The sequence below is a fragment of the Brassica napus genome, chromosome C4 (genome assembly GCF_020379485.1).
Source record: "Brassica napus cultivar Da-Ae chromosome C4, Da-Ae, whole genome shotgun sequence".
Classification (NCBI taxonomy): domain Eukaryota; kingdom Viridiplantae; phylum Streptophyta; class Magnoliopsida; order Brassicales; family Brassicaceae; genus Brassica; species Brassica napus.
The window spans coordinates 32,675,074-32,735,888 of NC_063447.1; the positions used below are offsets into that span (position 1 = coordinate 32,675,074).

Sequence of the window (60,815 nt, forward strand, 5' to 3'; positions counted from 1 at the left end):
TTGTTCATTACCCTATAATTAACACTTTTCCGATTGTATGAATGAAATCCCACAACATAAGAGAAACACTTATACACTTTAATGAACGGTAAAGGGAATACTTTCAATTCGTTTTGAAATTTTTTATTTCATGGTTTATACTCATCTATACAAAGAATCCTCAATGGTATGCATTACAATTGTATAAGAAATGAAATACGGCAAAAAAAATTGATGTTTTGAAACCCCAAACACTAGTTCCTCGGTATTTCCTCGGAATATTCCGAGGAAATTCCGAGGAACAATATAAATTAATAGAAATACATGCACAGGATATTTTTTTTCCTCGAATTAATGAAAATATTCCGAGGAAATTCCGACGGATATTTACACTACAAGAAAACAGCGATATTCTGACGGACATTCCGATGGAAAATGAAATCCTCGGAATATCCCGAGGAATTTCCGAGAAAATTCCGAGGAAACACAAAATTTGGTTTCCTCGGAATTTCCTCGGAATATACCGACGGAATTCCGAGGAAATATCAATCCGTCGGAATATTCCGAGGAAATATGTGTTCCTCGGAAAAAACCGATGAATTCCGAGGAAATATTATAGCCGTTGGAGAGCCGTTGGGGGATTTTACAAAATTCCGAGGAAATTCCGACGAACTAGCCGTTGGCGTCGGAATTCCGTCGGAATTTCCTCGGTCTGTCGGCAGGATTTAAACTATAAATACAAGCACTCCGCTTCCTCTTCATTCACTCCATATCTTCATCCTCCCTCTTATTCTATTTACACATGAATTTGATTCATAAAAAATATGTCTTCTTCAAATTATTTTCGTTCTTGGATCGATCGACCTCATTTGGATCCGAACACGAGATTGCTTACGGAAAAATACCAACGAGGTATAACCGAATTCATGGGGTTAGTTCACCGACAACCGGAAGCAAAAACAGGTATATTAAGATGTCCTTGCTCTAATTGTAAAAATAGAAAGGTTATTAAAGAGTGGGATGTTTGGACTCATCTATATTTGAGTGGGTTTACACGAAGTTACAAAATTTGGTATCATCATGGGGAAACTGATTATGAACATGGTAGTACTAGCGAACCTCAGCCAGCGGTTAGATTAGAAGAACCAATTAGAACGGATGTAGATTATGGTGTAGGTACTGAGCAGATGGTAAATGATCATTTTAGAGGGGAAGATTTACCCAATGCACAAGCTAGGAGATTTTATGATATGTTGGATGCTGGAAAGCAACCATTGTACGAAGGTTGCAGAGATGGTCATTCAGCTTTATCATCTGCTACAAGATTGATGGGCATTAAAACAGATTATAATTTGGCTGAAGACTGTGTGGATGCGATTGCTGATTTTGTAAAAGGTATTCTACCCGAGGATAATGTAGCTCCTGGTTCATACTACGAGGTTCAGAAACTCGTAGCTGGTCTTGGTTTATCGTATCAGGTAATAGATGTATGCAGCGACAACTGCATGATTTATTGGAGGGCGGATGAACAGCGGGTTACATGCAAATTTTGTGGAAAGCCTCGTTATAAAGATACGAGTGGAAGAGTTCCAGTGCCATATAAAAGGATGTGGTATTTACCTTTGACGGAAAGGTTGCAGAGGTTGTATCTGTCTGAACGCACAGCGCAACCAATGAGATGGCATGCGGAGCACTCAACAGATGGTGAGATCAGACATCCTTCAGATGCAAAAGCGTGGAAGCATTTCCAATCAAAGTATCCCGACTTTGCGTATGAGAGAAGAAATGTCTACCTTGGATTATGTACTGATGGTTTCAGTCCGTTTGGCAAGAGTGGAAGACAGTATTCTCTATGGCCCGTCATTCTTACACCATACAACCTACCCCCAAACTTGTGCTTGCGACGAGAGTTTTTGTTTCTCTCGATTCTCGTTCCCGGACCAGAGCATCCTAAGAGATCACTTGATGTGTTTCTTCAGCCACTAATATATGAGTTGCAACAACTATGGGCTCAAGGTGCTGAAACATACGATGTTTCGTGTAAAAAAAACTTTCAAATGCGGGCAGTACTAATGTGGACAATAAGTGATTTTCCAGCATATGGTATGTTGTCTGGATGGACAACGCATGGAAGGCTATCATGTCCATATTGTCAAGATAACACTGATGCTTTCCAACTAAAACACGGAAGGAAAACGTGTTGGTTTGACTGTCACAGGAGATTCCTACCACCTGATCATCCATATCGTAGGAGTAGGAATTTGTTTACGAAGAACAAGAGGGTGTTTGACAGTCCACCTCCGGAAATTTGTGGGAAAGATTTGAAGATACAACTAAGAGATTTTGGTGCAGAAAGGACGCCAGACGTCGGTGGACATGAGCGTTTTCCGGTAGATGCTGTTGGAGAACTACATAACTGGCACAAAAAAAGTATTTTCTGGGATCTGCCATACTGGGAGGATCATCTGCTAAGGCATAATTTAGATGTCATGCATATTGAGAAGAACTTTTTTGACAATCTCATGAACACGATCCTTAATGTTCAAGGTAAAACAAAGGATAATTTGAAGTCAAGACTGGATTTAGTCGATATATGTGCTCGTTCAGAACTTCATGTTGATGAGAATGGTAGGGCTCCTTTTCCCATATACCGACTTGATGCAGAGGGAAAAGATGCGTTCTTTGATTGGATTTCAAACGATGTGAAATTTCCAGACGGTTACGCATCAAATTTGCGTAACTGTATCGACAGAAAGGAAGGAAAGTTTACTGGCTTGAAAAGCCACGATTGCCATGTAATGATGCAGCGCCTCCTTCCGTTCGCCTTCAAGGAACTATTAGCACGAAATGTTCATGAAGCAATTGCAGGGATAAGTGGTTTCTTCCGCGATTTATGCACGAGATCAGTGACTCTTGAAGGTATTGAAAATTTGAAGACTAAACATAGCCGTGATTCAGTGCAACCTTGAGAAGATATTTCCTCCCTCATTTTTTGATGTTATGGAGCATCTTGTTATTCACTTGGCAAGAGAATTGGAACTTGGTGGTCCTGTGCAGTATAGATGGATGTATCTGTATGAGCGGTATATGTTCCATTTGAATAAGATGGTGAAAAATTTAAGTAGGGTGGAAGGTTCTATAGTCGCATAGATGATCAATGAAGAAACTTCAAACTTTGTCGAGTACTACTTTCCAGCAGAAGTTCAGACCAAAAACAGAAGACCTGCTCGGCATGATGAAAAGACGTTCTTCAATATGAGTGGTAAATAAATTAGCTTACAATTTTTTATTTTAACAAGTTGAAATTTAAATCTTAATTAATTACATTATTGTCATCATATACAGGATTTTCATGGCAGAAAAGCGGTTCGAGTATAGATACGCCACAGAGGACGAACTAGAAGAAATGAAGCAGAGAGAATTTACCGGATGGATGTTTACTTATGTGAGTGCTTTAAACAAATTAAAATATATTTTATCACATATTTATACTAATTCACATTTATTGATATAACATACATATATGTGCTATTAATAGGTGTCTGCTGGTTTGGCCAGAGGTGAAACATTTGACGATTGGATACGTGAGATGGTCGTTGGACCAAACTTTGTTGTGAAGTCATATCCGAGATTTTGTACTCGAGGATATGCATTCACAACTCAGAAGAGGAGACGTTCGAGTAAGACTTATGATGCTGGCGTTTGTTCTGCATCAGGAGATGATGTATACTACGGACGCATACATGAGATTTTGGAAATCAAGTATTTGGGCATGGTTGGATTGCGCTGTACTGTTTTCTATTGTGATTGGCACGACAACACTCCAGATCGAGGTGTGAGAACAGATGCATTTGGTGTTACATCAGTAAATTCGAGGCGAAAGAATATTATGATCCTTTCATTCTTGCTTCTCTGGCCGATCAGGTAAATAAATGTTAATTATTCAGAATGATTCATCATCATGTGTATTAATTTATAATTTTTCTAAATGTTACAGGTTTGTTATATCAAGTACCCCCGGGTAAGGAACAGAGATGATCCATGGGTTACTGTTACAAGACTCAACCCGAGAGGCCGAGTTCAGGGAAGTTCTGAGCTGGAAGACCCACTACAACCAAGCACATCCGGCAACTTAAGTGCAGCAGAAGATTTAGCTGGAGTTGGCCTTGTAGTCGATTTAACCGACTTCGGAGAGGAAGCCGTCGTTCACGTAGAGGATGAACTAGTGATTGGAGAGTTTCACCAAGATCCAGATTCAGATTCATCTGGTGATGATGACTCAGAAACAGACTACCATTGTTTTTTTTTTTTTTTAAAGAAATACCGAGGAAATTCCGAGGAACACTTGATATAACCTCTTTCCTCTGATATTAGTTATTTGGTTTATCTAGCAAGGCAAAGCAGAATACGAATTAAAAACTGCTCAAAACACAACCAAATAAAACGAAGAAACCATGTAAAAGAAATACGAACTCATAATTAAGAAAAAAAATAAAAAAAAACTAAGTTCAAAACTAAGTTCAAAATTAACCGAAAAAAAACATAGCTCCTACTCCTCGTCTCCTGCTCCAGATGTTCATGCATCTTTGGGTCTCTTGGACCTCTTTCTTACCATGTGTGTACCACTCGAACCCGAACCAGAGCTGGATGGAGAGTTGTCCCGATGAACTACATCATCCTTTTGGCAACGACACGGCCTGATACGTGAAATGGCAGCCCAGATCTTGTGTAGCATGTCGTTGTTTGTCTTTATGCTCTGATCTCTCCAATGTTGTTGCTGGCGCGAAGTGGTGTTCGGTGGAAGCTCTTGCAGCTTGTACTGGCTGGAGTCTGATGGGAGTAGCTGATGGGGTTGTGAATCATCTGGAATGGCTTGTGCAGCCTCATCTTCTCCTTCTACATCATCCACGGCCTTGCCTTTGGTCTGATATTTTGGCGTGAAGAAGGATGGCTTGTCTACTAGTGCGGTAGCAGGGGGTAGGAACTCAACTGCAGCCTCTGAAAGTAGAGCAGTCAGGCCGATCTGAGGTAGGTGGCAGTAGAGTGTTTTCTTCGCTCGGTCCTGGAATACGTAGACGTAAGGACCATCCCGATCGATCCTCGAGTGGGGACCAGCTATGAACTCCTTACTTACTAGAGAAATGACATCCAGGTAGTTCCAAGCAATGTTCTTTGATCTGTCCAGTGCTACCTGATGGTTCTCGCAGTCTACACCCACATGTTTAAGGATCCGAGTAATCACTGCACCAACTCCACATGCACTGCTCTTGGATTTGGTTACTTTCCCCTTGTATCCTGCTAAGTTTGCGGCCAGCACCGCTCCCATGTTGAAGGCAGTAGCAGGTGGGAATGTAGAGTTTCCAAATGCCGGTAGCAAATGCCTCACACCTTAGTACAGGAGGCACAACTCCCATTGCGTGACTGATGCGGCTGTGGTTGTCCCGTATAGCAATGAGCCAATGAGGCGTGTGGCATATCTCAGTACTGGGCTCCGGATAAGTGACTCCTTTGCCTGAGAAAATCTATAAACCCATGTGCCAATCGTTTCCCAGAAGTTCAACAGCTCTGAAGTCCAATAAAGACCAGATGTCCTCTCCCCTGCACTCAATCCAAATAGTCCGCAGAGGTCTGTGAAAGATACCTCAAAGTATACTTTCTGCACTACGAATGCCAGAAAACCTTCCTGATGGCTATCATCGGGATGGCTGACGTATGCGGATGCTATGAACTGGCGTACCAACTCCGGATAAGTGGGTTCGTTGAGGTTGTATAGTTGGCCTAGACCCATGTTCTGGAACAGCCCTTCAATGTCTGATTTGATTCCCAATATTGTCATCGTCTCAGGACATGCTAGTTGTGTAGCCGGAACGGCTACCTTCTTCATGTTGTTGTAGTGGGTGGTATCAGACTTATCCCACTTCTTTGGCCTTTGCTTCTCTCGCTGAGACGAACCCTCTTCTTGTGTGTTCTTCTTTGCTGATATTTTCGTGCACTTCATTCTCTACAAAATAGAATCTTTGAAACAAGTGAGTATGCAGTATATGTTTTGATAAAAAAACAAGCGAGTTGTGATAAAAAAAACCAAATTGAAAAAAATTCTCAATCCCTAAATCATCTCAAATCATGTTCCAAACTCGTTGATCACAGACAATTGTGTTCTATTCCATGTTTAAACATCTGTTTCATGCATATTTGATCAAGGAATCAACACGGAAATAAGAAATTCACAAAACCCAAAAAATTGCTCAAGAACACGATTTGAGAATGTGGAGATTCGCGGAGTATACCTGTCTTAGGGTGAAAACGAGTGTAGGAATCAGGTAGAGCTCGAAAAATCAAGGGGAATAGAGCCCAAAATTGTTCAAATCGGATGATTATAGAGAGAGAAAAAGGGAGGGGGGGAGTCGAATTATAGGGGAAATCGGAGGGGATGAGAGTTCTGAGGTTTTGATCCAAAAAGTTTGGGTTTTGCCTTATAATTATGTTTCCCGCACACGCATCGATCGATGCGTTTTTGTACAAATACGGATCGATCGATGCGTTTAAAAAAAGGCTCCCGAGATTTTGTTCTATCGATCGATGGGATAATCTAATCGATCGATCACATTGTTACGCAGAGGGCTCCTTTTCCCATATACCGACTTGATGCAGAGGGAAAAGATGCGTTCTTTGATTGGATTTCAAACGATGTGGAATTTCCAGACGGTTACGCATCAAATTTGTCAGTTTGCGGTAAGTATTCTAATTTTTTACTTATATTTTTAATCTTTAATATAAATTTTCTATTAATTGTATTTTTTTCAGCAAGAGTTCAACTGGAATTCCGATGAGACGCTCTTTATCTATCACCACTTCGTCCATAAAGTTATGGACAACTATGGGAAGCAGATCCACGAGTGGAAGAAGAAGTGGGAAATCAATAAGGTTCGATTTAATTTATTAAACAATTTTTTAATTTATTAAACTATTTTTAATTTATTAAACTATTTTCTTTTTTTTATTTATTAAAAGGTCTCAAAGTCGATGAACGACACGGTCTGGAAGGAGTTGTGTGCGCATTGGGATAAGGAAGAGACGAAAGAAACTTCTTCCACCAACTCCACCAACCGCAGGAGCGACCGTAAAGGGAAGGGCATCTACAAGCATAACTTGGGTGCTCAATCTATTGCCACTCTGGGAGATCGCATGGTAAGTTCAACCGCTTTTTCTTCAATTATTTGAGTTTCAGAATTTTAATTTATTGTGCATTTCTTCTAATTTCTAATGTTTCTTTAATTTATGTTTTTTTCAAGGCGGAAGAAAATGATGGCGAGCCGGTTGATGATCTCGCCCTAATGAGGAGGGAGTATACCAACAAGAAGACCGGCCAGATTGATGACGGTCTTGTGAGGGACGTGGTCGACCTGGTCCAAACTCAGGTGGTAGACGAAGTGTCTCAGCTTCAAACCGAGGATGACGCTTCGACGGCTTCGACCAACTTGTCCCGGTTTCGAATCAACGAAATCGTTGAATCCGTAAGTTCTTTTTTTTTAAAGTTCAATTCATTTATTTCTTGGTTAAATTTGTAAATTTGGCTATTTTCTATTCAGTCGGTTCCAAAGAAGAAGGGACGTTTGGTCGGTTTGGGTCGTCGCACCCGGTCGGTTCCTCCTTCTTCTGCACCACCGCCCTTTGTTGATCCAGAAGTACTTACGGCTCAGTTGAAGGACAAGGATGATCGCATATCTTTGTTGGAGACCCAGATGGCGGCTCAACAGGCGGGCTATGAGGCACAGAGGAGGCTGAACCAGCAAATGATGGAGATGATGCAGAGGATGTACCCGAACGAGGTGTTCCCGGACGTGCCAGACCCGTAGTTTTTTTTTTTCCAAAAACTCGGAATGTTTTATTTTTATTTGTGAAACTTTGAATATTAATTAATATGATTTCAATTTTAATTTTAATTTTATATTTTCGAATTTAAATTTCAAAATTTTTTTTTTTTTTTAAATAATATTTTTTACATTCTGAGGAAATTAATTATATTTTTTACTCGATCGATCGATGCGTTTTTGGACATATATCCATCGATCAATCTGTTTATAAAAAAACGTTCGGAATATACCGAGGGACATCTTCCTCGGAATATACCGAGGTACACCTTTCCTCGGAATATACCGAGGGACATGTTCCTCGGAATATACCGAGGGACATGTTCCTCGGAATATTCCGAGGAAGATGTCCCTCGGTATATTCCGAACGTTTTTTTATAAACGGATCGATCGATGGATATATGTCCAAAAACGCATTGATCGATGAACTTCCAAGGAAATATCCCGACGAAGTTCTCCCTCGGTATATTCCGAGGAGATTTCCGACAAACTAGTGATCCTCGGAATTTCCTCGGAAATTTGTTTCCTTAGAATTTCGTCGGAAAATTCCGAGGGATTTCCGAGGAAAGAAAAAATTCCGAGGAATTATTTTCGAGGACTTGTTTCGTCGGTATGTCGTCGGAATAATGTTATTCCGACGAAATTCCGACGATTTTTTCCCTCAGTATCCTTGCTGTTTTCTTGTAGTGAGAAGCCTATTTATATAAAATCCAAATAACTTTTTCTTTTTTTTTTTTTTTTTTTTTGATAATCCAGGTATCCGGACCGAAGTCCGACTATCCCACCGCGTCCAACCGAAACTGGAGGGTCCTGGCGGCCAAACGGAAACCGTGTTAAATCCGCTGTGGCCGGGCCTCAAACTTGTGATGGCGGGCACCTCAGCCGAGGTTCCTATACCACCAGACCACGAGGCCCGGTTAAATCCAAATAACTTTAAAACTATTAAAAACAAACACTTAAATAAATAATAAACCAGATAATAATGATGTTTGAAATATATCCAAATATCTCTCTGCATCAGCTGGCAAACTATTCTGTATCTGGTTTGGACTGAACGCAATAACAGGATCCATGGGAATGAATTCAAGCCTCCTTCTGTACTTCTTCATCAATTAGACCAGGTGATCAGAAACATAGTCGCAAGCTATCGCTCCCAATGCGGCTGAGTCTTATGATCTCCTCTTCATCCGGTTCTCTTCGATCGTAAGCTGACCACCATGATCGCTGTATCTCTGTCTTCTTCGTTAACATCAACCTTTCTTCATGATCACTTTGGGTCTTGCCTCTTTTTGGCCCAGTTCAAACTTTCTACATTGGGCTTCTCTTATCTCAGATTGATTTTTTTAATATAAACTGTGGCCACTTGGCCCCACTAGCATAATGCTTGTAATATTTGCACTCTCCTGCATTTTAATAGTAAAATCTTTAGCAACAAAAAAAAAAAATCAAACTAATTTAAACGTTGCGTAAGGTTTAAGAAACCAAAATTAAACACATCCTAGTATTTATTTGTCTTTATATGAATAAACGAACTGTTTACCATATAAAACGAGAAATTCTTGGGTTTTCTAGATTCCAATAGTGTTTGAGTATTTGATATTTGATATCTTTTTTTAAAAAAAAACAAAATTAAATTTCCAAATAAGATTATATTTTTTAAATAAAACAATAAAAATAGTTACAAAAAAAATAAATAAATATTGTTAAACCGTTAGCAAAATACTAAATCCTATACCCTAAATCCTAAACTCCAAACCCTAAATTATAAACCTTAAATCTTGGATAAACCGTAAACCTTTGGAAAATTTTAAACCCTAAATCATACATTAAAAACTAAATCGTAATAACACTAAACCATAAACCCTAATCTCTAAACCCTAAACCCTTGCATAAACCATGAACCTTTGGATAAATCATAAACTCTAAATCAAAAATATTTAAAATTAAACCCTAGAGTTTATGATTTATCCAAGGGTTCAGAGTTTACCCAAGGGTTTAGGGTTTAGGGTTTAGTGATTAGGATTTAGGGTTTAGTGTTATTAAAATTTAGTTTTTAATGTATGATTTAGGATTTAAGATTTTCCAACGATTTAGAGTTTATCCAAAGTTTAAGGTTTAACGTTTAGGATTTAGGGTTTAGTATTTAGGGTATAGGGTTTAGTATTTTTCTGAAGACTTAACAATATTAATTTATTTGTTTTTGTAACTATTTTTATGTATTTTTATTATTTTATTCTATAAATATAATCTAATTTGGATATTTAATTTTATTACCGTTTTTAAAAAATAGCAAATATTCAAACACTATTGGAAGGTCAACCTCGGAATGAACCCAATAATTTTTCATATAAGACACTGTTGTCTTTGTTTTAACGTGGAGAGACACTTCTAGCATTTAAGACATTTTATCTGAACAGCTGGCAGTTTTTGGACAAATTTGTCCTCACGAATCACTGCTTTAATATACTTGGTTCGGTAAAAGTAACTACTTATTTCTGGTTAGCTGAAATGTAGTGACTTTGGTTTGGTTATTAAAACTAAAGCAGGTTGGTATATGAGAAGTTGTGTAATAATTTTAGTCCCAAATTTTAAAATTCGTAAAGGGTTGGGGGTGGTTTAGCAGTTTTTTTTAATAACGAAACCGACCTGCAGTTATGTTGCTTTCGTTGTAGGTTGTCGTCCTCAGCTTTCCCCCAGACCAGATTTTAGAGAGGGTGAGTTATGAATGAAATTGTGTGTTTTTTCTTGGTGTCACGTAAGGTTTAAAAATAAATAGTACTAATCACTTCCCCTGTATATTAGTCCGGGAGCATTACAACATGTTTCCGTAGTCACGTATCATCACGAGGATGATTCTTAGAATCCTTAAAAAAATAAGTTGGTATATATAGATATATATTATATTTCTATTAAACTAACTATACAATTGATTAGTAGTGTACAATTTTTTTTTTCCTTAAATAAAAGCTACGGAATTACCTAATATTATTAACATATAAGTATATGACAATTAATGATTATAAATAATACATATTTGATAAAACAATTTGTATCCTCTCTCTTTTTGTTTAATTTTATATTATTAAAAAAAAATAAATAATCACATTAAATATATAATAAAAAACCTTAGATTTTTCGTATATGTTATATTTTTAATTTTTTAAAATGACTATAAATTACTAAAAAAGGTAAAAGCCCCACATTGAAAATTTTGTGATCAATGGTTTAACTTTTTTTTCATGAACATTTGACTATAACTTTTTTTTGTTCAAGCAATATACAAATGATCATAATTCGTATGAATATGAAGTCTCATAAATATATATATATATATATTAATATCTTTAAAATTAAATTATATACTATATAAAAATATAAAAATATGTTAATTTAAAAATTTGCAGTGAAGAATTATTGAGATCTTAATATTTTAATTTTAAAATTTGTATTGAAAAATATCACATTAAAAATTTTGTGTTTAACGATTTAATTGTTTTTACCACAAATATACAAATGTTAATAAAATTATATGAGTAAGAAGTGTCAATAATAAATATTTATATTACGATATACTATATATATATATATATATATGTCAATATAACTAAAATTTAATTATATATCATATAAAGTAAACAAAATGATTGTTTTGATTTATTTACCAAAAAAAATGATTGTAAATTAACAAAAGTTATTGGTTTTAATTTATGTGATTACTCTAATGTACGTACTTCCCTATACTTTTATGTATACAAATTACTTTTTAAATAGGTGATTTCTAATATGTTATTTGATCCTGACAATACCAGAAATACACTTTTTAAATCGAAGTGATATTTAATATTGGAAGCACTATATGTATATTAATTCATTCAGATTAAATAATTTAGTCTTGATTTTTATTCCTAAAAACTTATAATATCTTGACAAAATTTCAATCACCTCCTTTTGAGTTTGTTCGAAGAATGAGAAATTTGATTATTCGTCTAATATTTATTTCTCGCTAATACCCTATCTAGCTATTATAACTGTAAGAATGAAAAAAATGAACTATATATTATGTTTTCTGGTTTATCATTTAATAAATCAAACATTTTTTAGTTTATGCATAATTTAATATACTAGAATGGTAAATTATTATATTTTTTTATCGGTATACTCTTAAATAACTAAATCTCAAAAGCGCAGGTTAATAAAATAAGTAATTTTTTTTTTGTTCTAGAATTAGATAATTTTTAGACCGAACTGGTGAATATATACTAGAGAAATATTTATATTTTGAGTATGCACTTATATTCTATAACAACTTAATATATTAGATTTGAACACTAACCTGTGAATAGAGTTTGCCGGTGATTTTCTTCAAAATTTTGATTCTTAGATATGTATCTAGAGTGGAACTAATTTCTATAGATGTCCATCTTTTTAAATTGACATTTATGTAATTCACCGAATTCATAGAATAGAAGAAGTTAAAAAAAAACTAAACTCATATCAATGTAACAAAAACGAGAACGAAAGCATAATTTTATAGAGGTAAAAAAATAAATCACTTATGGAGAGTCAATAGTAAACAAATCGAGAGCAGAAAACCTAATCTTTTTTCGTTATTTTACAATCGATATTACCTATCTGGTTTTGGTGATTTGTGTCAGGCACAAAACTTAATTTTTTTTGTGCATATGAAGTCTTAAAAATAATTAAAATAAGACGTAATATGTTAACTTTTCAACAACGATTATACATTTAAGAGACCAACATTTGTATTTGTCATTTTATCATTGATAAAGATTGTAGTGTTGCAAAATGTTAAAACTATCGACGAACAAACATTAGCATAAGATTATCATCTAGTTTTCCATTAAAAGTCAAAAGGTTTAAAATCAAACGCATAGTGTCTGGTACTTAATTTGTTGTTTGGACTGTGCATAGAATATTGTAAGAAGAGAAAGCAGTGGAAGAAAAGTATCCATTATAAGTTTATAACTCATATCATGTTTAGTTGGAATATAAAACTGCACAATCAACCGAGGCTACATGCTACTCAATTAGATGTATATTCTACTTTTCCAAGCAATTTTTTCTTGCTTGTGGATATCTTTAAGACTTGCGGTTTAATGAAAGGATGTAAGCAGTATTTAAACAGAAACGTAATTCCTAAGCATAATTTTTTTTGTTTAAATATTAACTTATGACCTATAGAATAACTGTAAAATGCAAGTACTCTATTTTACGTTTGTATAGCCAATCAATCTCTTCTTTTTGTCAATCTAAGTTTGATTAAAGATGTTTTAGTGGCCGTTGTGTATTATTTATGTCCATTTCTAACTCTGTTTTGTATTTAACAAAGGTATTTCTTCTCTTTATCTTTTGTAATTCTTTTTTATTCGTCTGAAAAAACATTTGTTGCTCTAATTTTCTTATATCCTCGTGTAATTAATCTCTTCAAGCTTTCTCAAGATATGGCATAATTAAGTACTAGGTAAGTTAGATGCAGTTTACCAAACACTAATCAGAACTCACAACTTAACTATGGGGTTGATTGGTAGAGGTTGTAGCTTTGAATTTTTTGCTTTAAGATTTAAGCTGTAGATTTTGTGGTTTTAGCTTTAAATTTTATTGCTGTAGGTTTATTTCGAAGTCTTAAGGGCATGATTATCGGGTAAAACCCGTTTGGGTTTCTAAATTTATCTGATTAAAAAAAAAATTAAAAACGGAACCAATCGCGGGCCGCCACGTGTCGTGGGGCCCGCAAAATAGTGTAACAAACGGACCAAAGCTGTTTTTTATTTCGCGACATTTGAAGCCCGTTTTACAAAAAGTGTGGGGTCCATTCTTTAAAAAACGCTGAAAAACGCTGCGTTAAAGATGGCCTAAAAGCACTAAACCTAAAGCTGTAGAAAAATTGATTTCTAGAGCCATTATATTTTATTTTAAAAATTTTGGACTCTAACTTTAGTTTTTTATCAATAAAGCTTGATTGCTTTGATTTTATTGCTCTAGAGTGAATTATGGCCGTGTAGAACACTCTCAATCAACACCAATCACCCCCTACATGTGCCCAATTAGAAGGACAGCAAAAATTATTGTTTTGTACCATATATCATGCTTTACTGCCTGCCCCAAAAGTTTAACTTCTTCTCACACATTACCCCCAAACCCCCCCCCCCCCCCCCTCAAAAAAAAAAGTGTTCTTCTAATTTTATCACATCGTCGTTTAATTAATCTCTAAAAGTTTCTCAAGATTGAGCATAATTAAGTAATATGCAAGTTGGATGCAGTTTACGAAACACTAATCAAAACTCACAACTTAACTAAATGTGCCCAGTTAGATGGACAGCAATAGTTATTGTCTTATTACATTATCATGTTTCACTGACTACCCACATTACTACCCCCCCCCAAAACTTTGAAGATACACTTTCACCACCTTTTGGCAATATTATCAAATCAAACTAGCTACGATTTTACAACACGATTATTAATTTAGAAAAAAAAAAGTCAAAATCTATGTTTGACATCTGATAATTCACGAACTCCTTTCTAGCATTTCTTGAAATCTCCTATAAGATTCCACTTTCTCGAGCAAGAACTTCTTGTGGCAATTAGCGATGAACATATCTGCCTGCAAAATGATCAATATCATTATCATCATCCACTTCTCCGACATCTCTGATCTCTTCCAAATCCTCTACCTTCTTGTGCTCAAGCCACTCGAGGTAGCCAGAGAGCTGAGATTCATCATCTTCTACACCATTGAAGTCAGAGACAGAAAAAGGGAGAGGCTGAGGGACAGGAACAACATCAGAGGAACACCAGTTGTAATGCAACCTGAACGATCCGAAAAAGATCTTTCGTTGATTCTTTGAAGCCTTTCTTGGATAAAACATCGTAAGCTTTCGTTTCTTGTTGTTGTGTTTAGAGATCTCTAGAAAGATTGATTTAGCTCTAGAGACAGCTCTAAGGAAACGGTAGAGAGGGTGTGCGAGGAGATTTTGGATTAGGGTTTTGAGTTTCATGGACGGTGTTGAAGTAGAAGTAGAAGATGATGAACATGATGATGATTTGAGCTGCATGACTTAAAGACTCAAGAGAGACTCTTTCTTTCTTTCTCACACTTATTTTGTGTTTATTTTTTCTCTATGCATTAAAGTGAACAGCACTCGCGGGACTTTATACAAGATTTTCCTGACTTTTCTGCCACTCATTTCTTGTTATTTTCTGAATAAAGTTTTTGTAATTTGGTTTTCTCCAAAAAATATTGTCCTGTGAATATCTCTTATTTTTATTTTTTTGTAACCCGATTGTAAATTTTAGTAGAATTATCCTCTAAGTTAAAGTGGATTTTATTTTATTAATTATTCTATTCCGGTTTGTTTACCTAGACTACCTCAAATATGAATAATAAAATAGTCGTTCGTTGTAAAAAAAAGATTTGTTATTTCCTAAGAGCATCTCCAAAAGACACTCTATAACTTCAAATATGAAGTTTTTTGCTCTCCAAAAAAGAACTTCAAAACTTCAAATTTGAAGTTTTGAAGAGTGAAACTCTATATTTGAAGTTTCATAACTCAAAACTTCAAATTTGAAGTTTCATATTTTTATTTGCATTTTGGTCCCTACAATCAAACATCATCTTTATGATTCATAAATATTTTCTTGTTTATTATTTTAATCCTTAAAAAAATTATATCTCATATATATTTTAATTTTTGTTTACAGATTTTAAATTTTACACATAAAATTAAATATAACTTTAAAATAAGATTTAAAATATTTTAAATTAGATTTAGACGAAAATAATATACAAAAGAAACTTAACAATAGAAAATTTTAAAAATTACGTGAAGACATAACTATTACACAAATTTAAATATTACAATAGCACTAATAGTTAGGTAAGTTTGATCCGAAACCTTCAAAATTTTCAAATATTGTCCTAATTTTTTTGTTATACTGAAGATGGTCGTTGTTGTTGTTTTTGATGTCTTTTTCGTACAATTCCTTATTGTTCATATCGAATATATTCACGAGTATTAATATCATCAAAAATAAATTAGTCTTTTAGCAATGTTTTTTGTTTCTTTTTTACTTTCTTGTTCCGATCTTATGTATTTACAAGTATCAATATCACCCGATTTCAACAACTTTTACCTCGTAGTCTACAAAGTAAAAATGAGGAGAGTCATTTTTACTTCGAAATGCACTAATAGATATATGCATTACAAAAATCATTTTATGGAATAATTTGGTATTTTGTTTGAAGTTTAATATTAATTAAGTTATCTTTATTTAAATTTTTATAGAATATTTTATTTATCAAAATTATTGTAATATGTTTATATATGTGCTAGTTATTTACAAAAATTTTATGAATTTAAATTAGTTATAACAAATATAAGATCCATATTATAAAATACAAATATTTTGGAAGTTGAGTTTAAAGTTTTACTTTTGGAGAAAAACACCTTTAAACTTCAAATATAGAGTTTTGGAAACTTCAAAATAGAGTTCTTTTCCGGAGATGTTCTGACTCTTAGTGAGAAAATATTGTTATATACATTAAAAATATTTAAATAAGAAAGGATCTTTCTTTTTTGGAACATTAATAAGAAAGGATCTTGATAAGTTAAATATATATATATAGGTGCGATTTGTGTTAAGTTATCGATTAGGATAGACACGCAAAATAAATTGTGAACCACATACTCGTAATCTTTACAGATACAATCATACAACGTAGATTGGTCTGCCTTCTTTGTATTTTATTGCATAAAAATTAAAAACCAATATAATTTTGTGGTATAATTGAAATGTCCCCTATATTAAATTGATTGTGTGTAAGCTTACTTTGTTTTAGAGAAGACAATTATGTATATGTATCGTGCAACACACCGAGTAGAGTGAACCACAACGTAGATTGGTCTGCCTTCTTTGTATTTTATTGCATAAAACAAATATATTTCGTGGTTTTACTTCTATTGAATTATTTTCAATAAGTTTACTTTCTTAGAAACATAATTGATGTATATGTGTGGAGTAACACAAGATGTAGAGTGAGCCAACAAAAAAGGGTTTGGCTGAGGACTGAATTTTTCAACTCCAAATTAGGTATCGGGAAGAGATCAAACTAATTCAAAACGTTGCGTAAGGTTAAAGAAACCAAATTAAATACTTCCTAGTATTTATTTGTCGTTATATTAATATTATGTAATCTCAGATACCCACCACTTTATGTCTCACTTCTGTTAATTTGATATAATTAACTACAAACGCATACAGCCTTCCGAAGAATCTACAATATTTTAAAAATAACTTCATAAACTATGATAAGACTTGGGCAAAGCCCAAGATAAGTTTATTTGTATATATTATCGATAATTTTTTTATATATTTGATCATTTTATTTATACATATACAATATTTTTTGTTGTTGTTATATAATTTCTTTCCGATGGATGTGATCAATTTTTATTAAAAATTGTGGAACAAAACTATAATTAAAATATCATGGATTGATCGGATTGAACATTAAACAAATTATGACTCAAAAACCTTATTTTTTTTCTCACGAAGACATTCTTGAAAAAAATGAACAATATTGTTTTCACAGTTGAATTATTTTAACATTTATCTTTCATATGGTTTTGAAAGGTTTCAGAACAACCATCGAATTGATACATGTCATTTTAATGTTTTTAGTCGTATACTTAAGGAAAACTTACATTTTTGTAATTTAAATTCGTTTTAAAAAATTCAAAATATAACATATAATAAAAAAATATAACATATAAGGTTTCCTCATTTTTGTATTTTAAAGTCGTTTAAAAAAATTTAAAATATAACATATAAGATTTCCTCATTTTTGTAATTTAAAGTCATTTTAAAAAATTCAAAATATAACATATAAGAAAAAATCTATTTTTTAATTATAGGGTTAATGTGATTGTTTAATTGTTTTTTAATAATATAAAACTAAACAAATGAAGAAGAATGCAAAAATTGTTATCAAATCTTTATTATTCATAATCTTTTTTTGACGTTATTATTCATAATCATTAATTGTCATATATATGTTAATCATATTAGGTAATTTTGTAGCTTTTATTTAAGTAAAGAATACACACTTCTTATATTTTAGGTTAGTATAATGTTCCCTAATAATTAGATTTGAACCAACATTGTTTTCAATTGATTCTTAAGCTGTCACGTTAGCTAAATTGACATCTTAATTAAGTGACACCTAAGCAGAGTCACTTTTTAATTAGTACAAACTTAAGGTTACAACTTTTTAAATGATTCTCAATTTTGATTAATATATAGGAGATGTTAGATAATTAAATCAATAAATAATAGATATAGTAGCTTGTGGAGTGTGTTTTAGTGATTTAATTAAGACTAAAACCCCACCCTACAACTTCTACTTTTTTTTTGTTCAAACCAAACTTATATTAGATCTTAAAAGAGTTCAGCCTCTAGAAGAGGATACAACAAGGCCACATAAAGCCAAAACAAACCAACACATGGTTAAAAGAAAGATAGATTGACGATACATTTCAGAAAAAGAAACCATAAGAAATCGTACAATGATCTCATAAACTTCTTTTTGAACTGCACCTCCTTGTGTAACCCAAAGGGCCACAAACTCTGCACCATTAGCAGAGAAGAGCAACATTAGCTGGGAGGAAAGTCCTTGCAATACCAGCAGTGATGCTTGTTCATCCAAATCACTCAACATATGAGGACATATTGGGAAAAGAAACTGCTCCAAGTAGGAAGCAGCTGGGAAATAAATACCCGACATACTCATATTCACCGGAGGATACATAACAGTGAGTTTTACTTTAACCTGCCACCAAGGAGAACACAAAAAAACAGCACCAACAACCACCGGATTGAATACGGTAACAGGACTGCATAGTGCAGTAAATGGTCGCATCAAGACGACATAAGTGCTACTAAATAGCATAAAAGAACCGAGGGAGACTAAGTCTATCGGAACATTGCAGTTGAAAGCTAAGATCCACAAATCCAGTGCAATCCACTCAACTAGCTCTCTATACCATTTGATAAACAAATAGCCATAGAGCTTGGAGGAGCTAGAGCAAACCTGGAGGATCAAGAGAGAGAGAGAGAGTAAACTGGGAGAGTCAGGATAGGGTCCGAGAGGCACCACTCTGCACGCCGGCGATGAAACGGACTGCATACTGCAGTAGATAAAGCTCGAGTAGACAAGAGTAACACCAACATCTCTGGGCTGATTTGCCCAAAAATGGACGAGAAGCTCCAGATCTAGGGTTTCGGTAGGCGCTTGAGAACAACGGATGGGCGAGACAATGATGAAACAACGAAGTGCGACGACGAGAGATGCGTCTGGAGAGTCTGGAGGGTCGGGTGGTTCCAGCGGTTCAATTGATATCTTGCATATTTCTATTGTTTTATCCATTTATCCATGTGCATTTTGATCATATAGATTAGGATTTAGCCATGTTTAGGTTGCATTTTGCATACATGAGTCCTTATCAGGTATTGGAGTACCACATGGAGTTCTTGGAGACACTTGGAGGCATTTGGAGCTCAAAAATGAGTGTTTAGAGTGGTCATTGGGCGAGCAAGGCATGGGAGCGACCAGTCTGGAGCGACACCACCAAGTCGCTCTGATCACCCTATTGGAGCGACCTAACCAGAGCGACAGGGAGAAGTCGCTCGCGGTTTCATCACTCGGAGACGCGAGAACGAGCCCGGAGCGACCTCTCGGAGCGACACAGCGAGGTCGCTCCAGCTGAGAGCGACGTTATGGGAGCGACAGGGAGAAGTCGCTCGCGGTTTCATCACCCAGAGACGCGAGAACGAACCCGGAGCGACCTCTCGCAGCGACACAGCGAGGTCGCTCCCGAAGCCTAGAGCGACTTGTCGGAGCGACGGGCTGAGGTCGCTGCGCGTTTTATTTCTACTCGAACTTGTGATTTCTCAAGGGCCTTTTGGTCATTTCATTATGCACGTTTTTATTTTCTAAACCTATGTTTTAATACTCTAGGAGCCACCAAGAGGGGGATCATCTTTGTTCTTAGAAAAACCACCAAAAATCTTTGGAAAGTCATCTCTTTGAATCAATTGATCAGTTTATTATTGAGAATTCTGTGTTTTTATCTATTTCCTGTGTTTCTCTACAAGATTAATCTGAAATCCAACATGGGTTTAAGAGGAATCATGGAGATTAGTGAGTAATCACCTTTTGAATTCATGGGTTAGGGAGATTGAGGGTGATTAGGTTAGAACTAGGATGTTTTAGTGTAGATCATTCATATTTCCTTGCTAGTAGAGTGAGCATAAAGCATCTTCTGAGTTGGCCACTGAGTAGTTGAACCTTAGGCATTTCCCCCCGAAAGGTGTTCGAGGAAATGCCCGAGACAACTCTTCTTAGCTTTTAGCATACTTTGCCAAAGACATTTGTTGTTAGAGGTGCTAAGATAGCCATTGGACTTGCTAGTTATGATTGCTTTCATATTATTCAACCAAAGACATTTGATGTTTGAATTGTGTTAAGTAAATGAACATTTATCTAGACATAGAGTTTGTTTAGGATTGTGTCCAAGCTTAAGGTTAATAGATTGATTGATCGTTTGCCATCTTTAGTTCGAAGCTTGATCACCCAAGGTCTAATCCCTATATCCATGAGTTCTCTTTTCCAATAGTTAAGAAAGTATCATTTAGTTATTTCTTTTAATTAGTCATAGTTTAAAAACCATCTAAATCATTGGTTGCACTTAGATTAAGTGATACTTGCATTCTCGGTGCTTTGATATCTCTCAGAACTGGTTCGACAATCATTTATACTACAGCATTTGTCTTAGGAGCCTTGAAAACTCCTAACATCAAATTGGCGCCGTTGCCAATTTCTGAGTAGATTTAAACATTGAGATTTAGTCAATTGCTTGAGACTAAGTCATTTTTATTTTCTTTTGTTACTGACTCTTCTTCACCTCCCTTTAATCTACAGGTGTATGAACTTGCGGAGCAGGGGTCCATCAAACCTAGTTCCAAGAGCAGCAGACATCAGAGCTTTAGAGAGAGAGTGTGCTAGAAAGAGAAGAGAAGAAGAACATCAGGCTCAATTGCAGAGACTGAACACTGACATGGGAGACGTTCATCAAGAAGATGCAGGCGTCAATGGCGCTAACAACAATGGTCCACCTAACCAACAGCGAGCAGCTCGGCCCATTGGCACTTACGACCGTCCAAACATTCATGGTTATCGATTGGGAATCCGAGCACCCGCTGTGGCAGCCAACAACTTTGAGATCAAGTCAGGACTCCTCAACGTGATCGAGAACAACAAGTATCATGGCTTGGCTCTAGAGGATCCATTTGATCACTTGGACAGGTTCGACAGCTACTGTGGGTTGTCAAAAACCAATGGTGTCTCCGAAGATGCCTTAAAGCTCAAGCTATTCCCTTTCTCTTTAGGGGATAAAGCACGTCAGTGGGAGAAGTCTCTACCAAGCGACTCCATCACCACTTGGGATGACTGCAAGAAAGCATTCTTGGAGAAGTTCTTCTCTACTTCAAGAACTGCTAAGCTGAGAAACGAGATCTCCAGCTTTCAACAGAAGGGCTTGGAAGGTTTCAGTGAAGCCTGGGAAAGATTCAAGGGGTACCAAGCTCAATGCCCACACCATGGTTTCTCTAAAGAGAGCTTGCTGAGCACATTCTACCGTGGTGCTCTTCCTAAGTACAGGGCCAGACTGGATACAGCTAGTAATGGATTCTTCTTGGGGAGAACTGAGGAGGATGCAGAGGAGCTGGTTGACAACATGGTTAAGAGTGATGCAGTCTACAGTGGAGACCACGACAGAGGCAGTAGATCTGATGATAAGCAAACGAGGAAGGAGTTGAAAGCTCTACAAGATAAGATAGACATCCTCCTTGCTGATAAAGCTACCCAAGAGCAGCTGCACTTTGTTGGCAACCCAACCCAAGAGACACCAGCTGTTGTCCATGAAGTTGAAGGTTTGGAAGGTCAGGAAGAGTTGTGTTTCATCAACAACAATGGTAGCTGGTACAAGAAAGAGCCCAACTTTCAGTACAACAACTACCAACAGAAATCCTATTCCAACAACCAACAGAGTGGTTACCAGCCTCGAAACAATCAGCAAGGCAGCTATCAACCACAGCAAAACCCTCCTCCTGGTTTCAACAACAAAGGCAACAATTCTTCCCAACAACAATCTAATCCCTCTACCTCCACCCCTCAAGTCAGCAGCACTGATGCTCTACTGAAACAAATCCTGGAATCTCAAACAAGAAGTGAGAAGCATGTTGGCTATGAGTTGAAGAATCTTCACTCAAAGATTGATGGGAGCTACAATGAGCTCAACAACAAGTTCAGAGCTTTGGAGAACCAGTTTGCTGCCATGAACACTCAACAAAATCGCCAACAAGGTTCTCTACCTGGAAAGTCTGAGCAAAACCCCAAGGAAACCATGAAAGCTATCACTCTCAGGAGTGGTAAGGAGTTACCTCAGAGAGCTCTCACCAAGGATGCTGAGAAACAAAGTGAGGGGGTTGCCATCACCATAGATGATGAAGTGGTGATTGTTGATGAGAAGATCAATGACGAGATCTTGGAAAAGATAGTGGAAGCCAAAGGAAAAGGAAAGGTTGGAGAAGAGAAGAAAACAGTTAAAGATGGTGAAGTTGTCACTCCTGCAAGTGAAAGTTCTTTTGTTCCTCCTGCCTATGAACCTAAGCTTCCATTCCCAGGTCGATTCAAGAGGCAGTTGCTAGAGAAGTACAAAGCTCTGTTTGACAAGCAAATGAGTGAAGTCCAGGTCACAATGCCCATTATTGATGCTTTCATGCTGATTCCTCAGTACAGTAAGTTCCTAAAAGATGCTGTAGCTGCAAAGAAGAAAGAGATGGAGGGCATGGTGATTCTCACTCATGAGTGCAGTGCTATCATTCAGAGGCTGGTCATACCAAAGAAGCTAGAAGATCCAGGATGCTTCACATTACCTTGTGCTCTTGGGCCTATGGTATTCGATAGGTGTCTCTGCGATTTGGGAGCTAGTGTCAGCTTGATGCCCCTATCTGTTGCTAAGAAGCTCGGTTTCACTCAGTACAAGAAGTGTAGACTTTCTCTGGTATTGGCTGATCGTTCAGTTAAGTACCCTGTGGGTATCTTAGAGGACCTCCCAGTGATGGTTGGAAATTATGAGATCCCTACAGACTTTGTAGTGCTTGAAATGGGTGAAGAAGCTCAAGACCCTTTAATCCTTGGAAGGCCTTTCTTAGCCACAGCTGGAGCCATTGTTAATGTGAAAGAAGGCAAGATTGATCTCCATCTGGGTAAAGGGCACGTTCTCCATTTCGACATCAAGGAGGTAATGAGGAGGCCAACAGTTCAAGGGCAGGTGTTCTACATTGAAGAGATGGACGCCCTTGCTGATGAAATCCTTGAAGAGTTGTCACTAGAGGACCCTCTACAGCATGCTTTGACTGTAGAGAAAGAGGCTGAGGTGGTTGAGAACCTGGAGAGTACTGCCTATGGGATGATGCTGGATTCACACCAGGGGTTTTTCAGTGAGGATCAGTACGAGGAGCTTCCCCAGATGGTTCACCAAGAAGTCTCAGTCACTCAACAAGAGGACAACCAGCAAGATGACTGGAGTGAACTTAAGGCACCTAAAGTGGAGCTTAAACCTCTTCCCCATGGTGTAAGGTATGCATTTCTTGGTCCTAATGAAACTTACCCTGTCATTGTGAGTAGTGAACTTACTGAAAGTGAGCTATCTGAACTTTTGAGAACACTTAAAAGATTTAGAAAGGCAATAGGTTACTCACTAGATGACATCAAGGGGATATCACCCTCTCTGTGCATGCATAGGATACATCTTGAGGATGAATCAATGACTTCTATCGAGCATCAAAGAAGGTTAAATCCTAACCTGAAGGATGTTGTAAAGAAAGAGATTCTTAAACTCCTAGATGCTGGTGTTATTTACCCTATCTCAGATTCTAAATGGGTATCACCTGTGCATGTTGTACCAAAGAAAGGTGGTATCACTGTGATTAAGAATGACAAGGATGAATTGATACCAACAAGAACCATCACATGTCATAGAATGTGCATTGATTACCGAAAACTAAACTCTGCATCTAGAAAGGATCATTTTCCATTACCATTTATTGATCAGATGCTTGAGAGACTTGCAAATCACCCATTCTATTGTTTCCTTGATGGGTATTCAGGATTTTTCCAAATCCCCATACATCCCAATGATCAAGAGAAAACGACATTCACATGTCCATATGGTACCTTTGCATATCGAAGGATGCCATTTGGTCTATGTAATGCTCCAGCCACCTTTCAAAGGTGCATGATGTCAATTTTCTCTGATCTGATTGAGGATGTTGTGGAGGTATTTATGGATGATTTCTCTGTCTATGGATCTTCGTTTTCTGCTTGTTTGTCAAATTTGTGCAGGGTCCTACAGAGATGTGAAGACACCAACCTTGTGCTGAATTGGGAGAAGTGTCACTTCATGGTCAAGGAAGGGATTGTGCTAGGACACAAGATTTCAGAGAAGGGGATTGAGGTGGATAAAGCCAAAATCGATGTTATGGTTGGTCTGCCTCCACCAAAGACAGTGAAAGACATCCGGAGTTTTCTTGGCCATGCTGGATTCTACAGGAGGTTCATCAAGGATTTCTCCTTGATAACTAGACCTTTGACCAGGCTGCTGTGCAAGGAAGCTACCTTCAGTTTTGATGTGGAATGCCTACAAGCTTTCAAGAAGCTAAAAGGTGAACTCGTTAGTGCCCCAATTGTCCAGCCACCTGATTGGGATTTTCCTTTTGAGATCATGTGTGACGCCAGTGACTATGCTGTGGGAGCTGTTTTGGGGCAGAAGAAAGATGGCAAAACCCATGTGATCTACTATGCCAGCCAAACCCTCAATGATGCTCAGATGAGGTATGCCACAACAGAGAAAGAGATGCTGGCAATTGTTTTTGCCTTTGAGAAGTTCAGGAGCTACTTGGTTGGGTCTAAAGTCATTGTCTACACCGATCATGCTGCCTTGAGACACCTTTTGGCCAAGAAGGATGCAAAACCCAGGCTTTTGAGGTGGATCCTTTTGCTCCAAGAGTTTGATATGGAAATCAAAGACAAACCCGGAGTTGAGAATGGAGTAGCTGATCATTTGTCCAGGTTGAGGGTAGAGTCTGGTATCCCTATTGACGAAGGACTTCCTGAGGAGCAGATCATGGCTATCGAAGCAGTGATAGCAGTCTGTGAGACTGGTAGGAAGCTGGAAGAAGTCCAAGCAACAGAGGAGAAAGAACCTTGGTATGCCGATTTAGTGAACTACCTAGCCACAGGAAAAGAACCTCTGAATCTTGTGGGCTATGCCAAGAAGAAGTTCTATAAGGATGTGAAAAGATACTACTGGGATGAGCCCTACCTCTACATTCTCTGCAAGGATCAGCTTTATAGGAGAGTGGTTGCAAATGAGGAGATTGATGGGATCCTTGCACAGTGTCATGGATCATCCTATGGAGGTCACTTTGCCACCTTCAAAACAGTTGCAAAAGTATTACAAGCTGGATTCTGGTGGCCACATATGTTCAAGGATACACAAGACTTTGTTTCGAAGTGTGATTCTTGCCAAAGAAGAGGAAACATCACCAAGAGGAATGAGATGCCTCAAAATCCAATCCTTGAAGTTGAAGTGTTTGATGTCTGGGGTATTGACTTCATGGGACCATTTCCATCATCTTTTGGCAACAAATATATCCTTGTGGCTGTTGATTATGTCTCCAAATGGGTGGAAGCCATTGCAAGCCCCACCAATGATGCTAGAGTTGTAATCAAGATGTTCAAGAGCATCATCTTCCCAAGGTTTGGAGTTCCAAGAGTTGTAATCAGTGATGGAGGTTCCCACTTCATTAACAAACTGCTTGAGGGACTTCTCAAGAAGAACGGTGTGAAGCACAAGGTGGCAACTCCTTATCATCCCCAAACAAGTGGCCAAGTTGAGATTTCTAACAGGGAGATCAAATCTATTCTGGAGAAGATTGTGGGGATTACAAGGAAGGATTGGTCCAATAAGCTTGACGATGCACTTTGGGCTTATAGGACAGCGTACAAGACACCACTGGGCACCACACCTTTCAACCTAGTGTATGGGAAAGCTTGCCATCTGCCAGTGGAGCTTGAGTACAAGGCACTATGGGCAATAAAGTTGCTGAACTTTGACATCAAGAGTGCCAAGGAGAAAAGGCTCTTTCAGCTACACGAGCTTGATGAGATAAGAATGGATGCTTTTGAGAACTCAAGAATCTACAAGGAGAAGACTAAGGCTTTCCATGACAAGAATATCCTGAAGAGAGAGTTTAAAGAAGGAGATCAAGTTCTTCTCTACAACTCTAGGCTGAAGTTGTTTCCAGGAAAGCTTAAGTCAAGGTGGTCCGGTCCTTTCAAAGTCAAGGAGGTTAGGCCATATGGAGCAATAGTTTTGTGGAGCACTGATGGAAGAGACTTCACAGTCAATGGACAAAGGGTTAAGCTCTACATGGCTACTGCACCAGAGGAAGATGGAGTTTCAACTCCACTGTCTGATCCTACCCCGGCCTAATCTAAAAGGAGGCAAAGTCAAGCTCGGGACTTAAAACAAGCTCACTTGGGAGGAAGTCCCATGCGTATCCTTGTATATATTGCATTGGTATTTTCATTTTTCATCTTATTGCATAAAAAAAAAAAAAAAAAAAAAAGAGAGAAGTTGTGTGCAGGTGCTTGATCGGTTCAGTTTTGAGCAGGAGTCGTGCGTGGGAGCGAGGTCTCACAGCGACACCTCAAGGTCGCTCCAGCTGGGAGCGAGGTTTCGAGAGCGACACTCCAAGGTCGCTCGCGTTTTCGTCGCCGGATCAAGAAAAATCGCCTCAGAGCGAGGTCTCGGAGCGAGGTCGAAAGGTCGCTCCAGATGGGAGCGACGTTATGGGAGCGACACCTCGGAGTCGCTCGCGGTTTCGACGAAACGGAGCTCAAAAAAAACTGACCCGGAGCGACGTCCTAGAGCGACACCTTGAAGTCGCTCCAGCTCAGAGCGAGGTTTCTAGAGCGACACTCCAAGGTCGCTCGCGGTTTAGTCGAAACACGACGCGAGGAAACGACTCGGGAGCGACCTCTCCCAGCGACACCCTCACGTCGCTCCCGAACCGGTCCAGGTAAGTTTCCTAACTCTAAACCCCGGTTTAATTCAAGTAAACCGACCCTAACCACCCTAGACCGAACCGGACGACCCTAAACCTACCCCAACCCCTGCGACTCCATCTCTATCACTCTCCCCTCCTCTCACAAACTCACAAACTCTCTCAAACTCACCCACACCAAAATTCCCAAAACCTTCTCAATTCTCACCCAAATCAACTAGTTCTTGTTTCTAAATCCAAGCTTTCGCCCCTGTAGTCTATTCTTCACTACCCATTCACCATTTCCTTTCATCCAGAGCAAGGTATTGAGTTTTTAAATTCAAATTCGTAGGTCCATGAACCCTAGAATTTGAAAGTCGAAATTTGGTCCTTTTCTTGCTAGAGTGTGGTGAAATAGACTAGGGAAAGTTTATCTATCAAGTTGGGTTGTTGAATTAATGGTGAAATTGAGTTTAAATTGCACTTTGGCAAAATTAGGGTTCATGGATTTGGGGGTTTTCGAATTTGATCTTAATTGGGTGTGTTTGTGGGTGGACTAGATGCGTTAAGATGTTACATTGTTGCATTGTGTTGAACTTGAGTTTAAACTGAAAAATTCACCTGTTAAGTTCACTTTTGCAAAATTTTCACTTGCAAAGTCTTGCTTTTCTTTACTTCCATCTACTTATCCATTTCCAAGTTTGTAATTTTTCAGGTGAAAATGGTTAAGAAGACAAAGGGAAGGTTGGAAGCTGAGAGGCAAGAAGCCGAAAGTCAAGAGTTTGCCCTAAGAGGAAAAGCTTTAACCAGCGAGCCAACTGGCTCAGGGACGCAGAGGACTGTGCGACAGCAGACGTTGGCTGCAAGGAAATCGAAAGAACACGAGAAGAGGGCAGGGAAAAGTGTACCAGTTCCCACCCATGAGGAAGGTGAAACTGAGAGTGAAGATGAGCCGGCACCTACGAAGAAAGCCAAGATGTCAAAGGGCAAAGGGGTTGCTGTTGATCGAGACAGAGCGAAAACTCCATCTGTGGAGGAGCTATATGATCATTTGAAGAATGGAGTCACTTGGGCTCCAACCAGGTTTGCCGACCTCGATTTGCTGAAGGAGTTGGGTCTAGAGTCTGATATTGAGGCGATGCTGGGACATTTGAAGATGCCAAAACTCCTCACCATGGCTTATCCTTTCTACAAGGATGTCACTTGTCAGTTCCTATCCTCTCTTGTGGTCACTTACCACGACACGGCGCATGTGAGACAAGGATGGGGAAAAATCAGGTTCAAGGTCAATGGAAGAGAATACAACATGAACTTCAAGGACATTGGGAGGGTCATGGGGTTCCAAGACCTAGAAGACCACTCACTTCCCAAGTGTGAGAACCTCCCCACAGAGCTCTGGAAGTTGATCACTGGAAACAAGCACTCTACCGGGGCGGACAAGAACTCACACATCCGACACCCGTCTGTACGCTACCTCCACAGATTGCTAGTCCATGCTTTTTACCCACGGAAGCAAGCTGGTACGGTTACTGAGGAAGACATGCGACTGCTCTGTCCGGCTATCCGTCCCTACGCTCAACCTGGAGTGTTACCCCTTCCCAGCACTGACATCTATGCTACCTTTGGGATGGTCAGTTTCTTTGTGGGCCGTCTCGAGCACTACAGAGACTGGGCGTGGTACACCACTGATTCACGCCCAAAGATGGGGATAGGCGGAATGATCACACCACTGCTCCAATTTCTGAATGTTCCCTTGGGAAAGGACGCAGCGGGGCCTAGGTTCATTGATGGCACCTACTTGAGGATTGCCACCTATTTCAGTGGGATGTATGGGAAGGACTACGTCTACCACTACTACTTGCAGGGCAAGCCAGTCGAGGTGGTTCTTCCAAACCGGAACCTGACGAGTTTAGAGATACCTGGAGCTGTCAGCTTCAACATTCCCCAGGAGTACTTTCTCGGAGAACACGGGCCTCTCGATCCAATTCAAGCAGCTCCATCAAGGAAAAGGAGTGTCCCTACGCAACCTGATTCGCCTGTTGCAGACACATCTGAGCATATCTATGGACCTCCGCGCTACTACTTCAAGCCCCATGACGGAGTCCTTCCCCCTGGAGCTCTCCGTGATGCTCATGACCACATTGGTCGTCTCCAGAGGTGGAACAAAGCTCAGGACAGAACGATAGAAAAGCTGAAGGATAAGTGCAAGGCGCTCAGCAAGACTGTGAAGAAGCAGGCAAAGACTTCAGCAAAGTTCATGAAGAAAGTAGCTGATGTCTTAACTAGGGGAGGAATAGCTGGATGTAGCTCAGCCGATTTCGCTTTCGCGAACACCTCAAACCCCCAGCCTCCACCCCCGCCTGATGCTCTTGGCTTCCCCCTCACTGCTGCGCAGCTTCAGCGTAAGTGGAGGAACCCACCCACTCAACCTTCCACTTCCGGCAACAAATCCCCATCCCTCGCTTCTTCAGACAGTGAGGACGAGATTGACGAGGTTGAGAGCCAACCATGGTATGGAGGCTCCGGTTCAGCATCTGGTGGTTACTACACCACCTTCCCTCCTGACGACGACGATGCTGGGGCATCTGCCCCCACCTACTATCCATAGGAGGTACTTCTTTCTCTCCCTTGTATATACCATTTCATTTTTGCATATTATTTTTCTTCTCGGTATCTCTCTCTTTCCTTGACCACACAGAGACTGTGTATCTCAAGTTTGGGGGAGGTACCAAGCATTTGATCATGTTTGCTTTGATTGTGTTTCATTTGAGTCATGCATTGCACACCTATTTGCATAAAAAAAAAAAAAAAAAAAAAAGATTTTTCATTTAGTTTGCATCATTTGCACCATTAGGAGAGTCTAGAGCATATAGGTTGCATTCACTTGCATTGGGAGCAATGATTTTAAATGCCTTGTAAAGAACACTACGTTGCACCTGAGTAGCCATGCACCTCTCGAAAAGACTTGTATGTTTCGAGCCTTGAAAACTCTTCTTGAAACTTGTTGATTGTAGAAACTCAGTCTTTGAAGCCAGCTACAACCTTATTTGAACTGAATGAACTTAATGCTTCTTGCTTAGGGTCTCTTGTGTACTGAGTCATGGCTATACACACTTGAGTTGTCACATCTTTTATGCCATTCTTTTTGACAAACTCTAGTGGTAGACCACTCCCAAAACCTTTCCTTCCTTTTAAGCTTTCATTGTTTGATGAGTGAGGCCTTCTTCGGAAAGTTTTACATGTGCATAATGTTGAGAGTATCGGGAACGACAATGCTTGATCTTCATTTTTGCTGGATTGGACACTCTATTGTCTAGCTATAGGTGGGAGGGTGAGCGTTGTAATCATGATTTGGGAGAAATAAAAAGGATAGATTCTTGTGCTCAAGTGAATTGATTTATTGGGATAAGTAGAGAACCTCCAGCTCTAGTTTTGAAAAGTCTTGGCTCCCAACCTAAAAAAAAAAAAAAAAAAAAAAAAAAAAAAAAAAAAAAAAAAAAAAAAAAAAAAGGGCTAGCAAAGTTGTTAGGAGCTGAGAGACATTTTGAGGTTGTGAAAAATCCCTTATAGATTTCAAGGAAAAAGAGCTGATGTTTTTAGAATCTTTTGGTGAGAGGTGTGAGTTGGGTTTGACATTTGAGAGTGAATGTGTAACTTATATGTTTGGGAAAAGGGTAGAACAATGGAGATTGAGCATTGTATGCATGAGTTGGTCCCTTTCTTAGATATATTATGTGCAATGTCAAGGCTACTTGTTTTGAGAGTAAACCACCTTAAAGATCATATGTTTTGAACCTCTTGAATCACTTGAATAAAAACCTTCCCTTACCCAACCAAATGACTTGGACCAACTGACCATTTGCAAGAATTCACTTGATATCTTATGCTTAATGAATGTGAGAGTTGGCAGATTTGAATGTGTGGATGCTTGATGATGAGTGTAGGGACAAAAGGAGTTGAGATAGGCCTAGAGAAGCTAGAGTGTAATAAGAGAGTGGGCTAATTGTGTTTGCTAGTGGTGTTTCTTTTGGCTATGAGCTCCCACCTTCAACCTCTCTCCCTATGAGTTCTAGAAAGTTCACTTGTGGACAAGTAAAGAACAAGTTTGGGGGAGTTGATATCTTGCATATTTCTATTGTTTTATCCATTTATCCATGTGCATTTTGATCATATAGATTAGGATTTAGCCATGTTTAGGTTGCATTTTGCATACATGAGTCCTTATCAGGTATTGGAGTACCACATGGAGTTCTTGGAGACACTTGGAGGCATTTGGAGCTCAAAAATGAGTGTTTAGAGTGGTCATTGGGCGAGCAAGGCATGGGAGCGACCAGTCTGGAGCGACACCACCAAGTCGCTCTGATCACCCTACTGGAGCGACCTAACCAGAGCGACAGGGAGAAGTCGCTCGCGGTTTCATCACTCGGAGACGCGAGAACGAGCCCGGAGCGACCTCTCGGAGCGACACAGCGAGGTCGCTCCAGCTGAGAGCGACGTTATGGGAGCGACAGGGAGAAGTCGCTCGCGGTTTCATCACCCAGAGACGCGAGAACGAACCCGGAGCGACCTCTCGCAGCGACACAGCGAGGTCGCTCCCGAAGCCTAGAGCGACTTGTCGGAGCGACGGGCTGAGGTCGCTGCGCGTTTTATTTCTACTCGAACTTGTGATTTCTCAAGGGCCTTTTGGTCATTTCATTATGCACGTTTTTATTTTCTAAACCTATGTTTTAATACTCTAGGAGCCACCAAGAGGGGGATCATCTTTGTTCTTAGAAAAACCACCAAAAATCTTTGGAAAGTCATCTCTTTGAATCAATTGATCAGTTTATTATTGAGAATTCTGTGTTCTTATCTATTTCCTGTGTTTCTCTACATGATTAATCTGAAATCCAACATGGGTTTAAGAGGAATCATGGAGATTAGTGAGTAATCACCTTTTGAATTCATGGGTTAGGGAGATTGAGGGTGATTAGGTTAGAACTAGGATGTTTTAGTGTAGATCATTCATATTTCCTTGCTAGTAGAGTGAGCATAAAGCATCTTCTGAGTTGGCCACTGAGTAGTTGAACCTTAGGCATTTCCCCCCGAAAGGTGTTCGAGGAAATGCCCGAGACAACTCTTCTTAGCTTTTAGCATACTTTGCCAAAGACATTTGTTGTTAGAGGTGCTAAGATAGCCATTGGACTTGCTAGTTATGATTGCTTTCATATTATTCAACCAAAGACATTTGATGTTTGAATTGTGTTAAGTAAATGAACATTTATCTAGACATAGAGTTTGTTTAGGATTGTGTCCAAGCTTAAGGTTAATAGATTGATTGATCGTTTGCCATCTTTAGTTCGAAACTTGATCACCCAAGGTCTAATCCCTATATCCATGAGTTCTCTTTTCCAATAGTTAAGAAAGTATCATTTAGTTATTTCTTTTAATTAGTCATAGTTTAAAAACCCATCTAAATCATTGGTTGCACTTAGATTAAGTGATACTTGCATTCTCGGTGCTTTGATATCTCTCAGAACTGGTTCGACAATCATTTATACTACAGCATTTGTCTTAGGAGCCTTGAAAACTCCTAACATCATCAATCGAAGAGAGAGAACCAAGAGGAGGAAACGTACGCGGGGGTGGATCGGGAGGAGGTCTGGATTTCGACGGAGGATGAGCTAAGACCATCGACGCCATGGAAGAGGAGAGGAGCTGCTTCAAAAGGAGGAGGATTGATCGACGACGACGTTGAAGCGTAGGAGATCCATGGAGTCGGCACACCTAGGGAAGCGGGCCTGGGAGGTTTCTTTAGGGCGAACTCCTTTGAACATATCTATCGGAACTTAGATCGGATCAATAACAATGATTTATTATATTACAATATCTAACACTATCATTTTGTTACTAATTTATACTTAATTAATTATTGATTAATTAATTTTATTGGCTGGTGTTCATTTGGATCTACGAAGGGATTAAATTTAGGCAATTGGATCCATGCAAATTAGGCCAAAAGGTCATTGTCTTCATGGAATCTTGGACCAGTTGCATTGCAGGAATTTTTAGTGGTTCGTAAGCTAAACAAATCCCAATAAGGACATATCTTCTATGTACACAATCATAAATCTTTAATCACATATGCATGTATTAGCTAGTTAGTAATCACATTTATTGATATAATATTCATACACACACATATACTATAGTAGTTTTGGTAATACGCAAAAAAATTATCCTTTTTTTGTAAATATGAAATGTTTTACTGATAAAGTTATCCGGAGAAACTATAAGACAATGATTAACCTCAGTCTCTTAACTAGGGTTTTTAGTTTCGGATAAGAGACGGTTTTTAACTTTTTTTAGATTTTAACTAAGAAAAGCTAAGTATTGTCTCTTAAATAAGAGATATAATAGCTGTCTCTTAGCCGAAAAATGTAAAAAACAAAAAACAAAAAAAAAGTCAAATGAGTTAAGAACTTCTGGCTAAGACACCGGAGTTAATCATGCCTTAAGACCACTATTTCTCTGATTTGAATTAACTTTTAAATATATATCATCATTTGTTTGTGGACGATATAAATAAGTTATATGACTGATAGTCATTTTTCAAATAGCCGCGAACGGCGCTTAAGGCTTAAGCATCGCTGAAAACCTCAAAGACCGAGGATATATAAAACGAATCACACTATTTCTTAATAAATAATTATAATAAATCCCATGTGGTGATCTGGTCTAAAGTTAGTCTTTTAAGAGATATATGATAAACTATTTTTGTAAACTTGGAATAACAAATTAGACAAGAAATCAAGGTGGCTGGTTTCTAGTTGATCGCCACCTGAATCCCTGGAGCTCTTGTCTTTCTTACAAGAAGAGACAGGCCAACATACACATGCAGAGCACATCTAGTTTGTAATTTTAGGTTTCCGTAATCAATCTAATTTAAAACTTCCTGACCATAGAAATGAAAACTGCAATTTTCGTTATCTGTTTATCAATTTGGGTATATAAGTTGGAGATTAGTCATATGATTGCTGGTATTTTCTTATAGCAATAATGCTTATTAATTGTAAGACTATTTTGTGAGTCTCTTATTATGACTCGGCCAGGAAAAGTAACCTTCATGCAAATTTACACGTAAATTTTTGCGATATTCTTTTATTGACGAACTTAGCTTCTCGGATGTCAAAGTTTTAAAAGGTCCCTCAATGTTACACACTGAAAATTTTAACTTGGGATACTATAAGTCTATAACCACAATATATTATCACTTGGTACATACATGTATATATATTATCATTGAATCTTGTATACATGCATATATAAACTAACCATAGCGTCCCTCGATATAAATACCTCAGTTTTAGTCGTCAGGATATGTGTTTTAAGTAATTAAATGTCACATTTTTTTGTTCTTTTTTGGTGATTAATAATAGTAGGAAAAATGCAGTGTGGAGTAGAAGGAAAGGTAAGAAAGAGATGCGACCAAAGTGCATCAGCAAGGCGTGTGGAGAATCCATGGATGACACGGAAGATGAAAGAGTTATAACCACTCTGCAACTACTCCTTCCTTCATTTCATTTCTCTCTTCCTTTTACCTTTTGTTAATTAGCTAGGTTCCATGGACTCAAAGTTGTATACGTGAAGCTTTCGTCTATTAAAGGTGTAACGTAAGAAGTTGTAATGTTTGAGCTAAAAGGGGTTAGAGAGAATCAAACTGACAGAGAGAGTTGGTTATCAGAAAAGCACTTGATAGAGAGTTTACAAAAAAAAAAAAAAAGAAGCACTTGATAGAGAGTTTATTAAGTCGCATAAGAAATCGAAATAAAGGTGCTCATCATCATTGAACATCTTTAATTCATTACATCATCTCTCTTCCAAAATTTCACTACTTTCCACAGGTTCTACATCAGCTATTGTATCCACCTTCTCTGACTAGAGCTAGGCCATCATAAATACATACACACACATTAAATGGAGATTTGGAGTGGTTTAGCATGACATCTCTCTCTGCTCTCTTTTATGAAGACACTCAAATATAGGGATGTTTGGTTTGGTTTCGGTTCGTTTTTTTATTTTCGGTAATTCGGTATATAAAATATAGCTACTATATTAAAACAATATATACTTTGATTTGATTCATTTATACTGTCGTTTTTTGTTTATTTGATTTTTGCAAAAAAAAAATCATAAATATATTAATATTTTATAATATTTTGATAATTTTACTTTTTACAACTAATTATCAGTTTTATTAAACCATAAGGGTATTTCAGTCGGTTGATCTGTTTATATACCAAATTACATTCATATATCGCGGGTTTTTTAAAATAACATTCGTTCGGTTTATTTGATTTTACCAAATCGAAACCACTTTTTCTACTTCGGTTCGATTTGGTTTTACCGGATTGAATATCCCTACTCAATATATCAATCCATTTGCTATTTTAACTTGAATTCATTTTATGAAAATATCTTTTACGTGTATTCAATTAACAAAGGATAAATAAACATCTCGAATAATGATTTTTAAAACGAAAATTACTTGATTTCTGATTATAAACAAAATATTACAACAAATATAACTCAGGGTCAAAAGATACAATTGGGCTAAGAATCTAAATGGGTCTAAGCCCAAACTCGAGAAGAATGATGCCCCGTTAGTTCTCTTTGTGACTCTTTCTAATAGGAAGCGTAAACGAGTGGTTGGTGGACATTCAGATATCCGTTTGGGTTCAGATTAGATATTTTGAGTTCCATGTGTTTTTACACTTCAAGTCGGGTTCGGTTTTTTGTAGTTTTTTGTTCGAATAATTCGGGTCGGATCAATTATTTAGAGTTATTTAAAAAAAAAGATCAGAATGAACATCACTCATGAATCAAAAATAAATAAATATGAATTTAATAGAAATGTGTAAGATATAATAATATAGTATTAATCAAACAACAACAAAATAGGTTGTTAACCGAAGAGTGGGGCATCAAGTAGTCAAAGGTGAAGAGCATTACTTGACCAAGCAACCTTAGAAATCAGTGTTCCTCTAGTAAAATTGAAAGGTGTAGAGCGATTAAAAATGAAACCGTTAGTGTGACCTACGAAGAGAAAACGAATGAGTTCAAACTATTAGAAAATTATGATTAAGATATATATTTCGGATATCCATTCGGATATTGGGTATTACCCTATCGGATTCGGGTATCCAATCTTCTCTAACTTAATACCGTTTGGATATTTTTCTAGCTCGGATCGGGTTTGAGTTCGAATTCGAGTTTTTCGGTTTAGATTTCCATACCTAACGAGCGGTGCACACCGAAAAAAAAAAAGTGTACCAAAAAAAAGCGTAAACGAGTAGAATATAAACCAGCTGACAGCTGTACCTTCAAGATATAATTGGGCTGATATATGGGCCTTCAAGTTGTACACATAACATGTATGTCTTCTTTGGAAACGAGAGTTTAATTGGGCCCATTAGAGAAATATCTGATTTCAAACCTATGAACGACGCGGTCACGCGGCTTATTAGCTGTCTTTATGACTCTTGCGAGAGTCTTGTCCAACCAGCAACGAGTAAGAATGTGGTAACACGCGTCTATCCAAACGCGTGGGAGAAAGCCGTATCCATCATCAACGGGATTTTAAGATCCATTTGAGTCAGTGAAAGTGGTGGAAGTGAGAGGAAAGCGTCATTCTTACGTTTTATAGCTTCACAGAGTAAAAAAAAAAAGCAAAAGGGAAAAACTCTTTTGAAAGCAAATCCATCTTTTTCTATTTCAACGAACACTCTCTAGTCTCAAGACTCTCAACCAACACTTGTTGTTAGTGTTGTTTCTTTGTTCCCTTTAGATCCCTTTCCTTAAAGTCTTATCCTTTGGGGTTTTGATTCAATATCTTCTGTTTGGCTTCATCACTTTCTTTTCTTTCTGATCTGGGTTTTACTCTCTCTGCTAACTTTTAGTTGTATGGTTGCAGAAACTGGTGAGTAGATCAGTTGAAACCTCAATAAAGATTAGAAAAGATAAAACCTTTTATAGGTCTTATTGGAGTTTTGTCTCATCCTGAGAAATGGGTTCACAGGCGAGTCTCTGTTTCTCTATCTCTGTTTGTTCTTTCTGGTAGTGAGTCTTGTGTTTGACTGTTATGAAGAAGTTTGAATAGATTTGGAAGGGAAATAGAAGTTGTTGGTTCTCTTTAGACCGTTCATGCAACTACTTTTCTTGGAAGATAATTGATTGAGCTTGCTTGTAGGCTTGTAGCTTAGTTTTGAGGTTAATACTAAGTTGAAAAATAAAGGTTTTGAAGAGAGATCAAATTAAATTGTTCAATGTCTACTGATGAAGTGTTGCTTTGACAATTGTTTTTGTATGTGTTTGAGTTTTAATTCTCCTCCATTGTGTTGTTGTGTCTTTTTCAGAGCTGGGATACTGAAATGGATTGAAAAGAGCAACCTTTTTCACTTGGCAGGGTTCTTGTCTAGTTGCTTGAGTCTTTTGGTTTGGTTTGGTAGAGAATTGAAATAGTAGAAATGAGAAGAGGTAGAGGGAAAAGAAAGAGGCAGAATGCTTCCGCTAGAGAAGATGGTGATGAAGAAGAAAAGATTCCAGCTTACAGGAGAAGAGGGAGGCCACAGAAGCCGGTGAAAGATGAAACCGAAGGAGAAGAAGAAGAGATTGTGGAGAAGGATGAAGATACAAACGGTTTAGTAACAAGCAAAGAAGATGTGACAGAGAATGGGAAGAAGCCAGTAGAAGAGTCTAAAGAGAGTAATGTAACAGAAGAAGAGAATGTGTTAGGATCAAAATCAAGCACTGATGATTCAGTGAAGTCATCGTTGTCTACGGGGTTTAGACAGATTGGGAGTAGGAGGAAGAACAAACCAAGACGAGCTGCGGAAGCTGTTGTTGAATGTAATGGTGTTTGAAGAAAGAGGTTCTTGAAACGCTTTTTAAAACCGCACTTTTTGTTTTGTTTTTGTTGACTTGAATCACCTTTTGCTGTTAGGACCTGAGTTTGTTGCGGTTGCGTTTTGGTTTCATACAAGGAATCAGATTTATCAATTTTTCTGAACAGTTCACTTTCATGGCGTTTCGAAAGAGTATTTAAAATGCTCTTTAGTAGCTATGAAGAAGTGTACTTTCCAAAGTTTTTTTTTAAAGCAGTTTGCAAATCAAAAGAAAGAAACTTGATTGTGTACTAGATAAAGCAAAACACAAAAGGAATAGAATCCAAGTTACACACACGACCCAATGAAAATTAAAGTACACAGATTATGATGGTTACATGACCATGAATCAAACTTCCCATAGTCTTCAAATATTTTTTGTTTAATTTATCAAGAAAGATAATGCATTGGATATTGTTTGAAAAGAACCAAATCTAAATTACAAAAAGAAAAAAAAATAATAATTCTGAAAGCTTTCAAGAACCTACTAGTTCCCTTGAAGAGTCGCATCCTTAATTGAGTCCCAACACTCTCTGTCTATCTGCCCATAATTCTCTACTTTAGTATTTGTACAAAGAGTATAATCTTATCTATTAAAAGAGAAGTCACAACTTCTTTTCATGTGTGATTTTTTAAAAATTGGATTTATTGGACCTATTACTGGAATGTCATATAACATCTAATCTCTAACTAACTATTCTTACCATTATTAATACACGCAATATGAAAACAGTACCCCTTTAAATACGGTTTACATAACCACCTACCCTTCCGATCTTTTAATGAAATTATCTTTTATATTGCCGGTTAAGGACGTGATATTTGCTATATGGTTTGATTAGAATTATCTTTTATATTTTGGTTTTGGTGTGACTATACTGCTGTTAATCAGTTATACCAACATTAACATATCTTAATCCTTACCCATTCTAATTTTCAAACCACCTACAAGTTGTATGATCTCATTATAAATCCATATCAATTGTAAGTTTAATCCAAATTATATTTTTTTCTTTTGGTTTGATGTGACTATACTGCCGGTTAACAAGTTAAACCAACCTTAAACATATCTATATCCTTTCCCATACTAGATTTCAAACCATCTATAATTTTTGTGATAAAATTTCGAATTTTTTTTTTATATATAAATAAACCTATACCATCGACAGTTTTGAAACACCTACAAAATTTGTGATCAAAGTCAAAAATATATTTTTCTTGAAAAGCAAGTATAATAATAAAATCAAATTAGTTGTAATATCTTTTAACTTGAAAAGCAAGTATATAGAAGCAAAATATCTCAATATATACGGTGTTTCTAGATTTCTTGCTTGAGACTTGCAACATCTAATATTCTAACGATATGTAACAAACATATTTGTTAGATTTCATTAATTGCTGTTGCCGTTAACTACTCAACAAATCTACTATATTTTCTATAACAACTAATACATAAAATCATACTATTTGGTGTCTATTAGTTTAAGATTTCACAGAATATACTCTCTACAATACCCTAACTATTTAACCATCTATAAATAACTACGCTAAGAATCATACTTCGACATCACCTTCAATTTTCTGCAGCCATGTCAACTAATAAGATTGTTTCTTTGCTTAAGGCCATCAAGCCATACAAACAAGGGTGGCGCATTCAAGTTAAGTTGGTTCATTCGTGGAGACAGAAAACCATATATGGAGGAGATAGTGTTAAGTTGATCTTCACTGATGAGACTGTGAGATGATTTGTGGTTATTTGTTTTTTTTTGTAATCATATTCATCTATGTACTAAGACTATCATCTATTTTTTTTTGTTTCAGAGTGATAAAATCCACTGTACGTGCAAGAGGACTTACATTCAACGTACGCAACGTGACATGCGTCTTGGTGAATGGCATATGATAGATGTATTTTCGTTGTCTAATGCAACGGGACAGTATCGTACAACGAACCATACATACAAGATGTCCATCATTGAGGACACGAAAATATCAAAAAGTTCCCTTGTGTGTGATGATAAGTTCTTCAGTTTTTCCGGTTTTGAAGAGATTGGAAATGGAACCCTCAAAACTCATTTTCTAATTGGTTAGTGTATCAATCATATTTTGTTGTATTATTTAAGGTGATGAAGTTAATTTTGTTTAGCATGTTATTTTTTTCAGATGTCATTGGTCAAGTGACCAGTCTTCGTGACATTCAAACTGTCCAAGTTTCTGGCAAGGATAAGAAGAAAGTTGAATTCCGCTTACTGGACAGCAGGTGAGTTAATATAACAAATTAATATCTACACTCTTTATATAATATATGATTGCTTATGGATTGAATGACTTATTATTTCAGTGGTCAAAGCATTGCCTGTTGTTTGTGGGGAAAGTATTCCGCTTACTGGACAGCAGGTGATTGAGGATTGCAAAATCACCTGCTCAATCGAATCTATAGATACAGATTGGAGCTGGTTTTACCAAGGCCATGACAGTTGTAAGAAACGTGCAATACTAATCAAATCAAAGAATGGAAATTTGGCTTCAAATGAGAAACCAGTTTTCTGGTGCACAAATTGTCGTACTAATGTCACCAGCGTATCTCCAAAGTGAGTTTTTATGCTTTTAGATTACCATGTAACCTGTGTATTAATAGTCAAGCTCAATCGAGAATTGTTCAAATTCATGTGACCAGAGTTTCAGCAAGTGTTCAATATATACGATTTGATTCTAAACTCATCAGATCACAGGGAAAAAAACGAATTGAAAGAGAATTCACAGGGTAATAGAAACTGATTTTATTTATTCATATTATAAAGCAATAGGAGTTTCAAAAAGAAAATAATTCACCTCTGTTTTCAGGTACTGATCGGAATTGCATATTAAATTATATTAGGGCAGAGCTCCATCAGAGCTCCATATATTCTTCCGCTGAGGTTTTCATATCTCCTTCGAAACAATACCGATCTCCGTCTACACATATTTGATAGATTAAATCAATTGAAAAAATAAACAGAGGTGAACTAAAATAACCGAAACTAAAACCTTTATAAATAGACATGCTTACTTGATCTTGGTCGGGAGTCAAGAGAGGATGGTGTCTGAGAGACGGATTTAGTCGATCAAATAGCTCGAGGATCGTAGTTAGGATCGTGTCTAGGTTAAAGAGAAGACATAAACCAAAGAAAATTGTTAGGTAGACAGACAGGTTTTTTTCCCGGAGAAAAATCTGTTAACTGATCATTTTGGGCTTACAAAACATTAATCTCACTTTGGGCTTTGAGTAATTAAATTTAAAGAATACTTGACCCATTAGATTTTTATTTTAAAGACTACTTGACCCATATGTATAATATTTAACTCTTTACAATCTTAACTTTTAAAATCAGATAACTCATTTAAAAAATATAATTAAATGAATAATTATATTCTTTATAAAATCTATACATAAAGCTTTAAGTTTAGTTTTTGCTAAGTTTCTTATTTTGTGAAAAGGTTGATTATATTTGGAGATAATACTATTTTCATATTTTCCAAATTATATTTCTATTTTTTATTCAAAAATGAAATACTAATCCATCAAACAAAAAAATATATAAGAACAAACAAACACAAGTGAATTTTGAAACAATCTATTTGATAGAGAACAAGTGTACTCGATAATATATGAAGGTAAAAATTATATTATACAACTTTTAAATTTGTAAAATATTACAATATCTTTCGAGGTAACAATAAAACAATATTTACCAATATTTATATAAAATTACGAGTTCAATAATGAAATAACAATCCAAAAAACATAATAAAAAATTGACGTATGTGAAAGTTTAAAACAACCTATTCAATAAAAAAACATATATGGTTAAATTATTATGTTTTAAAAATTGATAGACACACATTATATATATTATAATATATACCAATTTAGAATTGTAAGCAAAATATCTTATATAAATTAAAATGGAAACAAACACCCGAGATCTAGTACTACTTAAGAGCATGTTCAACGGGAGAGACCCTATTGTGTCTCTTATGTAATATTTAATTACTAAATTTTTGTTAAGAGATCTTGTTAAAATATTTTTGTTTTCTTTGCTCCAATGGTAAAACCCCATTAAAGGTTCTTAAAAAAAACACTTGTGCATGTGTATGTGTCTGTGAATGTTCCTTTTCTCCTTGTTGTATGTAACAGCTATTGATTGAAAGAAAACTCTTACCTCTTGGTTGACAAACACACCAAGTGAATCTCCATACTTAAAAGCAATCTCATGCATCAGACGGCTTGAGTGCGATAATACTGGTAAATAGCAAAAAAGCATGCTTATTCCTTATTCTAAGACGTTGTTGATGCGAGGCGTGGTAACCTCAGGTATCTCAAGAAAAGAAGACTCCGCAAGATCGATGGCTCTTGCTAAAGCCGCTGCTTTGTTCTCACACTCCCTCTGTTCATCGTCAGGGTTACTGTCTGCCACAAATATAGCTCCGGCCTGAATATGAGCAATCCACTCTCGACGTCTCTGAGGATGCCTGTAAGAGTACAATGTGTCATAACGTGTAATTGTCGGGAACACCATTGTTCTGAGAGCCAAGGCGATGTCCATAGTAGAATTCACATTTCCCTTATTTAGAATTATAGGTAAAAGTAGATTGTTCGTTCTAAAAAAAGTAGACGAACTTGTTTAATCTAGAATTCACTTTCTACTAACTCATTTTCTAGGCATAGGCGTTCGGGCCTTCGGGTTGGGTTTGGGCCGGTTCCTTTCGGGTCCGGGTCTTCCGGGTCCTAAATATTTAAACTCAATAGGTACTTAGAAATTTTCGGTTCGGGTTCGGGTCGGTTCTTCTCGGATCCGGATCGGTTCGGATCTATAACTAAAATACCCGTAATTTTTCGGGTCCATATCGGGTCCGGGTCGGGTCCGGATATTTAAGATGTGAAAAGAACATGACATACTCAATTTCATCAAATTTAGTTGATATTTGTCATATATATCTAAAATTTTACAAAATAATTTAAATGAAACTATTAATAACTAAAATAAAATATTTTAAAACTCTAAATTTTACATTTTAAAACTTCATATTACTTAAAAAATGTTACAAAATAATAACAAATATTGTTAACAAAAGATATTTCAACTAAATCATAAAATAATATATATAAAATAGAACACAAAAACATCATAATTTTAGATATACATGTTTCTAAGTCGGGTACAAATCGGTTCTTATCGGGTCGGGTCTATTCGGGTCGGTTCTTTTCGGATCCGGGTCTATTCGGGTCGGTTCCTTTCGGTTCCGGTTCTTTCGCGTAGAAAAAAATTAGACCCAAAAGGTACTTGTAAATTTTCGGTCCGGTTCCGGGTCGGGTATTTTTGGGTCGGTTCCGGTTCGGGTTTTCCGGTCCAGGTTAAAATGTCCAGGCCTACCATTTTCCGTAGAAGATGAATTCTACTTTTAGTAGAACGTAATTTTAAAATTTAATTTATTAAGTTTTTCAACCAAAAAAATATCAGTTTGTGTATACGGGTGTTTTATCAATTGTTTCTATTTTTTACAATTTTTTTATTCATAAGACTATTTATTTCATTAACTTTTAGAAGTGGAAAAAGTAAAAAAGAGAAAAAAAAATAGACAAAAAAAGTTTTTATACGAAAAAGACAATCATGCTAGATTTTTGTTCCATTTCGGCAATTTTTACTTAATTTATTTAGTTATAGAATAAATAGCTAGAGTTTATATGGGAGTTTATGTTCCCTGGTCTCGTTTAAGGATATCATTGTGTACGTTAAAGAAGAAAAAGATATTCTAATCTCTTTTGGGCATTTATAAATATTCATTACAAAACGCACCAACATAACCACAACGCTATAATCAGTAGCTGTCGTGGCCTAGTAACAATCACTCTTGATTGTCTTTTCTTTTGTCAGCTTCTCTCTATCTGTCTCCTCATTTAAAAGATAGCAACAACTAAAATAAGCAAAACCACATTTTCTTTCATTTCTTCTCCTTCGCTCTTTTTATTTCTAGGCTCAGTACTTGCAGAAAGAGAGATGAGCATAAGCATTTCTTTCTCTGTCTGAGTAAAAGAAAACAAGAACCATTACTCATGGAGTTACTAATGGGTTCGGGTCAGAACCGGACCGAGACGGTTGGTTCCTCCTCCACGGAGTCATCTTCACTTACTACTGGATTCAGGTTTGGTCAGAAGATCGACTTCGAGGATGGATCCGGATCCGGCAAGAACCGGGCTAACAAGTGCCGTAAGTCTGTTACAGCAGCTAGGTGCCAAGTGGAAGGTTGTAGAATGGATCTAAGCAATGCAAAAACATATTACTCAAGACACAAAGTTTGTTGCATTCACTCTAAATCATCTAAAGTCATTGTCTCTGGTCTTCATCAAAGGTTTTGCCAACAATGTAGCAGGTTTTTTGCAACTTTCTTTTTTTTTACTATTTTCATCTTTCTTCTCTCTTTTTCTTTTACTATTTTTGAGCTTTTTTGTTTTGTTTTGTTTGCTTTGGCTCTTAACGTCTTTGAAGAGTCTTATTACAAAACTTTACAGCTAGTTATTATGTGATATTGTCTCTTGTCTCTGGAGAGATAAATAAAATGAATTATATTATATTATTATGTTGCGTTTCATTGAAGCTTTCTTTTCTCTTTAGGTTTCACCAGCTTGCTGAGTTTGACTTGGAGAAAAGAAGTTGTAGAAGACGTCTAGCTTGTCATAACGAAAGAAGAAGAAAGCCCCAAGCAACAACAGCAGCTCTTTTGGCTTCTGGTTACTCTAGAATCGCTCCATCTCTTTACGGTTAGATCCCACTTTCCACTCTCTTTCAGCCTCATGTGCCTTAAGAAGCAAGTTCTTGATTTGGTGACAGGAAGCGTTTTGGGAGATCCTACAACGTGGTCAACCGCAAGATCTGTGATGGGACGGTCCGCACCGTGGGATAGCCATCAACTGATGAACGTTTTGTCACAGGGAAGTTCAAGGTTTAGTATAACATACCCAGAGATGGTGAACAATAATAGCACAGACTCAAGCTGTGCTCTCTCTCTTCTGTCAAACTCAAACACAACTCAGCAGCAGCAGCAGACATCAACCAATGCTTACTTGATGGACGCAGAAAGGGTTACAATGGCTAAGTCACCGCCTGTTTCAGTACACAATCAGTACTCGAAACAAACCTGGGAGTTCATGTCAGGCGAAAAGAGCAATTGGCCTTGTGTGTCGTCCCCTGTTTTGGGACTGAGACAAATCTCTGAGCCAGATGATGACCTCCAGTTCCTGATGAGCAATGGCACCACAATGGGTGGATTCGAGCTGAACCTACAGCAGGAGCAGGTTCTGAGGCAATACTCTTCTACTCAAAATTTTACTTGGCCTCTTTGAGACTTTCTACCAAGAGCCCTTACCAGTAGAAGGTTGCTAGTTGCTACTAAGACTTGATAGTCTCAAGATCTTATTAAATTATATATTTTTCTATGCTACTTAAAACCAGACAATGGCCTTGAATCTGGATATTATTTTTAATGGTTTTGGCTCTTGATTTTAAGCCATTTGTTTTTAGTACTGATGCTATATTAGTTTTGTTCACATTCAACATAAACGCAGATTAAAACATCATCATCATCATCATCATTAATATATATTGTTAATAAAATCTCAGAATTCCACATCCTTTTCTCAATCGACTATCTATGAAACCATGACTAATATGGTAACTAGCAACTCGTTACAATTCTTTAGTAAGCATCTCTTAGCTTACCTGCTTATGCAACTGCAAACAGTATCTTCCTTCCTGTTCAGCCACCGACACAAAGCTTCTGAAATGAGTTGTGTTTTTGTGCCACCTTAATCTTCCTAAAGTTCACCACAAACTCTTTTACCACGCCACTGAGAGACTTCTTCAGCCCATCCCTAAAATCCTCCATCATTTTCATCAACCTTTCTCTTCTCATTCTCCGCCTCAACCTCCTCTCTCTTCTTCTTCTCCTTATGTGGATCCTCTTTCTTTCCACACATTCAGCCCTCGATCTTCTTATATCCATAGTCACTAGCTCAACCTTACCAGACCGTTATTTACCAAGAGCTGACCCTGGCTTCTAACCCATTTGCTTCAGTAGCTTAAACCCCACCGTTAGACTTCTCCAATGTTTGCTCATCCTCTTCTATTTGCTTCCTCTCTTTCTACAGTCTTCTTTTCTCGCGCCAACTTAGATTCTTCAACTTAGATTCTTTTAACTTTTCAGGTTCCTGCAAAAGTACTAGTCTTTCAACTAGGTTCAAGTGAATTGAGATTACGTATTACAATACCCACCAAGATCTCACTCATCTGTCAATCTAATTCCGTGAAAGGACAAGTTTTTAATCTTCGAAAGTTGAAAACTTTAAACTGAGATTAACTTTGGAAGTTTGTGTAAGTTCAGGCGGAATTAACTGAGATAGGTCTCCTATGATATTCATCGTGTTTTGCTGCTTCTCCTCCGAGCCCAGTCAGGTTTCTCATCGGTTCTGCCATTGCCGACAGAGCTTGTGACGACGACCAACTAAAACTAAAAGAAAAGAGAAGGGAGCAACTGTTAATGGGCTTTATTATTAGGCCCAATAAGATGATCTTGTCGATGCTAAAGAATATCTGAAACCCCTGTAAGTTATCATAATATAATCATCTCCAACACAATATTTGCTTCTAGGCACCATCAAATTATTATTATTTTTTCTATTCAGGATATAGTCAAATGTGACAATCAATATTATTTATAGAAAAAAATCTCTAATAATTCTAGACTACGATTTCATTTGATTAAATAAGTTTAATATTGAGGGCTCTCTCGAATTCTCTCTTCCTTTTCCCTGTTCACATATTCTTATCTTTCACAGGGAGAAAGAGATTTGCCTTATGTTTTGTTGTAAAATACTTCTCTATATCTTCGCTTAGGCGATTTTAGTTTCCGCTTGGCAGATTTTTAAACTTCGTTTGGCGATTTTGAAGTGTAATCTCAATACATATTTGGGTTTGTTCTTCACGCTTTATCTTCTCCTTATTTGTATTGAGATAAATAAAGTTCACGTTCTCTTCTTTCACAAAGAAATGTTTAGATTCTATTTGTTCGGTGTTTGGGCTTTCTCTTTCTTCTCAGCTATGCACTTAATCTTTTCTTAAGAGAATTTTTACTCTTCTTCTATGGAGCTGTTAGATGGCTTATGAGTAAAGTATCTCAGCAGAAAGGAAGCAGTGATGATGGATATGGCCTCAGCTGATTTGGAAGGAGATCTAGCGGAGTCGGCATATTCTCTATAGCCTGAAGATGGTCTGACAAAAGTTCTCTTATCCGGTTATTTGAGCATTCTCAGAGTTAACATTTGATGTAGACGGAGATCCTGAATACGAGCAAAGGTTTGGGTGAAAAGAGGAGTTCGGAGAGTACAAATCGATGAAGATGCAAGCTTGCGGCAGAAAAGACAAAGCTTCAATCTACGACGGCACTCGAGAATTGCCGGTGGAGGAGCTCAGTTCAGAATTGCATGTTCTCTTTCAGCCATGTGTTTGTATCTTTAGTATTAAGTTGCCACGTATGTATAACGTGGAAGCCCTAAAAATTATACTCCTTTTAGTCCTTTGGGATTTATAAAATTAAAAAGTTTGACAAAAAAAAAATAAGTTTAATATTGGACTTAACTATTGGCGGGTTGAGCCAACCCGTGCAGTAGTGAAACATATGGGCGACTTTTGAAAACCCAGATAGCAAGCTATCTTAATAGGTCTTTTCCCTTAAAAATTGAGTTAATATCGAGTGGGCCGATGACCCATATATCAAATATTAAACTGATAAGAACAGATACTACACTTAGGTGGGGGTATTGGATTTAGAAATTTGATAGAATTTGAAAGAATTATGGTTTCCATTAAATTCTAGTGTTATTCAATTGTGTATTTTATCAATTCTTTTAAATTCTTGTGTTATTCAATTGTGTATTTTACCAATTCATTTAAATTCTAGTGTTATTCAATATTTGCTAGATTTAATAGGAATGTTATTTGAAAGGAATTTAATGGAAAATGTAATGTAAAATGCAAAGGATCAATTCCTTGCTTTTATGAAGGGATTTGTTATTTTTAGAACCAACTTGACCCCACGGTAATCCACTACGTCTTTAGAAGACATATCACCTACACCAGCCCAATTCCATGTCTCTCCTCTTCCAAAACCGGAACCGAAAAACTGAACTAGAACCAAACCAAATTATTCGAAACCAAAACCGGACCGCCTCAAATGCCTGAATGGTTTCTATATTTCTATATCTGAATAACCGAATCGGAAACGGAACCGAACCGAGAACCGAACGGTACCCGAATATCCGAAAAAACAAGTTTCAACACTTTGATATAAAATAAAATGTCATCAGTTTCACTCAACCCGAATGCCCATGGCTAGTTCACCCAAAAAGATTCCTTTAATAAAAAAAAATCTATCTACAAAAAGTAAAATTTTCCCAAGTGTTTTATTTTGGTAAAAAAAATATCTAAGAGTTAACTACTAGTTGTGTATTTTTTTCGTTATCATTCATAGCGTTAGTATTACCGTTTGAATTCCATCAAATTAATTTACATTCACTTAAATTCTATGTCAGAAGATAAACATAAGAATTAGACAATTGCATTAAAATCTCATAAAATCATTTAAAATAGCAAAAGTTATTACACTTGAATTCTTTCAAATTCTTGAGTTCAATACCACCCCCTTAATCTCCAAAAGGCCGAGAAAGGTATGATTTGGAAGCGGGGTTCGGCTTCTTGTTTATACTACTTCTCACGCCTTCCACACCTGCTTCGTAACCGATGTGGGACTTTGGAAGTGTATGACAAAACAAAAGACTCTCTTCGTTTCAGCGGATGTTCGTGACGATCAACCGACAATAGCCTCAGACCTAAAAACAACCCTCGTCTTCCTCTTCCTCTTCCTCACGTTCTGTAGAGCTGAGTGAGAGAGCCTCTTTACATTTGACAAATCGAAATAAAAAGAAGCCGACTTACTCAGAATTTTCATTTTAGTGGTCAGTTTCTCATCTTCAATTGATCTTATATCGCTTTAATTTCTCTTATTAAACTCATATTCATTCGATCATTCTGTGTTTACTTAAACTTTGAGAGATTGTGCTTCATCTCATGTTCAACAGTTTCACAAATTTCACTGTTGGCCTGGCGATTGCTTTTACTCAGTAAGAGAATTTAAAAACTATTGCTTCCGAGCTAAGGCCAAGACATGAATATCAACAAAAAGTTTTGCTTTATATGTTATAACAATTCAAAGATAGCCATCATGCTCTGTCTCAAAGATGAGATTTTCAAAAAGAGGACAAAAACGAGGGATTGGAATGTCAAAAAGGAACAAAGATTAAACAAGGCCAAAGCAAAATAATAATCTAAATGAGTGTTCTGTGCAGATAGCTACAAACCAGACTGGTTTCTCTTCTTTCTTTTTCTGGTGGTTTCTTCACTAGCAATTTGCCAAAATGATTGATAGAGCTCTACAGGAACGAGACATCTTCTTCCACTTGGTTTTATTGTCCATTGTTAGTCACCTTGTAGGCAGTAGAGTTGTCTAATATTTCCACTTGCTGTCATTTCACACAAGCAACATAGAGACAGTCAAAACCTTATAATACATGATGCACATGAACTTTGAGTGGGGATTGATTTTGAAAGTTCCTACCATAGAGCCAGTCTTTGAAATACACATGGAGTGCGCTTGATAGCTCCTTTTTCCGGTTTTCTTCCAGAGGCGTTTCTCTTAGCGATCGTCTTGTTTCATCCAAGTTCTTAAGCTGGTGAAACAAAAAAAAAGAGGAGTTAAGGATATGCAAACAAGTGCTTCTTTTCTTGCTAAAGGCGGACGTAAAAACATACGTTTCTCTGCTGAGCTGCCATATAAGTATCTGGCAATGGAAATGGATTGTCTTTGGTCGAACCTGTGTCCTCGCCGCTAAACCAGTTTGGGATCTTCACCATAGACATTGGTACCAGGTAAAGATGTGAGTCAAAAGCATTCACCAATTATCAGAGTCAAATAAGACTAACAAAAAGAGAGTGTACCAAAAAGTTAACGAACTGGTCAGGGTCTACACAGGCAGCTGATTCAGCCTGTGCATCAGAAACCCCGGCAGGGTGCGACAGCGAGTCATGTGGATCCACTGCTCCCAGTGCCAATGGTTTGTCCCATTTGTTGATAGTTGACTCAAGCCCTACCTCACTCATGTGCTCTCCCAAATGAGAGTAATATGTATTATATGGAGCGACCTGGAAAAAGAAAGAAAACAGAGTTTTTAGAATCCTGTAATTACTATAACCACTAGATAGATATCAGATAGTGTATGTGTTATCAGTACTAAAAGGAAGTCCTCACAAGCAAACATTAGACTAAAAAGGTATATTTCTTAACAAAGATAATCATCACCACTGTAAATTAGTGCGATGAAAACCACCTCGAAGATGTTTCCATTAAACTCGGTTCACATGTCCAGAAGAGCATATTAACCAAACTAAGCTCCTAAGAAGTAGAATACACATTAGAGAGAGAGAGGCTTCACCTGCAGCTTGTGGTTATCACCAACAATTAGTGGTCGCTGATTGACTCCTAAGAAGAATACACATTCACGGCAATTGGCGATGCACACTCGTTTAGCAGCTGCAATCACATGAACTCTCTCACAGTGCTCAACTCTCAATGCCTGCAAAGATAAATCAGAAATTGATTTGCTATATCTTTTAGTAAAACTCGCCATATATTATAAACCTGTTACATGTTGCCAATGATATCTATTGTGTCCGTACCTTGCCAACAGCTCCCAGGACTATAGTAGTATCAGAACATCCATGCACAGTTGCATATCTCAATGGCGCTAAAAGATAAATAACAGAATCATGGCAGTTGACAACCTGCAGGATACACAGAACATATAGTTGACATGAGTGCACACAGAGACTAATGATGCAAGTCCTTTGGGACAGGGAATAATCCAGCTACATTAAAACCCAAGTCATTTGTTCGTAGCGAACCTTCACAGATCTACCCCTAAGATCGGAGGCCTGCTTAACAAGTGAAGTCTTGGAGACTCCTTCGATTAAACACGGGCCTCTACCACTAGGTGCAACTTTGTTCGGAGTAGCACAAGCATCTGACATCGCATCATCTTGGTCAGAGGTATTAGAAGGCCCGTTTTCTTTCCCAGAAATCCTCTCAGTAATGCTTTCTAAAGCAGAAGCTATGTTTTGCAGAAGCCAATCATGCACTTGGGAAACAGGGACCGGAACAGCGGGCATATCCGGATCAGAATTTGCGAAAAATGGAGTAGCTTGGCTCAGTGGAGATATATCAGATCCCTTATCACCAAACTGAACAAGAAAACCCAGGTGCTCAAAAGCCTCCATAGAGATAACCTGAAGGATGTTAAACAAGCAAGAAAATTAATATTTTGAACAATCATGAAATTCACATCTAGCTTGAGACTTGTGTTCTCTCTCATTCACTTCAAAACTTCTTATCCCAACGTTAAATTTAATTTTCAAGCTCTGTAGAAACAGTGGCTCTTCTCGTGAAAAAATAAAGGAAGACTAGCGCATACCAATGATTCTTCTCCTTCTCCTTCCACAGGCTCTCCAAGAAAAGAAATGATGTTTCCTAAATGTTTTTGCAGATATGACAACTGATGAGCTTCATCATCAGCTTGCGATGGCATAAACCGACGGCTGTTGCTGCGCACAAGCTGCAAAATGATCAAAAGGAAAATATAACTAACACGTTAAGACCATGTGATGGAAAGATTAGCATGTCGAAGTTCAAAGACTGTTGAAACACTGACAAGACTATGACTAGATGAATGTATCCTAAAAGACACAATAACCCAACCCTACTACAAACAGGAGTGGAGACTGAAAGTCAAAATACAAGAACAGATATCGCATTATGTACAACGAAAAAGAAACAGAACTAAAACAACATAACACAGCAGACAGGTTAGCCATTTCCACAGAATCATCAAAGAAAGGGGACTGGCAATTATATGAAGATATAAATAAGCTCGATTGTTACCCATAACAATCGCGTAGGTTCATACTACTTAAAGCATGTCTTTCAAAACACCAAGCATATGATAATCTTATACTGCAGCAACATTATCATTGGCATTCTTAGTTAATCTAACTTAAAGTGCATTGGTTTTACAGCAATTCCTCCACCACAAGATGACTAACAGTTTCACCGTACTCGAAGCAATAAGTCAACAGACAACATGCACTAAGAATATGAGCACCTTCTAATTGTGGATTCCTACGAACACTACATACACCATCAATTCTAAGTCTCGGACTCTCAGGTACATCAAAAGCCAAAAACTTTAACTTCCATTTCAAAACTATAGTTTCATAAAATGCAAAAACGGAAAGAAAATGATCCTCTAATCCTGTTAATGGAGCTACCACATTGAATATGACTTTGATGCACATAAAAAGAAAGAAACTTTGCCTGAATTGGCGACAACGCAGACAAGTAGCCATCAAAAGCAGAGGTCGACGGCCACACATCAGCCACCGCCGCAGAGTCCTTATGCGTCCTCGGCATCAGCTTCTTATACGATTGCACATACAGAAACAAAACCAGATCCCTCAAATCAGCTCCCACGGAATCAACCTCCTCCGGTTTAGCCCTAACCAGAGGATCGCCCTCGGAATGAAGCACCGAGCCGAGAGTCTCGAGGACGAGACGCGCATGGTCGCCAGAGATCTGGAGAGCCTCGGCGATGGCGGCCGATCCGACGCGGTTGTTCGAGGCGGCGTCGGCTAGCTTCTGCTTGATTGGAGCTAGGGTTTGGATCGGGTCGGTGAATGCGAGTTTCTGGATCGGGAGGAGTCCGTGCTCGAAAGAGACGAGTCTCGGATGGATCAGTGAGTTTGGATTCGGCTCGGGTGCTGAAGGCGGTGGTGATTGGTCGATGAGGACTTGTTCTTCGGTCATGATTCGTGGTGGAGTTGCAGATTTTTCTTTGGGTGATGAATGATGATGGGCATTGAATGAGGAAGAAGAGGGGGGCTGTTATAGTGTGCGCACGTGTATGGTATTAATCTACGCCTTGTTTTTCCTGGTCGTTGGATTTACGAGTAGATTAATCTTTGATCCGAGTTATGACACGTCAGATGAGAGACGATATCAAGTATAAAGAGGTGATTGCATTTCGCATTTAATTTTTAGTTTCTTTGTTAGGCCATTCATAATTGTAATAAGTTAAGTTAGGTGATTAAAGTTGTCCAAAAAGTAAAGGCTGATAATCATCATAATTCATAAACGTATATCTATCTATCTAGTTTACTCTCCGCAGGACGCGCCACGTCAGATTCCACCTAGGAAATTCGAACTCTCTCACGCCGACACGTATCCCTCTTTATTTATACTCTGCGTTTTGCGACAAATCACTCTTTCGGTTTCATTAATTGATGCATTTACTAATGGATTTCTATAATAACTAAACTATATAACAGGCCCATTGTCATAAGCCCATACGGAACATAGTCACCGCCTTCAAAGAAAAATGCATTTAAGTCTTTACCCCACTCTCCCCCCTATCGCGCATTCAAGACCCTTCATTTCTCCATAAACGCATGAAAGCTTGATCTATAAAATAAGGTTTTGATCTTCCATGAAATGCATCACTTCCAACAAATCAATCTTCACATTCTCTTCGAAGCATGAACACCAACATAGCCACCTCGAACCTTCTCCTATTCGAAAGTTGGCTGATGACAGCTTGCAAATACGGATCTACTTCCTCACATTCTGAAGAATTGGTTTATTGTTGAATATATCTTCTCCACCGTCTTGAACGTCGCTTCATCACAGCCACAGCCACCACAATTCTCCAGTGGTTCCATAACTCATTCAAAACGAGAAATCCAAAAACAAAACCAAAAAAAAAAAAAAGCAAAAAGGCCAAGATTTTGACGATTGGTATGCAGTTAACGCGGCTATAGAAGCTGTATCTATCGAGGTACAAAAGGTGAAGAAGTTTTCCGGTGGATCAAAAAGGTGAAATCAACAGTGGTGCCGGTGAATAACACGAAGAAGCTAAAACGATCGGTGATGGATCATGTCAGAGGGGTGGTGAGGCTGGCAATACTCAAAGATCTATCTGAGAAGAAGAAGTGAGAAGCTATTCTGGCAAAATAGATCAACTGAATAGTCACATCAAACACAACAGCTCGCGAAATGAAATACAGATTCCTGTCCGAAATAGTTTTCCTGCTACAGCTATTTTCATTAATCAAAACAGAAAACAGATATAGAGATATGTGAGAAGGAAGATTGATACCGTCGAGAGGTTTGATGTTGACGTCGCGGCGATCGACGGAGAAGCCTTGATGATGCGAATCTACGGGTTTGATGAAGAACTTATTGGGAAACTCCAGAAGCTCGAGTTGATCGTAGAGCTTGAATCTACTCGAAAATGGAGCGATCTCCATTAACGCGATTATGAGAAATGTTCGAAAATTAGATTGAATTGAATTGAAGGATGATTGATGTTCGGAGTTTGATAACAAAGGAACGGGATTAGAGAAGAGAATGTCAATGATGGTTCTATTATTTTTCTTTCAACGTTGACTGCTTACACATGTATATTATCGAAGCTTATGGGCTTTACTTACAGGATAGGCCTAACACCGGTTGATCAAGTAAGCGAAAAAGACAAAATCAAGTATTCTGAATAATTTTAATAATACAAATTAGAAACAATGAGATGAATAATTTGACACACTAAAGCAAAATTATCGAAGTTAATTGGTTGAATCAAATCAGACTATAAATTGAGATGATTCATTTAAGATTAGAAAATGTGGCATATATTTTACTCACAGATCATTTAGATGCAAGCAAACATGCATAATTAAAGTTTATAATTATCCTTGAAAAAATAAAATAAAATTACATATTTTCATTAAAAATGTTACTTTATCAAAATATTAAATATTATTTTTTTTCGTTTCAACTGTAAAATCATATTTTGTTAGAAATGTAAAAGTTTAACTTTTCTTCACAGTTGTAAAATATATTTATGTAAAAAATTATCAAATCTAAATTTTCACTAAATCCATATCATTTTTTGACAACGAATGACTATTGTATTTTCTTAAAACACCAAATCCTAAGCATTATATATTTTTAAGAACCAATAACCATATAAATGATATGTATCTCTGATTATTCATTTATTATTTAAATGGTACTTCCTTTTTGAACGAATTTGACTCACTAAAATAAATGTAACCGATTTCTAAACATTAATTACGAAATGGTTGATATATGCTATACTACCACATTCAATTTTTTTTTAAATATGACATAATTTTTAAAAATATAACGATATCTATAAAATTGTGACATGTACAATTCTACTTTTAAAAATTTATATTTTTGCAAGTTTTTAAACATGGTAATGAATTTTTTTGTGCACCAATAAATATGGTAATGAATATTAACTTATAACCATTAGTATATTACTATAAATTATTTATATAACTGATTATTTTTGGAAAAAACTATAAAATAAATTAATATTTACAAACTCATATATCACTATTTCTCCTGTTGTAACAAAAATCTAGGAGTAATAATAAACATATTAAGTTATAGCCATCATACGTTAGAAATGCTCACACTAAATGACGATACAACAGGAGATATCACTACAAAAATCATAACCAAATGATGAAGGACGGCCAATGCAACAAGATATATCATCTTTGGAGTTGGCCAAACTTCAAGGACCAATGTCTACAATGTTACGTAGTCATAACCAAAATTATGAAGAAATTTCATTTAATAAAAAGGTCTTTAAAAATGTTTCAACCCCCCACCCCAAAAAAAAAATCAGATCTGGATCAGGATGCGATTTATGCTATTACTTCAAACAAATGAAATGTTACGTCTGTTTCATGGAGCCTAAGGCACTATCTTTTTCTTCCAACATGCAGCTTTAAGCCATGTTACCATGCTCGCAAGTAATCAAATACATTATTTGTGTATTCTATAAATATTTCAAAAATATACTTTCTCAAACAAATAGAATTTTGTTATACCCTCATTACAAACTCGAGTTTTTAAGTGGTTGATCAAGTTTTTTATAATAATTTATTTAGATATAGAAGCTACATAAAGAACATAGTTAATTTTTTAAGCTTCTATTCTTGAATAAATCATTCAAACATAGAGAACGTAATCAAAATCTTCTATGAAGCCACCTGGGTAAAGGAAAATCTCATCTTCTGTCTACAACTCATTTCTTACTAGATAACTTTCAATAGCTCCCATCAAAATCTCCTAAATGGTCTAAATAGGCAAATTGCTTAGAATATAATTTTTTTAAGAAAATACGCACTTTCTAGGATTTTAGTTTAAGATTAATAACTTAGAAAATAAGCTCAAAACAAGTTCATATGAAGTTATATTTACAAGCCCATCTATCAATCATTTTGTTTACATTTTCAAATACTACTTAAATTATTTGTCTACACAATAATATATTTATATCACATTACTCAATAAATAATATATTTACTCACATATATGATAGAAGTGCAAATGGTAATAAAGATGTGATTCTCATCAGTGTTGCTAATTTTATTTATTTATTATACTTACTAAATAAATAATTCATTTTAGTCTATATTAATGATATGTTATTGTTTGTATTAGTATAAATAATTGCGACTGTTCCAATAACAACTCTCTCATTCTGTACAAATAACAACACACTATTGGAAAACTAATACGGATCGAATTATCTTATGCCATAACTCTAATTGTTAACTTTTTTCTGTGCAACAACTCTAATTGTTAACTTATAATTAGTTTTCCAAACAAAAAAACCAACATTATGTCATATAAAAAAAATTTGTACACTACTAATCAATTGTATAGTTAGTTTAATAGTTGCTGGTTAGATCCTCTAAAGCTCGAATCTTTATTTCAGTTTTTCACTCGTGTTCTGTAGTTTGTAGTACTATTTTGTTTCAAAGTGATACTGTTTGAACAGAACGATGTAGGATTAAAAATATATAAATGTCAGTCAAATCTATGTTATTCGCTGGTGATCGATTAGCGTATTCTCTATTTTTCAGATTAGAGGCCTCAGTGATTCATGTTATACTTATTGGCGAAAGAGAATACAAATTAGTGATGCACAAAAAAACTCACTGAGATGCTTTTTGGGTTATGCTCTGATTATTTTCCGACGGAGAGATTGTACCACCGAAAAAAAAAATGTGACTTGAGCAAACATCGACTATTATTAAACATAATTTTTGTTTATGTGACAGGAAGAGGAAGTGAGAAATATTGATCCCGAATATAATAATGGGAAGATTTTGTTGTTTCGTTCGAATGGTCTGGTGCTAATGCGACTGAGTTGACTCAGAAAACAAAGAAAAACAAATAAGACACTACTGAGAAAGAGGGGTAGTTCGTGAAGCTTACGTTCATCCAAGATTCATCCACAAATCAGTTCCAAATAATAACAATGGGTTTGTTCCACTTCTCGCTGTTTGTCTGCATTGGGGTGACATATTAAGAGAGCGATGGGTTTTTCTTTTCGACAAAGCAATGAATATGTATGTTGTTTTCATTTGTAAACGTTTCAGTTCCAAATATCATTTTTCATTTGTTTGGTTCAATCCTTTTTAACCAAAAAAAAAATAGCTTCGCTGATGAATCTTTATTGGGTCATGAATATAGGGTCATTTATATTCATGGAGAAAATATGTAGATAGAATAACGTTCTAAAGATATATTAAGATCACATGTATTAATCAATAATGTCACGTACTTAAATGAAAATGTCAAACGTTTCTAACGGATCCAACTTTATAAAATATGATAGAGTTTATGATGATTAGTTTTTTATATTCAACAAGTTATGCAAATGATTTGAAACAGAGCCACACTAAAAATCTTATAATCAGAATATTAATAAGTAAAAATAAATTATTTAGATGTTAATATATAAGAAATCAATGAGGTCAATGCTAAAAATTATTTCTAAAACTATTTTTTTTTTAAATTACATAAAATTGGTTTTGAGGGTAAAATAAGTATATATTTATAAGTACTGTGAACACAAAATGCAAGGTTATTTAATTAAATATGAATTTATCTTTAGATACTAAAATAAAAACTCACTGTAATTTTAATACTGCTATAAAACTAAAAATATATATATTTGCATAGTCCAACACAAGACATAATGTAAAATAATCCAATCTAACAAATAAAAATAACATAATAAAATTTGATAATTTATACTAAAACAAACAGATTCAAATATTTTCAGCGACCTAATAAAAATATAACACAACTTTGTTAATAATCATAACAATTATATTAGGAAGTTTAGTTAATTCCACAAAATTAACTTTAAATCTTTTACGACAAACGAATGCAACAAAAAGAATGATTAAATTTTAAAATGAAATTACAAAATAATATTTTATACATAGTTAAAATAAAATCATTTAAACTAAAAACAAATATTAAAATAGCATATAATGGAACACTTCCCGCGCGAAGCGCGGGCTTGCCCTAGTGTATAATATAAGAGAGTACATAAAAGATAACATAGTCGGATGATAACAATGTTCTCACTCTTCATGTTCGAGTAGGGTTGATGACATTTTACCTTATATTAGAAAGTGAATACTTGTTTTTTCAGATATTCGGGTACCTGTTCGGTTTTCGGTTCGGTTCCGGTTATTCGGATATAGAAATTTAGGAACCATTTGGATATTTGAGAGTTTCGGTTCGGTTTCGATTTCAGGTAATTTGATTCCGTTACGGTTCGGTTTTTCAGTTCTGGTTTTTTTGCCCAGCGCTACTACTGGATGTCTATGACAAAGAAGATAAAAAGCAGAGGTTTCATAGACCGATCACAAAAGAAACATAATTGCCATTGCTGTAATCTATGATTTTTTTCCTCTTGTTTAATTAAGAAAAATGTTTTGAAGACATTTTGGGAAAGTGAACACAATCAATTTGGGAGTATTTGAGTTAATTACCATATTTAACAGTTGTAGACTGTAGTTATTATGGAGTACTCGAGATAGTTAACTGTTATGTAAATCTATACTAATAAAAGGGACCTTTTGAGGCTCCGTAGAGCGTCCACATCAGCAAAAAAAACTTCTTCCAAAAGATGACACGTGGCATAAAATATAGTTTTTTATTTTAATATTACTAATTTTCGAAAATTATAAATAATATGTAAACATACAGCATAAAAAATAGAAAAACTACATTAAACATATGTAAAATTACCATTTTTTCACTTAAAAAAAGACGGCTTATCTCCATAATGTAACATTACCGTTTTATAAAAAAAACAAAAAAAAAATATATAATTTCGAAAATCTATACTAATAAAAGGGACCTTTTGAGGCTCCGTAGAGCGTCCACATCAGCAAAAAAAACTTCTCCCGAAAGATGACACGTGGCATAAAATATAGTTTTTTATTTTAATATTACTAATTTTCGAAAATTATAAATAATATGTAAACATACAGCATAAAAATATCAAAAAAATGGAAAAACTACATTAAACATATGTAAAATTACCATTTTTTCACTTAAAAAAGACGGCTTATCTCCATAATGTAACATTACCGTTTTATAAAAAAAAAACAAAAAACATTATATATAATTTCGAAAATAATAAATATATGTAAACATACAACATAAAAATGGAAATACTACATTAAACATATGTAAGATTACCATTTTACATTTTTATTTTTAAAAAATAATATGTAAACATACAACATAAAAAATGGAAAAACTACATTAAACATATGTAAGATTACCATTTTTCACTAAAAAAAAGACGGCTTATCTCCATAATGTAACATTACTATTTTGTAAAAAAAACATTATATATAATTTCGAAAATAATAAATAATATGTAAACATACAACATAAAAAATGGAATTACTACATTAAACATATGTAAGATTACCATTTTACATTTAAAAATAACAATAATATGTAAACATACAACATAAAAAAATGGAAAAACTACGTTAAACATATGTAAGATTACCATTTTTCACTAAAAAAACGGTTTATCTCCATAATGTAACATTACAATTTTATAAAAAAGGAAAAAAACATAAATATAACTATTTGACTATTTGTCCAAGTTCTTCTATTAAACATTGCTGTTTTACATTAAAAATGAAAAAAAAATTAAGATTTAAACATCTATCTTAAAATATAAAATATAGATATTAACTAAATATAAACTATAAGAAAGAGAAATACTCAATATATAGAAAAATAAATAATAAGTAAATATTATAAATATATAAATATATGAATTATATATATAATAATAAGTAAATGCACAATTTTTAAAATATGGAAATAGTACATTAAATATTAAACATCTATCTTAAAATATAAAATATAGATATTAAGTAAATAGAAAGTATAAAAAAAAGAAATACACAACTTAAAAACAATGGAAAAAGTATATTAATATTTAAACAACTATCTTAAAATGTAAAATATAGATATTACGCAAATAGAAAGTATAAGAAAAGGAAATACACAATTTAAAAAAATGGAAAAAGTACATTAGTATTTAAACATCTATCTTAAAATGTAAATCTATATAGAGCGTCCACATCAGCAAAAAAAACTTCTCCCGAAAGATGACACGTGGCATAAAATATAGTTTTGCATTTTAATATTACTAATTTTCGAAAATTATAAATAATATGTAAACATACAACATAAAAAATAGAAAAACTACATTAAACATATGTAA

At 36.2% G+C, this 60,815-nt stretch overlaps 5 protein-coding genes and 2 non-coding genes across 7 annotated transcripts; 3 read left to right on the plus strand and 4 right to left on the minus strand.

Moving 5' to 3' along the window:
- Positions 1–14,143: 14,143 nt before the first annotated feature.
- LOC106394682 lies at positions 14,144–15,288 on the minus strand. The gene has a single exon (XM_013835252.3). The coding sequence runs from the start codon at positions 14,924–14,926 to the stop codon at positions 14,456–14,458; it is 471 nt and encodes a 156-aa protein (XP_013690706.1). The 5' UTR covers positions 14,927–15,288; the 3' UTR covers positions 14,144–14,455.
- Positions 15,289–21,427: 6,139 nt separating this feature from the next.
- Positions 21,428–21,534, minus strand: LOC125586636. The gene has a single exon (XR_007323173.1). It is a non-coding gene; the product is annotated as a small nucleolar RNA R71 (small nucleolar RNA).
- Positions 21,535–21,602: 68 nt separating this feature from the next.
- LOC125586015 lies at positions 21,603–29,227 on the plus strand. The gene is made up of 5 exons (XM_048755784.1): positions 21,603–25,874; positions 27,540–27,580; positions 27,757–28,176; positions 28,237–28,566; positions 29,087–29,227. The coding sequence occupies exons 1-5, from the start codon at positions 21,665–21,667 to the stop codon at positions 29,225–29,227; spliced, it is 5,142 nt and encodes a 1,713-aa protein (XP_048611741.1). The 5' UTR covers positions 21,603–21,664.
- A 7,361-nt stretch (positions 29,228–36,588) lies between these two features.
- BNAC04G23900D (cilia- and flagella-associated protein 251) lies at positions 36,589–38,078 on the plus strand. Its single transcript, XM_022706395.2, has 3 exons — positions 36,589–36,839; positions 36,994–37,098; positions 37,436–38,078. Exon 3 carries the CDS (start codon positions 37,547–37,549, stop codon positions 37,940–37,942), a length of 396 nt encoding a protein of 131 aa, XP_022562116.1. The 5' UTR covers positions 36,589–36,839; positions 36,994–37,098; positions 37,436–37,546; the 3' UTR covers positions 37,943–38,078.
- A 5,743-nt stretch (positions 38,079–43,821) lies between these two features.
- On the plus strand, positions 43,822–48,082 carry LOC106391860 (squamosa promoter-binding protein-like 15). The gene is made up of 3 exons (XM_048753737.1): positions 43,822–44,374; positions 44,617–44,762; positions 44,833–48,082. The coding sequence occupies exons 1-3, from the start codon at positions 44,058–44,060 to the stop codon at positions 45,342–45,344; spliced, it is 975 nt and encodes a 324-aa protein (XP_048609694.1). The 5' UTR covers positions 43,822–44,057; the 3' UTR covers positions 45,345–48,082.
- On the minus strand, positions 47,641–47,830 carry LOC125586498. The gene has a single exon (XR_007323026.1). It is a non-coding gene; the product is annotated as a U2 spliceosomal RNA (small nuclear RNA).
- Positions 48,083–49,226: 1,144 nt separating the features above from the next.
- Positions 49,227–53,022, minus strand: LOC106396868 (TBCC domain-containing protein 1). Its single transcript, XM_013837372.3, has 9 exons — positions 52,478–53,022; positions 51,579–51,719; positions 51,013–51,393; positions 50,788–50,892; positions 50,544–50,684; positions 50,050–50,253; positions 49,864–49,956; positions 49,670–49,781; positions 49,227–49,574 (listed from the first exon to the last, which is right to left on the minus strand). The coding sequence occupies exons 1-9, from the start codon at positions 52,964–52,966 to the stop codon at positions 49,531–49,533; spliced, it is 1,710 nt and encodes a 569-aa protein (XP_013692826.2). The 5' UTR covers positions 52,967–53,022; the 3' UTR covers positions 49,227–49,530.
- Positions 53,023–60,815: the final 7,793 nt, after the last annotated feature.

Coding starts and splice junctions, on each gene's coding strand:
- LOC106394682 (XM_013835252.3), bottom strand. CDS start 14,926: ATGCAGCTCAAATCATCATCATGTTCATCATCTTCTACTTCTACTTCA.
- LOC125586015 (XM_048755784.1), top strand. CDS start 21,665: ATGGTTAAGAGTGATGCAGTCTACAGTGGAGACCACGACAGAGGCAGT. Junction 25,875..27,539: donor AACTCCTTATCATCCCCAAA/CAAGTGGCCAAG, acceptor TGGCAAAATTAG/GGTTCATGGATTTGGGGGTT. Junction 28,177..28,236: donor GTCTAGAGTCTGATATTGAG/GCGATGCTGGGA, acceptor CCTTTCTACAAG/GATGTCACTTGTCAGTTCCT.
- BNAC04G23900D (XM_022706395.2), top strand. CDS start 37,547: ATGAGAAGAGGTAGAGGGAAAAGAAAGAGGCAGAATGCTTCCGCTAGA.
- LOC106391860 (XM_048753737.1), top strand. CDS start 44,058: ATGGAGTTACTAATGGGTTCGGGTCAGAACCGGACCGAGACGGTTGGT. Junction 44,375..44,616: donor TTTTGCCAACAATGTAGCAG/GTTTTTTGCAAC, acceptor TTTTCTCTTTAG/GTTTCACCAGCTTGCTGAGT. Junction 44,763..44,832: donor AATCGCTCCATCTCTTTACG/GTTAGATCCCAC, acceptor ATTTGGTGACAG/GAAGCGTTTTGGGAGATCCT.
- LOC106396868 (XM_013837372.3), bottom strand. CDS start 52,966: ATGACCGAAGAACAAGTCCTCATCGACCAATCACCACCGCCTTCAGCA. Junction 50,254..50,543: donor GTGATAACCACAAGCTGCAG/GTGAAGCCTCTC, acceptor TTCTTTTTCCAG/GTCGCTCCATATAATACATA. Junction 49,782..49,863: donor TGGCAGCTCAGCAGAGAAAC/GTATGTTTTTAC, acceptor TTGTTTCACCAG/CTTAAGAACTTGGATGAAAC.